Source organism: Saimiri boliviensis, chromosome 3, assembly GCF_048565385.1.
Source record: "Saimiri boliviensis isolate mSaiBol1 chromosome 3, mSaiBol1.pri, whole genome shotgun sequence".
Classification (NCBI taxonomy): Eukaryota; Metazoa; Chordata; class Mammalia; order Primates; family Cebidae; genus Saimiri; species Saimiri boliviensis.
Window position 1 is genome coordinate 63,735,076 of NC_133451.1, and position 72,089 is coordinate 63,807,164.

Below are 72,089 nucleotides of genomic sequence, written 5' to 3' on the forward strand. Positions count from 1 at the left end.
CTGGCATTTCTAAAAGTCAGCTTTGTTGACCCTGGGTACAGGGCTTGTCCTTTGACTCCAGTGGCTTTAAAGAAAATTATAGATCAAAATGCCAAAAATATCTGTGAGTTTTTAAAGTGAATAATTGTGAAATGTAGGCTACTACAGTCTTCTGGGCTCTGATAAGTGAACCTGTGAGTAATGTGGGTTCTTGGAGTTCAGTTTTAAATAGCGTCCTTAAAAAAAAAAGCAATTTACTCATTGCCCCTCAGGTACCTTAAAAGAGCACCTTCTGAAAGTTTCTTCAACATGGTTCACCATAGAAGATTTTAATTTCTTCTTTTGCCTCACAGAGTAATCATTTTTTGTGACACTAACAGGCATCTTGGAAATGAATGAAATGTATTAATATTTTTCAGAGATTGAAAACAGCAATCACTCATACATTGTTGCTTTTCTAATGTCTTTCCCTCTAGCCTTTCCAACAGCTCAGCCAATTTGTTGCCTACCCCTATGCTGTTTGGTACTATCCACAGATCAGGCAGAATCTTCCTTTCCCACCATTTTCCGACTTCTCCAGTCCCATTGTCCCTGAGAATTATGAAAAAACTAATGTCATGCTGCAGTGGTGGTAAGTTCATTTAAATTACTGCATCTTGAAATTCTACCAAAGGAAATAAAATAGCTAGAGATAATACCGTAAAAACAGATTTAGATTAAACATGGCAAATCAACACCTACTGCAAAGGACTAATATTTTCTCAAATCAAAAATCGGTAATATTTTCTGTCACCTGTACCTAATACTCACCAATTTCTTAGTAACATGTGGAAGAGTATTATCTATTCTATAAGTGAAATTCATTCTAATGAGGGGAGAAAACAACTTCTTTTGAAGTTAACAATGTAAAGACTTCTAACATGTAATTTAACAATATCCTTTTTGCACTTCTGCTCATCTTTAAGTGACTTCCTTCTGGTTATACCTATGAGAAATACAAAAATGCTGGGTAGGCAATATAGCTCATATTTTAGTACTCAGTAGTACTAAATTCAAATCCTAACCTTTCTGCTTACTGGAAACTTTCTAACAATCCTTATTTATTATAACCCTGAGGGTGGTCAAATACAGTAATCTTTGTTAGTATATTGTGGGCAAACACTGAACTGGTAGAAGTCGACTTTTCTTCAGAAAAACTTCACTGCTGACTTCCTTTAATCACATATCAACTTTTGTTCTTTCAGAAGAATCAAGTCACTTCTCAGGAACACCACAGATATGGCCCTTGGTAAGTTGGAAATTATGTGTCTAACCATGATCTTATTTCTTGTGATCAAATAGACACGCTTAAAAAGCCACATAGTGAAATTAAGTGTTTGTCTGTCAACACCAGTTGAAAAGGTCTATACGTTTATTTTCATCCACCATATTGGTGCTTCTGTCTGTGTGTGTGTATGTGTGTGTCCTTTTCCAAATGGGGAAACTTCCCTTCTAATAGGTTAACCAAGGATAATGATAAAACTCTAACCTATGTGAAAGCCTTTTACTCTAATTCCCTTGCCATATCTTCAATGATACCATAAAAAATACAATTTAGTAATAAAATAGTCTTTATAGCTTAAAAACCAAGAGCAATGGATATGTATGTCAGTTAGACGAAAGCATAAATAACATTGTGAGCTTGTCTAATATGAAGAGACAATAACAAAATGTGTTCTATCATAAGAATTTCTTTTTTCTTCAAAAATGTTTTAAAAAACTAACCATATATTTCTATTTCTATTTACAGATATGACTGAAAATTTCATTGTCTGAACTTCTCCTATCATGGAAAATCAAATTATCTGAAGGTTTTGAGTGTTGTTTTAGAATAACAAACTCCCATATTGAAGAAAATTTTTCCTTTTATGTTATCTACTTAATAGAATATCATTCTTTTTCTTAAACTAAATTTTCTGAAAGAGTTTATTGTCTAAATTCCAGCTGTGTCATGCCATATGGAGGGCACCTAATTAGAGGGTAGTAAGGTCTTTACTAAGTTTCTCTAATAGAAACTTTGTTTAAAAAGTCTTTGAATTGCCTATTATGTAAGTGCCATCATTTCAAATAATTGTGTGCACTGACTGAGATTATTTTCTTTTTTCTTTACAATAAATTATACTTTAAGGCACAATGTTTTCTGTCATTATTTGGTTCAGCAGTATTTACATAATCCTGTTTAGAGTCTTTGTAGGTAACATTTTGTTTTCTTTAAATTAAAATCCATATTTTCTGTCATTATTTCATCATCAGTATTTACATAATCCTGTTGAGTGTAATGTACATAACATTTTGTTTTCATTAACTTTTCATTACACTTTCAATCACATTTTAATGAAGATTTTTTGAACTGTTCACTTCTGGATGGCACTAGTAGCCAGATCACAAAAGGGATTTGTAAACTCTTCCAGGATCTTTAATTTAAAGTCAGTGGTTTGTAGAACATTTTCCATGAGGACATAGTCAGGGCTTCAGAGAAGAACAACACTGTGGCAGTTTTGGGCACACTAGAAGTTTGATCAACCTAATTATGCAGTTTACTTATGCCATCTGGACCTGTTTGAGTCCAATCCAGTTGATTATACCTAAGTTTATAACTAGAAAAATAGATAATAACCATTAAAAGATCAGCTCAGGAATACAGTAACCTGGTGTCCATGGTGAGCTATTCAGTGTCCTCCAGTGCCAAACCAGGAGTTATTTCTCAAAATAAAAATAGTGGCTTGTTCTGATATTTTCAAAGCAGCAGGTGAGGTTTACCTGTCAAGGTTTACTCCAAAATCCCCACACCAGCATCTTTAATGAACCACTGGATCCACTAGATTAAAACAAACAAGTGAAAACGGTTCTCACCCCATAGCCTAGACCATCTAGATAGATATTAGATGCTCAGTATTCTAAAACATTTACATGTAATAGTATTCTACTACATATATAGAGTGTAAAATAATAATGTATTCTATATACATGAATAGCATATTCAGAACACTCTTTTATGAGTGTGTATGTATGTGTGTGTGTATGTATATGTATAAACATATAACACCCAAACATATATTTTATGACTTAAAAAAATTAGCATTGAGTCCCCTGCCTTCTCTCTATGTTAGGAAGTACAAGGAAAAACAACTTGTTTTCTGATCTAGAGAAAGCCTGTCAAAATACTCAGACTACTGGGTCTGCAGGAAACTAAAGGAGGAAGCAGGCTCCTGTATCTTCATAAAATATATCTCCCAGCTTCTGTCATCATTCACTTCCCAAGGCACCTAGCATACTTTATACATCTTGCTTTGTGAACCCATAGGAATAAGTCATCAATTTAATACATGCACGATGACCCATAAGATGGTAAGAAAGTCATGGGGTTTTTTTGTTGTTGTTGTCGTTGTTGTTGTTTCTTTTTTTTTTTTTTTTTGAAATTAAATTGTAATGTAAGACTGTCTTTGAAACTATCCCATAAGGTGAAAGCCTCTATTTTGTAAGACAGAAACTTACTGCTTCAGTTACTATTCTATTATATTCTCTTTCTTTAGTTTTTAAATTAGAATGGAAAAAAAATGCATTGACCAGGTTACTGTCTGTAAAGTAGATACCACGAATGAACTGAGACCCCATTTAAAGTACTATCTGCAATAAGTTATCACAACTTCACTGAATTTGTAATAATCCATTGTTATTATCCAAAAAGCAACTGCAAAGGCAAATAAGAAAACAGAGTAATATTATCATATGATTCACCACCCTCATATTATTTTAGTCTTTAACATTCATGGCATTTCCCTATAAAGGCAGTGCTGTTTTTATTTATTATTTTGTTATAGAAGGAGAGATGATAATGATTTCTAGTCAGTCTTTTTTACCTCCTTACTGCCTACAGCTGTGAGGCAATATGGGGATTAGTTCAATGTATATCTATTTATACTCTCAGGCTGGACTCAGTGGCTTATGCCTGTAACTGTGCCTGATTAGATTTATGATGTTATAACAGGAACCTTTTTATAGGTCTTTTATTTTTCTCTTCATTCAAGGAATATGAATTCATAAACTTCTTCTTATTTAGAAATTGGGAGGTCAGAGGATCATTACTTTTTATGATATATCTTGAGCCAGAGTTCTGTTCACCAGTCAGGAATATATTTATATTTTTATACCAAAAATCACCCTGGTGTTATCTTGATTATTTTTTTTTCTTTGAGAGATGATCATTAGCCTCAAACAGAAATGACTTCTGGTTTAACCATTTCTCATGAAATAATTATTTATCTCTAAAAATTTTAGCTACCACTGTGCTTTAGAAGTTTACCTGCCATCATCTTGGTTTGAAATCAAGCTCAGCTGTTTTCACCTTTTCTAGCTCAAAAAGGCAATTTCAATTTCTGTGTGCCTCTCACTGGAGTTCTTAGTCAGCTATACTTGGGCAGAAAATACTTTTTAAGGTTTATTAGGGGTGAATAGGTGAAATGATAGTCATCTATGCTTTGCCTATAAACACAAGGATGTGATGGGTAAGTAGAATTAAAATATCTATCTACAGATGTTTCTGAAGGTTTCTGTTTTCATTATGGCTAAAAATGCTCCTGTAGAGCCTCATTTCACACATGAGTAAAATAAAAAAGTTGTGAAAAAAATCATGATGCTAATAGTGAACTGAAGAATACATGCCTCACCCCCCTTTCCACTGTTCTTTCAAATCTATTTTTGCCATTCAAGAATACAAAATCCAAGTGTAACCCAATATTGGGGCTTACAGAAAAACAACAACAACAACAACAACAACAACAAACACTAGATATGTGGATTCATGCCTAAAATCTCCTGAATTTTATGTTGGCAATTTTTTTACTACACAATGTGAAATCCTCTTCTCCTTAAAGGACTAAAGTTCACTAGCCAGATTCAGCTCCTAAAACACCAGTCATATACTCTGCTATAAATTCAGGGAAGCCTGTTCTAGGTTTTTGTTTGTTTGGTTGCTTGGTTGGTCAGTTGTACTTTGGATTTCCAGTCAACTTGAATCTTGCTTATGGTGAAACAATAGTAAAGAATGGGAAATTAAGGTAACCATTACCAAAACTAAACAAACAAATTATTTTATTACGAAAAAGAGTTGCAGTGGGAAAAATATTCAGAAACATTTTGAAGTGAAGGATTCACTAATACTTCCATCTATTTCAATACATTATACTTGGTAACTGGGGCTCTACTCTCCTAATTTTCACAAGACCTACCAAGTTTGTGAATTCATGTGTTATTTTAATGGTTATGACTGAATGTGTGTGCCCCCTCTACATTCATATGTTTAAGACCTAATCCCCAATGTGATGGTATCTAGAGGTGAAGTTTTGGGGAGGCAATTAGGTTATGAGGGAGGAGCCCCTCTGAATGGAATTAGTGCCCTTAGAAGAGACACCAGAGAGATAACCTCTTTCTCTCTGCTTTGTGAGGATACAGCCAGTAGACAACTGTCTGCACACCAGAAAAGGATTCTCATCAGATACTGGATCTTCCAATGTCTTGATCCTGGCCTTTCCAGACTCTAGAACTACAAAAAATAAATTTCTGTGGTTTAATTTATCCAGTTTATGTTATTTTGTTATGGCAGAGCAAACTGACTATAACATTAATTGTGTGATGAAAATCTCAGTCTCAGATTGTTTTTTCAAAAAGTTAAGTTCTATAGCTCTAAACAGTGAAAGATCTACTAGTAGAGAAACATGATATACAGGAATTGGATTTGATGTTGTCAGGGATCTCATAGTTCCAAGTGACAGAAATAAACTTTATCTCTAATTGACAAAAACAAGAAAGGAATTTATTAATTTATGTCATAAAAAATTACGAAAGTACAGTTGAATTTAAGACCTTGAAGGTGGGCACCCCAGTGTATGATGTTCCCCTCCCTTTGTCCATGTGTTCTCACTGTTCAGCACTCATTTGTGAGTGAGAACATGTAGTATTTGGTTTTCTGTTCCTGAGTCAGTTTTCTGAGAATGATGGTTTCCAGCTTCATCCATGTCCCTGAAAAGGACATGAACTCATCCTTTTTTATGGCTGCATAATATTGCATGCTGTATATGTGCCACGTTTTTCTTATCCAGTCTAGCATTGATGGGTATTTGGGTTTGTTCCAGGTCTTTGCTATTGTAAACAGTGCCACAATGAACATACGTGTGCATGTGTCTTTTTCATAGAAAGATTTATAATCGTTTGAGTATATACCCAGTAATGGGATTGCTGGGTCAAATGATATTTCTATTTCTAGATCCTTGAGGAATTGCCACACTGTCTTCCACAATGATTAAACTAATTTACACTCCCATCAACAGTGTAAAGGCGTTCCTATTTCTCTACATCCTCGCCAGCATCTGTTGTCTCCAGATTTTTTAATGATCGCTATTAGAATTGGCATGAGATGATATCTCAAAGTGGTTTTGATTTGCATTTCTCTAATGATCAGTGATGATGAGCATTTTTTCATGTTTCTTGGCCACATAAATGTCTTCTTTTGAAAAGTGTCTGTTCATATCCTTTGCCCACGTTTTGATGGGGTTGTTTTTTTCTTGTGAAATTGTTTTAGTTCTTTGTAGATTTTGGATATTAGCCCTTTGTCAAATGAGTATTTCGAAAAAATTTTTTCCCATCCTATTGATTGCCAGTTCACTCTAATGATTATTTTTGTTGCTGTGCAGAAGCTCTGAATTTTAATTAGATCCCATTTGTCTATTTTGGCTTTTGTTTCCAATGCTTTTGGTGTTTTAGTCATGAAATCCTCCCACACCTATGTCCTGAATGCTTTTGCCTAGCTTTCTTCTAGGGTTTTTATGGTTTTAGGTCTTATGTTTAAATCTTCAATCCATCTGGAGTTGTTTTTGTATAAGGTGTAAGGAAGGGGTCCAGTTTCAGCTTTCTGCACATGGCTAGCCAGTTTTCCCAACACTATTTATTAAACAGGGAATTCTTTCCTCATTGCTTGTTTTTGTCAGGTTTGTCAGAGAGCAGATGGTTGTAGATGTGGGGCTTCCAATGACTCTGTTCTGTTCCATTGGTCTTTATCTCTGTTTTGGTACCAGTACCATGCTCTTTTGATTACTTTAGCCTTGTAGTATAGTTTGACGTCAGATATTGTGGTGCCTTCAGCTTTGTTCTTTTTGCTTAGAATTTACCTGGCTATGCTGACTCTTTTTTGCTTCCATATGAAGCTTAAGGTGATTTTTTTCCAGTTCTGTGGAGCAGCGGTTTGTAGTTCTCTTTGAAGTGGTCCTTCATGTCCCTTATTGGTTGTATTCCCAGGTATTTTATTCTCTTTGTAGCAATTGTGAATGGGAGTTTGCTTATGATTTGACTCTTTGTTTTTCTGTTATTGGTGTATAGGAATTGTTATGATTTTTGCAAATTGATTTTGTATCCTGAGACTTTGCTGAAGTTGCTTATCATCTTAAGGAGATTTTCTGCTGAGATGATGGGGTCTTCTCAATATACAGTCATGTCACCTGCAAATAGAGACAACTTGACTTTCTATTTACCTAACTGAATACTCTTTATTTCTTTTTCTTGCCTGATATAGGCATGGGAGAGGACTTCATGACTAAAACAGCAAAAGCATTGGAAACAAAAGCCAAAATAGACAATACCATGTTAAATAGAAGTGGTGAGAGAGGGCACCCTTGTCTAGTGCCAATTTTCAAAGGGAATGCTTCCTGTTATTGCCTATTCAATATTATATTGGCTGTATGTTTTTTCCATAAATAGCATTTAATTATTTTGAGATACATTCCATCATTATCTCTTTTATTGAGAGTTTTCAGCATAAAGACCTGTTGAATTTTGTCAAAGGCCTTCTCTGAATCTATTGTGATAATTACGTGGTTTTTGTCTTTGGTTCTGTTTATGAGATGGATTATTGTCCATGAGAACTTTCCCAACCTAGCAAGGCAGGCCACCATTCAAGTCCAGGAAATAGAACACCACAAAGATATTCCTCAAGAAGAGCAACCCCAAGGCACATAATCATCAGATTCACCAGGGTTGAAATGAAGGAAAATATGCTAAGGGTAGCCAGAGAGAAAGGTCAGGTTACCAAAAAAGGGAAGCCCATCAGACTCACAGTGAATCTCTCAGCAGAAGCCCTACAAACCAGAGTGGGGGCCAATATTCAACATCCTTAAAGAAAAGAACTTTCAACCCAGAATTTTACATCCAGCCAAACTAAGCTTCATAAGTAAAGGAGAAATAAAATTTTTTATGTACAAGCCATTGCCGAGAGATTTTGTCACCACCAGGCCTGCCTTTCAAGAGCTCCTGAAGGAAACACTAAACATGGAAAGGAACAACCAGTACTAGCCACTGCAAAACTGTACCAAATGGCAAAGACCATCAACACAATGAAGAAACTACATGAACTAGAAGGCAAAATTCACACATAACAATATTAACCTTAAATGTAAATGGGTTAAATGCCCCAATCAAAAGACACTCTGGCAAATTGGATAAAGAGTCAAGACCCATCAGTGTGCTATATTCAGGAGACCTATCTCACATGCAAAGACACACTTAGACTCAAAATAAAGGGATGGAGAAAGAGTTATCAAGCAAATGGAGTGCAAAAAAAGCGACAAATGCAATCCTGGTCTCTGATAAAACTGACTTCAAACCGACAAAGATCAAAAGAGACAAAGAAGGGCATTACAAAATGGTAAAGGGATCAATACAACGAGAAGAGCTAACTATCTTAAATATATATCCATCCAATAGAGGAGAACCCAGATACATAAAGCAAGTTCTTAATGACCTACCAAGAGACTTAGATTCACACATGATAATAATGGGAAACTTTAACACTCCACAGGCAAAATTAGATCAGCAAGAGAGAAAATTAACAAGGATATCCAGGACTTGAACTCAGATCTGGACCAAGCAGACATAATAGACATCTACAGAACTCTCCACCCCAAATCCACAGAATATACATTCTTCTCAGCAGCACATTGCACTTACTCTAAAATTGACCACATAATTGGAAGTAAATCACTCCTCTGCAAATGCAAAAGAATGTAAATCATAACAACCAGTCTCTCAGACCACAGTGCAATTAAATTAGAACTCAGGATTAAGAAACTCACTCAAAACTGCACAACTACATGGAAACTGAACTACCTGCTCCTGAATGACTACTAAATAAATAATGAAATGAAGGCAGAAATAAAGATGTTCTTTGAAACCAATGAGAACAAAGGCACAACATACCAAAATCTCTGGGACATATTTAATGCAGTGTCTGGAGGGAAATTTATAGCACTAAATGCACACATGAGAAGTGAGGAAAGATCTAAAATTGACACCCTATTGTCACAATTAAAAGAACTAGAGAAGCAAGATCAAACAAATTCAAAAGCTAGTAGAAGACAAGAAATAACAAAGATCAGAGCAGAACTGAAGGAGATAGAGACACAAAAAAAAAAACTTTCAAAAAATCAACAAGTCCAGGAGCTGCTTTTTTTTGAAAAGATCAATAAAATAGATAGACCACCAGCTAGACTAATAAAAAAGAAAAGAGAAGAATCAAATAAATGCATTAAAAATTATAAAGGGGATATCACCACCAATTTCACAGAAGTACAAACTACCATCAGATATTACTACAAACACCTCTGTGAACATAAACTAGTAAATCTAGAAGAAATGGGTAAATTCCTGGACACTTACACCCTCCCAAGACTAAACCAGGAAGAAGCTGAATCCCTGAATAGACCAATAAAAAGGTTTGAAGTTGAAACAGCAAGTAATAGCCTACCAACCAAAAAAAAATCCAGGTCCAAATAGGTTCACAGCTGAATTCTACCAGACATACAAAGAGAAGCTGGTACCACTCTTTCTGAAACTATTCCAAACAGTAGAAAAAGAAGGAATCCTCCCTAACTCATTTTATGAGACCAACATCATCTTGATACCAAAACCTGGCTTAGGCACAACCGAAAAAGAAAATTTCAGGCCAATATACATGATGAACATTGATGCAAAAATCTTCAATAAAATACGGGCAAACAGAATGCAACAGCACATCAAAAAGCTTATCCAACATGATCGAGTAGGCTTCATCCTGGGGATGCAAGCCTGGTTCAACATACACAAATCTATTTGAGCTTTTATAATTAAAAAAAAAATTCTCTCTTGAAGAATAAATTTCAATGTCTTCCCATTTGCAAAAGTTGCTTTCAATAATTCCAATAAAGCTAAGTTTTCCAGTGTTTTATTTGATAAATAATTTGAGCCAATATTTCAACCAGTTTTTAACAAAATCTAACCAAAATCTAGTGCCTTTTTATATTAGTTTCCTAGGGATGCTGTAACAAAGAAATATAAACTAATTGGTCAAAAAAAAAAAAAGCCATAAATTCATTGTCTCATAGTTTGGGAGGGTAGAAGTCTAAAATCAATGTGTTAACCATGCTCCCTCTGAAGGGTTTAGGGAAGAGTCCTTCCTTGCTTCTCCCTACTTCCGGTGGTGGTTGCTAGCCATCATTGGCATCCCTAAACTTGTAGCTGTATTTTGTAGCTGCATCATCCAACTTCTGCCTCCATCTTCACATGGCCATCTTTCCTCTGTGGTGTATGTGTGTGCACAGATTCTCCCACCTTTCCTTTTTTTTATTATTTTTTTATTTTTTTAATTTTATTTTTTTTGAGGCAAGGTCTCTCTCTGTCACCCAGATTGGAGTGCAGTGCTGTGATTCTGACTGACTACAACCTTTGTCACCCAGTCCCCAGCAAACTTCCCACCTCAGCCTCCCAAGTAGCTGGTACTACAAGTGTGTACCACCATACCTGGCTAATATTTGTATGTTTTGTAGAGACAGGATCTCACCGTGTTGCCCAGGCTGGTCGCAAAGTCCTAAGCTCAAGTGGTCTAGGGAGGGTGGTTCTCCATGATTTATGCTATTTGTACATCTAGAATATGCTTGCATGACTAACTCATTACAAGAAACCCTGATAATAAGCAGTTTTGGGCTTCCTGGCATTGTGGTGATTTGAATGATCTCCATTGGTAGACTGAGAATTGTAGATGAAGCCAGCATTGACAATGATTTTTTGCTTGACCAAACATTACTCAGGCTCCTATGCCTTCAAGGCCCATCTGTGTACTTTCTCTGTTATCTCTTGGAAGTTTTATTGTTTTACCATTCACACTTAGCTCTGTTGTGCATCTGGCATTGATTTTTGTGTATCCTATTAGGAAGGCATCAACACTTAATTCCTCCATAGGGATATCCAGTTGGTATCTTAATCCACCTAAGTTACTCAATCAGGCACTGATATTATTCAAACTGGGCTTCAGTGAGATTTGTCCACTTTCAGTTCAACTTTACTGGTGAAGTATATTTTTCATCAACTCAGCAAATATCTTAGGAATTTTTCTAGTATCCCTCATCCTTGGCAGCTCTCAAGTACAATTTTGATATCCTAAGTCTGTGGGTCAGCTTCTCAGGCTCTTAGTTTGTGCTCTCATTATTGCAAAATTCCTAGTATTTTAACAAAGGCATCAACGCTGGACTTGTCTTTAGGGGATATTTTCTTCCCTCAGTCTTACAAGTACTTTTTAACTTGCCCGTTCCCCGGTGTCTTCAAAAGACATTTTTAAGTATTTAATCCATATTTTCTAGTTTTGTTCACCATAAAGCTTGATTTAAGTAATCAAGCTTATATTTTCTGAAAAGAATACCTACACCCCCAAGAAAAGGTTTTGAATGAAAGACTGAATTATTTCCTCTTCTTATTTCCTATGACATACTACAACTTTTAGGAAAGGTAGGTTGCCCTTGATTCTCAATTTCAGATACACATTTTTATAAGATTCCAATAGTACTAAAAACCTTAGTAATAAAACTTAATAAGAAAATATGGTCCTTTTTTTTTTTTTTTTTTTTTTTTTGAGACGGAGTTTTTTTGCTCTTGTTACCCAGGCTGGAGTGCAATGGCGCGATCTCGGCTCACCGCAACCTCCGCCTCCTGGGTTCAGGCAATTCTCCTGCTTCAGCCTCCTGAGTAGCTGGGATTACAGGCACGCACCACCATGCCCAGATAATTTTTTGTATTTTTAGTAGAGACGGGGTTTCACCATGTTGACCAGGATGGTCTCAATCTCTTGACCTCGTGATCCACCCGCCTCAGCCTCCCGAAGTGCTGGGATTACAGGCTTGAGCCAACGCGCCCGACCATTATGGTCCATTTTTAAACTTTTTATTTTGAAACAATTATAGATTCACAGGGTAAAGAAATTTACATGGAAATCATAGTGTATATATCATATGAGATTGACTTTTATTACCCAGCATAATTTTCTTGAGATCCATTCATGTTGTTATATGTATAAATAGCTTTTTTTTTTAATATTTTGCTGCTAGTGAGTAGTATTTTTTGATATGATGAGTAGTATTTTATGACATGAATGCTCCATGTTTTTTTAACCACATACACATCAAAAAACATCTGAATATTTCTTAGTTTGGGGCTAGAATGAATAAAGCTTTTGTAAATGTTTGTATACTGGTTTCTACCAAAATGTTTTAATTTCTTTGGAGATAAATGTGCAATTATAGAATTGTTGAGTTCTCTGTTGTAATTAAGCTTAGTTTTGGAAGAAATTGTCAACTTGTTTTTCAGAGTGGCTTTAACATTTTACATTCTTATCAGCCATGAATAATTGGCCTGGATTCTTTGCATTATTATCAGCATTAGGGACAACTACATCTTTTTACCCACTCTAATAGGTTGGCAGTGATATCACATTGTAATTTCAATGTGCATTTCATGATGGTAATAAGTTGAATATCATCTTTTTATGTGTTTACTTGCCAAATGTAGATTCTCTTTGGTAAAATGTCTCATAGTGCATTTTGCCGAATTACTAATAGATTGTTTCTGTTTGTAATTTCCTTAGAGTTTTCTAAATAATATTCTATATGTAATTCTTTTATCAGATGTATGATTTACAAATATGATTTTAGAACAAAAGTAATTTTTTCTTTGGTATTCTTAACAGGGTATTTTTTTTGTTTCTAATTTTGATGGGTTGATTTTTTTTTTTTTTTTTTTTTTTGGTATGGATCTTTTGTTGCGTATGACATCATTTGGTGTCAAAGAACTCTGCCTACTTCTATATCACAAAGATTTTCTCCTTTTTTCTAAAAATTTTATGGTTTTCTGTTGATTAGTTTAAAATGAATTGTTGTATACAGTGAGAGATTGAGGCTATTTAAAAAATTTACCTGTGGATGTTCAATTGATGTAGTGCTATTCGCTAAAAAGTCTCTTCCAACTTTGTAGAACTGCTTTTTTGCCTTTGTCAAAATTTAATTGAATATATTTAATATGCCTATATGGATTCACTGTAAGTTTCTGAGATCTGTGGACCTCTCTCTCCACCAGTAATCACACCATCCTGATAACTATAGCTGTAATGTAAGCATTAACATTGGAAAAAGTGATTTACCTTGTATTTTCTTCTTTCTCTAACTTGCTTTAGCCACTTTAGGGCCTTTCTTTTTGCATCTTACATTTAGAATAAGTGTGTCTATGTCTTAAAAAAATGGAAAATTGTTTAAACTGGATTTTACAGATAGGCCTTGAATATATAGGAGCAGAAGGGGCAACTGAGAAGTCAATTTTGAAGCCATGATAGTATTTTAGAAAGAGATTATGATGATGAGTCAATATAAACTATTAATGGTGGAGCTAACGAGCAGTGGAGAAATTCAACATAATTTCTTAGGTTGAAGTTTCTATACTCATTGATAAATGGGTATAAAAGCTGTATTAACTTCCTAGTGCTGCTGTAACAAAGTATCATAAGCCAAATGACTTAAAACAACCGAAATTTGTTTTCTCATAGTTTTGGAGGCTCAAATTTCAAAATAAAGTGTTACTAGGTACATGATCTCTGAATAACTTCTGGTGCTTTAACTTATGGTGCTGCCAGAAATCTTGGGTATTTATTGGCTCATAGATGCATCACTACAATCTCTGCTCTGTCATCACATGACATTCTCTCCTATGTTTCTGTCTGTGTCTCTTCTTGTAACAGTAAACAGTCTTACTGGCTTAAAGGTCCATATTTCTCCATTATGACCTCATCTCAATTAATTGTATCTGAAATGGACCTACTTCCAAATAGTGAGCTACCAGAAAGACATGACATTTTGAGGGGCACTGTCCAATCCAAAACAAGGATGAAAGAAGAAATCAATAGTGACTTTAAAGTTTTTATTTTTGATGACAGAGGAGTGTGGGGCTATGTATTAATGTGGAGAAGATTGAGTAAAGATTCAGATTATGAGCTATGCTAGGCCATGCCAGGTATAAGATTTTTAGTTAGATAATTAGATGTGGAGATTAAGAAGGCAGTTGAGTGCATGAATTTTGAGTTCACAACAGAAATAAGTTTGGAGATATAGATTTGGAAGTCGTTAGCATAAGAATATACTTAAAGCCAAGGATCTTAACAGGATCAGCCAGGGTAAGGCTAACCCCTAGAGTACTCCAACCTTTAAGTATTTGGAAAAGGATAAAATACAAGAAGGGAGACTGAGAAGTGGTTAGTGAGATAAAGAAGAAACCAAGGGTTCAACACCAGCCTATGAGTGTGAACATGTGGTGTTGGATTTTCCATTCTGGATGCTGAACAATGAAAACACAGGGACACAGGGAGGGGAGCATCACACACTGGGGTCTGTTGTGGGGGCTGAGGGAGGGACAGCAGTGGGGAGAGGTCAGGGAGGGATAACATGGGGAGAAATGCCACATGTGGGTGACGGGGGGATGGAGGCGGCAAACCACACTGCCATGTGTGTACCTAACGCAACAATCCTGCATGATCTGCACATGTATCCCAGAACCTAAAGTACATTAAAAAAAAAAAAGAAAGAAACCAAAGGTTTATTAGGTTAAGGATTTTAAATGAAGAAATGAATGATATTTCAAGGAAATAAAGATGATAAATTCTACCAAATAACACTGAGAGACTGGGCAAAATGAACACAAATCAGCAATGTGAAAATTATTGATAACCTTGAAATGAAGTGGTTTCAGTGGGGGACAAAATTTTGATTGGAGTGGGTTAATAATAGAATAAGATATGAGATATGGAAACAGCACTATGGATGTTTTTGTATGACAATTGATATAAAGTTATCTAAATAATTGAGAGAGGGTTGGAGGTACACTGTTAAGGATGCAATTTTGTTCTTTAATGATGGAAGATATTATAGCATAAGCAGGTCTTCCATTATGCTTATGGAATAAGGCCAAGGAAACACTGGAAATATAAGAAAGATAGGATAATTGATAGACACGAGTCACTGCATAAACTCAAGAAGATATAATTGAATGTACAAGTGGAGGAGTTGGTGTAGAAAGTGACATAATCACCATAAACGATTACTTCACAGTTAGAATTAATGGCTGTCAGAGTTTCACATGCCCACTTTCTGGCTAACACCACATTATCCAGTTCATTTTGATTAGTAGAATGCTTTGGTGCTCTGGTGCAAGCAATGTCAGCAAGGTGGAGCAATAGAGATCATCTGTCATGCATTATACAGTACACAAATCATGTTTTTAATATGTGATCAAGACATCAGTAAAATTCTTTGCACTGACCATTTCATCCACCTGAAGTTAAAGCTCTTACAGCATCACATAACCACCCTCTGGCAAGTTATGTTTCAGACTTCACGTTTAAAACTTTTATCCCAGGGACGCCACAAAATTTAACATCTAATGCTGGATCATTTTGAAAGTGAAAGGCATAGCTACAATAATGACACTGGAAAAATAGACATAAACCAAAACTTTCTATAGCACATGGGGTATAAAACCATCCTTTTTATCTTCCCCTTTTTCATATCTTTTAATATTCAATTCAAAATGTTCGAATTTCAAAGTATTCTTTCAAGGTTATCTTGAACATTAATAACAACTCAAAGTTAATATTAAAGAGAAAAATTTTGTTTCAAAAAAAGACAGAACAACTTAAATATGCTTCAGGATAATTTATTGAAATGACTGGGAAGGAAATAGATTCTTAAAGAAATAATAATAAGCACAATTCCAGAAACAATTTTTATGGATATTTTGATATGTTCATAGCACTTCCAAATGAATATTGAACTTCTGTGGTACTAGTTGAATTAATATTTGGAAAATGTAAATAGTTCATGAGTCAAAATGCAAATTAAATGGATGACATATAATATATAAAATAAATAAAGAAATAAAGCTCCATTTTTTCATGTAAATTCATTGAAGCATACTTTTCCATACAAAGATGGAAAAGACATCACATCTCCAGTCTCAGTATATTCTGTGAAGTAGAGAGAAAATATATGATTAGCTGTGTTATAATATGTAACTATTCATCTATCTTCACTTTTAACTTTGGTGTGACTAACTCACAAAAGAAATTTTATTACAAATGTACTTTGTTGTGGTTTGGAGGCATATAAAGTTTGTATATAGCCAAATGTTAGTGAACATGAAATTGTTTCTGTAAAATGTCTAGTCTTTCATAATCACAAAAGTCTTTATATCTTAAAATTGCAATGCTATTCTCTCCTCTATTTAACCTTTATACTTGGAGTAAATTTGACTCATGAAATAGACAATATTAAGTAAATACAAAGTTTATGAAGGCGAGGTTAGAAATAAAAATGCAAGCAGGTTTTTGACAAAAATGCGAATGTATTTCTATAAAAATAAAATAAGACACATATTCTGTTTTTCCTAAAAATAATGATAATCAAATGTAAGTATACAGGCCGTTGAAAGCAAGCCAGTCAAGTCTGTCAGTTGTACATAAATAAGATTAAAGTTATTTGAAGTGCAAAAGATAATTTCAGTTCAGTAAGTGAAAATAAGTTGATAATTAATTTGAAAAATTTCTTGTATATATGGAATTTTCACTACCTTAGACTTCTCTAGGATAATTAAATGTAAAAAGACATCATGTGTAAAAATGATCAATTTAATTTCCAAACTCCCAAAACTTACCAAAAATGAGGAGGGAACATTAACTTTGAAATACTCTTAGACCTTAAAAAAATAAACAAATACAAATAAGTCAATAATTAACCTCTTAGTAAGAAAATTTGCTTAAGAATGTTGTAAGTAGAGAAATAAGCATCTCAATCTTTTGACTTTATATATACTTAGAGCAAAAACAAAATGTGAAGTAGAGCATGTATGAAATAGATGTGCACAAGGGAAATGATAGAACATTTTTTATCATTTTTGTTCCAAATTCAATTATATTATTGAATTTAATCCCAGCTTTTGTAAGCCTTAATTACTTTATCTAAATGAGAATTCTCAACAAACTAATTAAATCAGAATTCATGCAATAGATCCACCCCCGCTCCCCAACACTCAGATTCCTCTACACAGAAAACCAGAACAATTATATCAGAATCTCTGGGTAGGCACAGGCATTGGGATTTGCAAGGGAATATTTCTCCAGGAGATTCTATTGTATAGGTAAGCATTAAGGATCACTTAACTAAACTGTTTTTTGTTTGTTTGTTTGTTTGTTTGTTTTTTAACTCATTTACTGTACATTTAAACTTTCATTCTACATCACATACACATCTTAAATGAAACAAGAAAGTCAGTAAATTTGGACTTACACTAATGGGCTTATGAACTGGGAAAAATGGCTGAGTCACAGGGTAGATCTGGTGGGTGGGGTCAAGTAAAAGTTCTTGATTGGCCAAAAAGGCTGCAGCAGGCACATCTCTCTGAGGGTAGGGCACCACTTGCTGAGGCATGGGCTGGACTTTGGGCTGAGAAACAGACCACAGGGGCTGAGGAGGAAGTGCAAGAGTCTGAGGAGGGAGCGCAAGAGTTTGAGGAACAGGCTGAGGGACCTGGTGCATCAAGGGCTGGAACAGAGGCAGAGGAAGATGAAGATTTTCAAGAGCAGTGTGTTTCAGGAGTTGAGGGTGAAAAACGGGCATCATTGGAGGTTTAAGGACGGGCATCACTTTGTTCTTAGTATAGACAGTGTCTTTAGCTTTAGAGACTTCCATTATTTCAGGCTGAGGGACAGGTAGCACCACAGCAGGCTGAGCAAAAGGCAGAATGTTTTGTGGAAAGAAAGGGTAGGGGATAGGCTCAACGAATGGATAGATTAAAGGCTGTGGCTGGAAAGAGGACTGGATTTTATCCTGGTGTTCATCCTGGAAAGAAGCAAAAAGAATCGTTGAAGTCCTTGATTCAGTTTTAATTGCCATTCATAATGAACTGATTTCTCTCTTTTAGACAGTGATAAGAGAGTAAAAAGAGAGGAAGAAAATTTTTCACTTATTTTGATTGAGAAATTATCTTGAGTCATATGAAGAAAAATGAATAATATGTGTTTAAAAGACTTTAATCCACTCATTTTATGAGTAATTACACAGGCCAAAGTGAAATCAATGTTTGGATATTTCAGAAATTTTTTTTTTAACCTTTTCCCGAATTGCCTGGATAACTGTAGCTGCACACTTTGGTCTTCAGAGAGCATTTACTTCGCAACACAATTGTGCCAACAATAGACCAAATTCTTTTCATATAGTGAAAAGAGATTGATTTTAAAAGACTTAGAGGGACAATTTCAAGGTTTATTTTTGTTCTGGTTTGGTTTAATGAAAAAGAAAATCAGTCTTAATTTGTGGCTAATCTCAGGAAGTAGTTTAACAGGGGCCAAATTCTTGCATTTCTTCCCTTGGGAGAAAATAGTTTTCTTGAGTCTTTCAAGAGACATCGACATTTTTACTTAAATTTGATTTTAAAAATAATTTATGTGAGTGCCAAACAATTCACTGATACACAAAGCAACTGAAAATTATAACTAGGTAAATATATCACGATAAATGTTAATGAAATCCAAGATTTTGTGTTTTCCTTAAGGGAATAAAGGCAATATGGCACTAATTCTACATAGACTGTTTTTACCAACTGTATACACCCTTTCATTACCATACCCACCTTGAGATTAAGAGGATCATAGTTAGTAACCCGGAAATATTCCCACTAATGTGCACTTACTGAAAACAGATATACCATTAGTAATATGATCATGTAGTTAGTCTATATTCTAGAAATTGTGGTTTCAAAATGCATGCATATCATAGAAAACATACTGACTTTATCAATGTTTAATTTTTTACATTAAACATTACGGGTATATGACATTTATTTTATTATCATTTTTTAGAATCAACATATCCATTATAAATATTTTTGTATGTATTATATTTTACAATAAGTTTAGAAATAAACTTATCAGGAACAAATCACCTCTCTTTGCTGCTGTTCCTCATGGTGAACATCCTCAACTTTCTGCTAAAAATAAATCATATATAAAGATATGTTACCATCTGTAAAACTTAAACAGGGAATTTTGAAAATATGTACATTTTAAATGTGAAATTTACCTTGTATTGTGTAATAGATTCCTACAGAAAAATATAAAATAAAATCAGGTTTAGTTTTAGTAATTCTTACTTTGTAACGTAAATCAGGAAATAAAGGCATAATTGTTTGATAAAAGTAATAATTTTGTATAGTCATTAAAGCTTATGTGTTACACTGTTCTATATAAGCTTGTTATGTAAAAGAAAATCAGATGAATGCAGTCAAGTTGGTCAGTGTACAAAAAAAAAAATTAATAGATGCTAATTTCTCTCTACTACCATGCTCATTCCCTGACAACAAATGATCTCTAAAACTCGATCTGATTTTTTAAAAAAGAAAATACTCATTGAAAATAGATTACAATAACAATTGATACATTATGTTAATCATTTTTCGTTCACTTCAAATTAATCATAAGAACTAAACACTTCCTTTAAGGATCATATACTTTGTGGAGAGACCATTTGTTGATTTATCATTTACATATCATGTGATCACACACCCAGGAAGCGTGGTGTAAGAACAAAGAGCTACCTGACTCTCTCCAATAGATTTAGGTCTACCCTGTGCTACTTCTTATGAAGTGACTATTGTAATTATAAAATGTGTCCTTTTGCATTTCTGCCTGCCTACTACTTTGCACGCTCTTAACTACCACTGGCATCTCTATTATTTCAGTTTCTACCACAGTTCTTATTCAATGTCTAACCCATAGAAGGCTGTCAATAAATACTTAAGGTGAATGAGTTCAGAGTAAAGAGAGTTCAAGACACAAAACATTAAAAAAACAAAAAGGAAGCCAAATGACACAATTTCAAGTATCAAGCCAATTCAGAAAGTTCTACATTGTTGTATTATCCAGACATTTATTGTCCTTAAACATATATAAAGAAAATATAGACCAGAACTTATATGTCATTAACATAGCTGCATTAGCTTAACTGCCATGATGTAATGTCATAGAAAGATAGCACAGGATTTTACTGTCCTAAAATTGAGTACAATATTTTCTTACCTCACTGCTTGAAAGGTTTTCCACAGTCTGTGAAAAAAAAAAAAAAAAAAAAAAAAAAAAAAAAAAAAAAAATGACGACCTGCTAAGTCTTCTAGATCATTAGAGAATTTTACTACTATGGTTCATAAATCTTCTCTGAAAAAATAAATCTTACTTCAGAGGATGCATTGGGTACTTCCTTCTGAAAAGATTTTTAAAAGTTTAGTTTCTATAGCTAGCTCATTGTTAAACATATATCCTACTTAATTTTCACGTCATTTATGCAGAGCTATCTCTTTCAAAAATTTGATAAATAAAAAACGTTATACAGCTTTTGAGGCTTGAAAGGTAATGGCTTTAATGTTTTTATTATTTAGTAATTCCTATTAATATATTTTATCTTACATTTATTAAAGACAGTTTTTGATGAGTAACAGAAAAATAGTCACTTCAATATGTTTTACATATTTTTCATTATACTACCATAAATATATTTATGATCATGATTATGATTATGTCCGTACTTTATCCTATCAATGTCTCTGTATAGACGAACACAAGACTTGATCCAGTGTCTTAGGGTACAAGATACATATATATTTTTATCACTGGGATAATATATTTATCTAGATTGAGCATATGTGCAATTGTATTTATGCAATATTACATTTTATTGCCAACTTATCATTTGTTGTATTACTTAGCGATCTGTTTGCTTTTTCTTTAGTGACTAGCAGCACATTGGTATAGGAAGCATTTGGAGCCCTATGGGAAAGTGTTGACACAGTGGGTAAATATAAATGATTTTCGTAGAAGCCAAGATAATTCTCATGAAATTCTTCATTATTTATACAGTAAAAAATTTTGGTAATGTTATTCTCCACAATCGGCATATAGCCCACTGTTTCTTGATTGTTTAGGAACTTTTTCTTGTGCACATACCTCGCTTGCAAGAGCAAGAGCCACCAGGCAGGTGAGAATGAGGATCTTCATGGCTACTAAGTTCTGTGAATGGAGAAAAAAATGGAATGGTGATAGATTGGTCAATTGGATATATTTTCTTATTTAGGTAAGGTTACTTTTTCTTCAAAAAAGAGATAATGTATAGCAAAAATGTCTGCATTTTAGAAAACAAATAGAATAAATAATAAATAGAAGTTATATGACTAAGGTCAAAATCTATATGGCTTGCTGCTCTCATTTATCAAATTCCAAACTTCATGACCAGCTATTCAGATTTTTCAGCTAACAACTCTAACCTCACTTTTAAAAAGTCCCTTTTACAGTATTGAATTTTTAAAAAGGCATAAAGAAGTTATAAATACATATGGAAAGATGTATTCATTATTTTAAAATTTTTCTTTAGAATATATTCTTGTCAGACACTGTCTAGGAAACTGGACTGCAGGAATGAACAAAATAAAGTCTCAGCCCTCATGGAGCCTCAATTCTACTGGAAGAGACTGATCAAGAAAATGTGTACAGAAAAGTCACATCTTATTTTTATCTTTTTTTCAGCAAATGGTTATCATGAATATTTAGTTTGATTATTTCTCCTCATTTCCAATAAGACTAAGATTTTCGTTTTAACATTTTCCTTATTTGTGTCACTATCCAGAGATTTTGTTGGACTATGAAGTTTGATTCTGCTCCATTCATACCCTCTGTGCAGTCTTCTTCCCTACATAGCTAATAATGTCTGTTCTTTCTCCTTTATGCCACATGACTTTAGAGATTATACATTAGGCTTCTTTTCTCTGTATTAAAATATACACACAGGTTTCCTGATGATCTACCAAGAGGTCAGAGCCTCTTGCACATTGCCAAGCTTGGGACTACCTCTTCTTGTAAAATATATGCTAACATTTTGGCCCAAAATATAGCAAATTGTCTCCTTATTATGTTTTCTTACTTTTTTTATAATTAAATCAAAATAATGTTTGTGCCACAATATGACTTGACACTCAATCTTCATTCTCAGATTTTTGGAACTCAATTTTTAAACTAAAAATACTTCATGAAAAATGTCTCTAATTTATTTGAAAAATGTTCTTTTTAATATTTGAAGGTTGAACATAATTCTGTCTATTATGGAAAATGAATATTTTTTCTAGATTTTTATGAATGTTATATAATTCTTTATTAATTTTATTTGCCTGAGATCTCTGTAAGTTTCCAAATTTTTTATCTCACGGTTCAGAAAAAGAATACAGCACTCTATTATATATCATCACACACTGGGAAGATCCCACAGCATTTTCTATATTTTCTAAGTGGCATTTTATATACAATTTTTAAGCCAGAGCTTCATTATCTACTGGTATTCTCTAAGCTACTTTTTCTTTTATATCATCTGTTATCTTTGTTTATGGTTTTCAAGTTTTCTCTACCCCATTAAGAATTTTCTTACAAAGTAAACCACTTTGATTTCTTACAAAGTAAACCACGTCTTTTTAACTTAATTCTGTATTTCTGTCTCATTTTAATATTGTTTTGAAATATTATAAACTAGATGATAAACTGGGAAGTTTGAAGCTCTAGACAAGTTTGATGAGTAAACTCTTCTAAGAACATTGTTAATAAACATTTAAAGTAGTAAATGTCCCCAAACCATTTCCTCCATTTGTTGACTCAGTATGCTACCACTATAAACTACCTGTTGGACAAAGTTTTTCCAGTAATTACTTATCTACCCGTACTATAATTTAAGCATATTTCTATTTATGATTGTGATATGCTAAATCAAATTGGAAAAATAATTCAAAAATTGAATCTCCTCTTAATATTAACTATTAACTGGCCTCAAACTAAATATATATATGTATAAAATTAGTTATAACATTTTCTTAAACTCATGAAAGCTATATGTCCTTGCAATTTTTTTTTTTTACCAAATTATTCTGGACACTTCTACCTTTTTAGCCAATGTGTTGAAAATCATTTTAGTACTACCTTAAATGTTAGTTACAAACACTATTTTAAGCCACTGTGTTCTTTCTATAGCTCAAGCTACTTTGAAATAAATGGTTAGGAGAAGATCAAGAAATTTGAATCTACAATTCTTACCTTTTCCCCAAGATTGCAGAGAAGTGAAGGTAGTACTGGATGGATTATGGTCTACCAGCTTCTGTGGCTGTTTATATACTGTATTTGATGACATGCTAATTTTGTGGTTTGAAATCAGATCAATAGTGAGCTTTAATTCCAAGAAGTCCATATGATTAGAAAATGATTTCTGCCTATAATATGTCCCCAGAAATTCTGGGGATCATTGTAACAAGAAAGCATTTCACAAGTTGATAAAGGAAACCTGTCCAGCAAATGCAATTGTTCAATAACAAAAGACAATGACTGGAGGACAGTGACACTCTGGCTCTCTCTCTGTAATAACTTAATAATTAAGTTATTACAAACATAATTAGGTCTCTTTAGGGTCTAGTGGGGCCTTGCTATTTCAGCTGTGGGAAAATCATATATGATTTTAGAGATACTGAGTGCTTCACAACGGCCACAGTTTTATGTGACCCTGAGCAGTTGTTAGCGCTTTATGCTGAAATGAAGAAACTAACAAGATAACAAGTCCATGACGGTAGCTTAGTTATGTAAAGTAAACTGTTTTTCTCCCAGGGACACTTGATTTGGAAAAAGATAATTATTTAGTTCAAGCAAGTGTTTTATATGCAAGAGTAACAAACTTTCCTCTGTGATGGAGCAACTTGAAGAAAGGATCTGAATGGCTAGTACAGGCAAAATCCTCAGTAAATCTGTAATAAAAATTTTGCAAAGTGTCATGGAGTTTTATTTACCCTTTAAATTGATTACTTCTTTTCATGTCAAGCATAATCATCATAATATTAATAATAGTTATTTTTTGATTAGTTCTAACCCTTTGCCAAGCACTAAGCACGGATATTATCTTGCATAATCTTCACAAGAACATATTGAGATATTTATACCGAGAAAATAGAGATGCCAAGAGGTTAAGTAACGTGCTCAAAACCATACTGTTAATGGCAAAGATATCAACTGGGCCCAGGTCTGTCTGACTACATGTGATTCTGCTTGATCGCATATGAGTCTCAGAGCCCATGTTTTAACTTCCTGATAATTTTTTATAAAATTTCTCTAACAATGTAGTGTTTGGTTGAAATATGCAGAGTTTAATTATGCCTGAATTGGAAAAGTAGTGTCGCTGTGCTGAAAGTGTCAGGGGAGCTAGCCATTAAGAAGCTGCTCTTTTAGTTGAGCCTTAGAGAATGAGTAGAATTTTGAGAGATGATTAAATGGGCATAGCTGTTTTGGTTGAAGGAAATGCAGGCACCTGAAAGAACAATATACCAAGTTTGCAGATAGTCAGAGGGCATACAGTACAAGTTACAATTGCAGAGGTTTGATAGAATCAGATCATGGATGACTAGGAATGTCAGGCATGCAATGTGACATAAATCACTGAAAACAAATATATTAGCGATTTGAAAGAGAAAAGAATTGCAAAATTCTTGGATTTTATGACTTTTTGACAATAAGTCAGGCAACCTAGTCAAGGAAGTTGCTATATGATGTTATTCTAGTAGCCTAAGACAAACATTATGACGATCTCAAGTAGAGAAATGGTCCTGGGTGTCTTAGGCAATAGGGAAGCGCACGTCTCATTAAAACATAAGAAATGTGAAAAATTGTGGAAATGAATTAATACACTATGCCTGAGTGACTGAAAAGTTAACCATGTTATAAATCAAGACATGAAACCAAGTTAAAATTAGAAAGGAAATACTGAGTAAAATCTTGTTCATGGTAAATTTGAAGGTGTCCAGAAGATGTTTTAAAGTAAATGTGATACTCAATAATCATGACTATAATTTTTAAAGACAATTTCTCCCCTCAAAGGGGTAAGTGAACATCTCTAGAGAAAGAGTATCAAGTAGAAAAAGAAATTGTATCAAAAAATTCAAGTATTCCTTCTTTAGCAGGGGCTGGTAGATCAAAACAAAATAGGAAAATACAGTATCAAGAAGAAGAGAGTACAGAATCCACCTCTTCTTGATACCCTGCATTGCTAGAGGAAGCAAGTGAGGTCAACAGTGTAAATGCCACACAGACTATTGAGATACACTCCATATGGTTAAGAAGTAAGTAAGTTGTGAGGAATTAAAAGCAACAAATGTGTATTGGTCTTCTGAGAAATTTAGAAGAGAAAATAAGGAGAACTATAAGATTGTGACTATGTGTACAGGCACAATCAGAAGCACCAGAAGGTATTTTTAGCATAGGGAAGTCTTGTAGCTTACAAGAAAGAGACCAAGAGAGAATTAAAACATACCAAAGAAGTGGGAATAAATTAGTGGAACAAGTTCCTGCAGAGTCATGGTTAAAGGAATAATAACTATTAAAAGTGCAACAGTTTTCCTAAGAAAACAAAAAGGACGAAGATGAGCAGATATAATACATGGTTGAGATGTAATGTAGAGAACTTGAAGTTAAAGGTCTTAATTTTCTAATGAGGTGAAGGGGGCATTCTCAATTGAAATTGAAAGAAGTGTTTACACATAGTTGAATCTTTGAGTGAACTAGCCAGATACAGAGGACAAATATTACACAATGTTATTCATAGGTGAAATCTTGTTTTTAAAGTTGAATGTATAGAAACAAAGAGTAGAATGATAGATGTCAGGGGTTCAGACTAGGAGATAGACAGGGAGATGTAGGTCAAAAGAAGCAAAGCTGAAGTTCAGTAGGATGAATAAGTGTGGACATCTAATGTACAATGTCAGCATTAAAATCATTAATATTTTATTGTATAATAAAAATTTGCTGAAAGTAGATTTTAGGTATTCTTAACACAAGATAAAAAGAGTAACATATGTGAGGTGATGGACGTAGTAATTTTCTTGACTATAGTAATAATTTCACTGTATGTATATATATATATATATATATATATATATATCTCAAAACATCATGTTGTACATCTTATATATATGCAATTTTGGAAGAGCATAAATTTTTGGTTAATGTGAAGATAAAAATGAATAACAAATTCACAAGAAATAATTATGACTTATATGAGATTAGATACCAATTTTTGTATTTTTTTATCTAAGTGGCAAGATGGTTGAGATGTAGAATCAATAGGTTGAGAGAATTGTTATGGTGGAATTGAGATTAATAGTGTTTGCACTAAAAATGGCAAGCCATGAGGTATCAGTTAAGCAAGGGTACTAAAGAAAGAGTGGGCTTGAATGACTAGAGATGGCAAAAAAGCAACGACCTAGCCTAATGAGAGAGCAATTTTGAGAAGTACAGAAATAGAGATTTTTTCAGATGGGCATTTCAGCATCAGAAGAAAGAGAATTTCCAGATGATGACTAGATCCAAGGAATATCCATGCATTCAGAATGCTGAAAATAGGTGGACATAAAGGTGTTAGGGGAAAATGTATTTCATATTAAATATCTATGTTTCCATGTGTTCCCTAAATAGTCCAGAATGAAATGATAAATAAAAGGTACATTTGACCAGAAGGAGCTCAAAACATTCATGAGAAAACAGATATAAAATATACTTGTTACAATATATAAGGAATGTGTTAATAAAGCTGTGAGAAAGCGCAGTTGGCAGAAGGAGAATACGTCATTCATTTTAATTGATTCATGGAAGAGGAAAATAGAATCTCCATGAGGCCCTGAGTCCTGAGCAGAGTCTTAAAGCTGGGTAAAGCAGTTAATCTGAGGAGGAAATAGAATTCTAGCTAAAAGTAGTGAAAAGCTATAGACTTGGATATGCGAATCAAGTAACTAGAACTAAATCAAGTAGTACACCTGGATAATGAAGTGCAAGGAAGGGAGTGGATGAAGATTTGAACAGAAAAAGTGAAAGAGATCAAATAATGATGGACAAAGCACGCTTTGCTCTTAAAGAATGTGAATTTTATTATGTAGATGGAGAAATTTATTGAAGGGTTTAAGATGGACAGTAACATTTAGAGAATGGCTATTTTTAAAGAACAAATGATACCGTCAAACATTTATTTAAATGAGACAGCTTTGAGCACATGTTCTTTGTTTTGTTTTTGTTTTTTTGTTTGTTTGCTTTTCTAGTAGGTAAATGTTGACTGCTAATGTTTATGAAAGTACAGAAAATGGAGGCAAGAAAGGATACTGAAGCCCAGAAAACAGCAGAGTCTTGGTCAAAGTACAAAAGTAAAGCCCGAGGTAGGCTACAAAATACTTGAGTTATGCCCATTTCCAAAATCAGTCTGCAAATTTCCTTGCCTCTTTAGTGATTGCTAGTCATAAGTGTTTGGCTGACTGTGTTAGATACTACTCATTCTTATAATTTTTATTTTTTCCATTCACTGCCTAGGACAGATATATTCAGAACTTAAGCCCAAATATATGCCCTTCTAATGAAATAAGTAGACTATAGGCCTAAATATTTTTCTTTATAATACACTTTGCATTAATAACATGTTAGATTTATGAGTGATGGGAATACTCCTGATAGTAAGATGTATTTTATATGTCTCAGAAACCCATGTCAATGTCTACTACACATTTTAATTGTTCAGCTGATATTTACTTTATGTTCATACTGAGCCAGGAAGAAGCCAGGAAAAGAAATGATGAAATTACTCCCGTGTCCTAACTCCAACCAGGAAAGGCCCTAGTTACTCAGTGTGCCTTTGTAGTTTAGCTCTGAGTTGCCAAGACCACAAGCAACAAAGATTTCTGAGAAAATAATACAAAAACAAGCATGCTTTATCCATTCTATATATCATTTGTATTTTGTTAGCAAAATGCTTTATACATTGTGCAATAAATACAGAATATCCTTGGAATGCTCATTAATTTTAGGCACATTAATTATTGTAATTACAGACTTGATTAGTCCAGAAAAGTAGGCAAATCCATGGTCAAGGAAAGCACTAGAGTAAGAGGCTTGCCTGAGGAAAAATTGAAAAGCCAGAGATTTAAGATAAAGTCAGGTGCTAAGAGCCAGGTAAGCATCAGAACACAATGACAAATAAGAAGCAAAATGCCATGTGGGGCAACCCAGGCTTTCACAACGAGCAGTTTAAGAATTGTCATTTTCAGAGGTAAAATTGTAATTGCACCCATTGAAACTTTATAAGACATGCCTGGATGAGAAGCAGGATATATTCCATGCAAAGGTTTCTGGTACTATTTGTCAGTAACAGAATTTCTTCGGCTGGTGATGTTTTCTATATTGGGTGATAAATATGAGACACACAAGCATGAGATGTGGGCAAAGCATAAAGGTAATAACTGAAGCCATGTAAATCAAGCCTTGAAGAAAGCAAGCAGTTATAAAGGCAAGATAAAGAGTAAAATAAAGGGGCATCAAATATTCAAGGACTAAGAACTGGAAGAGAACCTGCATATTATCTATGTAACATTCAAGGATATTCTAGAGAAAGATTTGCTCAAGATTTTACCTCTAATTTCGAGATAGAGTTGGTACTACAAACCTCTTTCTTCTAGTATTGGGAATATCGTTTAGAAAATTCATAAAATGTAGAAGAAAAAAGAAAAGTAAAATAAATAAATCATGTGGATATATATAATGATTCAAACTTATGAAAAATATGATGTGTAATTATCAAATTCTTATATAAAGAGAAATAGATCATGTAGCATTTCTTATACAGATAATTTTAATTCCTTCAATGAGATCATTTGAATATAATAAACTGACATCTTCTCTGAAATATGGCTACTATAATTACTTAATAAAGATAATCAAGAATCATGGAGTAAGAAACATGATCTTAGACAACACGTACATGAAGCAGGTATCACGAAAGCATAAAGTCTATAGCCCTGATTTATAGGACACACTCTCAATTGATAGTAACTGCTTTTATTTTACATATAATCATAAAATTTTATTCATGCTCAGGATGCATTTATGAAGTATATACTATACTTTCAACCATAGTTTCTTAACCTTGGCACTATTGACATTTTGGGCAGGATAATTCTTTATTTACATTTATTGAAATATTTGCTTCATTGTGGTGGTCTGTAAGTGAGCCTGCAATGTCTGTAAGGTATGTCTGTAAATTTTTCCTTGGTTTTTATTTATTTATTTTACTTCTTTCTTTCCATCTTTTGTTTCAGGTTCAAGGAGTACATGCATAAGTTTGTTATGTGGGCAAATTGTATGTTGTGGGAGATTGGTATAGATAATTTGGTCACCACAATAATCAACATAATACCCAATAGGTAGTTTTTCAATCCTCACTCTCCTCACATGTTCTCTCCTCAAGTAAGCCGTAATGTCTATTTTTCCATTCTTTGTGTCCATGTGTTGCTGACATTTAGCTCCCACTTAAAAGTGAGAACAAGTAGTATTTGGTTTTCTGTCCCTGCAGTAATCTGCTCAGGATAGCTTCCAATTCCATCCATATTGTTCTTAATGACATGATATTGTTCCTCTTTATAGCTGCATAGTATTAATATTGTTTGGTGTATATGCACAATATTTTCTTTATCCAGTCCACCACGGATGGGCTTCCAGGTTGATTCCATGTCTTTCTATTATTAATATTGCTGCAATAAACATATATGTGTATGTATCTTTATGATAGAATGATTTGTATTCCTTTGGGAATATAGCCAATAATTGGACTACTGGGTTAAATATAAATATATTTAATATGCCTACATATGGATTCATTGTAAGTTTTGGAGATCTGTGGATCTCTCTCTCTACCAGTTATCACACCATCCTGATTACTATAGCTGTAATGTAAACATTAACATTGGAAAAAGTGATTTATCTTGTATTTTCTTCTTTCTCTAACTTGCTTTAGCTACTTTAGGGCCTTTCTTTTTGCATCTTAAATTTAGAATAAGTGTGTCTATGTCTTTAAAAAAAGGAAAATTGTTTAAACTGGATTTTACAGATAGGTCTTGAAGGTATAGGAGCAGAAGGGGCAACTGAGAAGTCAGTTTTGAGGCCATGATAGTATTTTAGAAAGAGATTATGATGATGAGTCAATTTAAACTATTAATGGTGAACCTACCGAGCAGTGGAGAAATTCAACATAATTTCCTAGGTTGAAATTTCTATACTCATTGATAAATGGGTATAAAAGCTGTATTAATTTCCTGGTGCTGCTGTAATGAAGTATCATAAGCCAAATGACTTAAAACAACCGAAATGGGGAATGCTGGGAAGATGGCCGCCTAAGAACAGCTCAGGACTTCAACTCCCAGTGAAAGTGCAGAGGGTGAGTGGACGCCACATTTCCAGACGAATTTTTATTGCCCACAGACCAGGAGATACCCAGGCAGAGGTGTCGCCAGCACCGCTGTTCCGGCCAGTGCGGCTGTTTTGGCCCCCATGGGGCTGATTTGGCCCACGCGGCTGCTTTGACCATGCCCTGTTGCAGCGGTTCTCCATACAAAAGCCACTGGTCTGGGAGCCCTCTTAGCTGGCAAGCCCTGAGATGGCAGAGTTGCCCATTCATCTGAAATAGCGAGCCAGGCCAGGAGAGTCCTAGGCAAAAAATCCGCCAGAAGGCTTGGTGCCGTTGTTTGAGCCAACTCAGTGAGTCACAGCACAGGAGATCCCGGAGCCTTTTCAACAAGCGACTGGAACGTTGGGTTGTTCAACTTAAAAAATTAAAAAAAAAAAAGACTCTGAGTCAGGGAGCCAGGTGATCAGGCTCGGTTGGTCCCACCCCCTCACCCCCAACAACAACAATGACAACTAAAACAGTAATTGAAAATGCTCTGTGTTGAGCATTTCACAGCAAGCACAGCTGAACCTGGAATGGTCCAGTTCTGTGGAGGAGGGGCATCCACCATTACTGAGACTTTCCACCAATACGGAGGCAGGCCGCCATTGCTGAGGCAACCTGCCACAACAGAGAGTCCACCATATCAGAGGCTGGGCCACCGTTGCTGAGGCAGTTCTAACTATGCCCATATTAACAGGACTGCAGGGAAGAGCACAGGGCAGCTGGGCGGAGCCCACAGCAGCTCAGCAAAGCCTCTGCAGGCAGACAGTGGCCAGGTGGGCTGCTAGCTGGGTGGGGCAGACCTGAAAGAAAAAACAAAAAAGGCAGTAGCACAACAGAAACTCATAAAGCCCCAAATCCCTGGGACAGAGCACTTGGGAACAAAAAGCGGTTTATGAGTTCAGCTGCAGCAGACCTAAACGTACCTGCCCAGCAGCTCTGAATGAACAACGGAGCTCACAGCTCAGGATTTAAGCCCCAAAAGAAGATAGACTGTCTCCTCAAGTAGCTCCCTGACCCCCATAGATCCAAAGAGGCACCTCATAAAGGAGAGAAAGGACTGACAGTTGGTGAGCATCCTTCTGGGACAAAGATAGTGGAAGAGGAAACTGGTAGCAACGCTTACTGTTCTGCAGCTGCTGCAGGTGATCCCCAGGCAAGCAGGGTCCGGAGAGGGCCTCAGCAGTCCTACAGCAGAGGGGCCAAATTGTTAGAAGGAAAGCTTAAAAAAAAAAAAAAGAAGTAACTTCAGCATCCACGAACTAGAAGCTCACTCAGAGACCAAATCTGAAAGACAGTAACTACAAAGACAACAGGTGGATAAACCCACAAAAATGGGAAGAAATCAGCACAAAAAGGATGAAAACTCCCGAAACCAGAACACCTCTCCTCCTAAAAGGGATCACAACTCCTCACCAGCAAGGGAACCAGACCAGATGGAGAAGGAGTGTGATGAAATGACAGAAAGAGACTTCAGAAGGTGGATAGTAAGAAACTACAGTGAGCTAAAAGAACATGTTCTAACCCAATGCAAAGAAACTAGGAACCTTGAGAAAAGATTGGACGAAATGCTAATGAGAATGGAAAACATAGAGAGGAATATAAGTGAAATGATGGATCTGAAAAACACAACAGGAGAACTTCACGAAGCATGCACAAGTTTCAACAGCTAAATTGACCAAGCAGAAGAAAGGATATCAGAGGTCGAAGATCAACGCAGTGAAATAAAAAGAGAAGGTAAGAACAGAGAAAAAAGTGCAAAAAGGAATGAACAAAATCTTCAAGAAATGTGGGACTATGTGAAAAGACCAAATCTACCTTTGATAGGTGTACCTGAATGTGATGAAGAGAATGAATCCAAGCTGGAAAATACTCTTCAAGATCAACACAATCAAGAATCTGCATCAAATAACCAACAAAACAGCCAGGGAGCATCAAAATGACAGTATCAAATTCACACATAACAATTCTATCCCTAAATGTAAATGGACTAAATGCTCCAATCAAAAGACACAGACTGGCAAATTGGATAAAAAGCCAAAACCCATCAGTGTGCTGTATCCAGGAAACCCATCTTACATGCAAGGATACACAAAGGCTCAAAATAAAGGGATGGAGGAAGATCTACCAAGTAAATGGAGAGCAAAAAAAAAAGCAGGAGTTGCAATTCTCATCTCTGATAAAATAGACTTTAAAGCAACAAAGATCAAAAGAGACAAAGAAGGACATTACACAATGGTAAAAGGATCACTGCAACAAGAAGAGCTAATGATCCTAAATATATATGCACCCAATATAGGAGCACCCAGATACATAAGGCAAGTTCTTCATATGGAACCAAAAGAGAGCCCGCATAGCCAAGTCAATTCTAAGCAAAAAGAACAAAGTAGGGGGTATCACACTACCGGACTTCAAACTATACTACAAGGCTACAGTAATCAAAACAGCATGGTACTGGTACCAAAACAGAGATATAGACCAATGAAACAGACAGAGGCCTCAGAGGAAATACAACATATCTACAACCATCCAATATTCGACAAACCTGACAAAAACAAGCAATGGGGAAAGGATTCCCTGTTTAATAAATGGTGTTGGAAAAACTGGCTAACCATGTGCAGAAAGCAGAAACAGGACCCCTTCCTGACACCTTACACCAAAATTAACTCTAGATGGATTAAAGACTTAAACATCAGACCTAACACCATAAAAACCATAGAAGAAAATCTAGGCAAAACCATTCAGGACGTAGGCATAGGCAAGGACTTCATGACCAAAATGCCGAAAGCAATGGCAACAAAAGCCAAAATAGACAAATGGGACCTAATCAAACTCCACAGCTTCTGCACGGCAAAAGAAACAGTCAGTGAAGTGAATCGGCAACCAACAGAATGGGAAAAAAATTTTGCAGTCTACCCATCTGACAAGGGGCTGATATCCAGAATTTACAAAGAACTAAAACAGATCTAAAAGAAAAAAACAAACAAGCCCAATCAAAAATGGGCAAAGGATATGAACAGACACTTTACAAAAGAAGACATACAGGAGGCCAACAAACATATGAAAAAATGCTCATCATCACTGAACATTAGAGAAATGCAAATCAAAACCACATTGAGATACCATCTCACACCAGTTAGAATGGTGATCATTAAAAAATCTGGAGACAACTGATGCTGGAGAGGATGTGGAGAAACAGGAACACATTTACACTGCTGGTGTGAGTATAAATTAATTCAACCATTGTGGAAGACAGTGTGGCGATTCCTCAAAGACCTAAAAACAGAAATCCCATTTGACCCAGCAATCCCATTACTGGGTATATATCCAAAGGATTATAAATCATTCTACTATAAGGACACATGCACACAAATGTTCATTGCAGCACTGTTTACAATAGCAAAGACCTGGAACCAACCCAAATGCCCATCAATGATAGACTGGATAGGGAAAATGTGGCACATATACACCATGGAATATTATGCAGCCATCAAAAACAATGAGTTCCTGATGAACCTGGAAACCATCATTCTCAGCAAACTGACCCAAAGGCAGGAAATCAAACACCGCATGTTCTCACTCATAGGTGGGTGTTGAACAATGAGAACACATGAACACAGGGAGGGGAGCACCACACACTGTGGTCCCTTGGGGGGAAATGGGGGCGGGACAGCAGGGTGGGGAGGTGGGAAGAGAAAGCATGGGGAGAAATGACAGATACAGGTTAGGGGAAGGAAGCCAGCAAACCACACTGCCATGTGTGTACCTATGCAACAATCTTGCATGTTCTTCACATGTACCCAAAAACCAAAAATGCAATAATAAATTAATAAATAAATAAAAAGTAAAAAAAAAAAACGAAATTTGTTTTCTCATAGTTTTGGAGGCTCGAAGTTCAAAATAAAGTGTTACTAGGTACCTGATCTCTGAATAACTTCTGGTGCTTTAACTTATGGTGCTGCCAGAAATCTTGGGTATTTATTGGCTTATAGATGCATCACTACAATCTCTGCTCTGTCATCACATGACATTCTCTCCTATGTTTCTGTCTGTGTCTCTTCTTGTAACAGTAACAGTCTTATTGGCTTAAGGGTCCATATTACTCCATTATGACCTCATCTTAACTAATTGTATCTGAAATGGACCTACTTCCAAATAATGAGCTTCCAGAAAGACATGACATTTTGAGGGGCACTGTCCAACCCAAAACAAGGATGAAAGAAGAAATCAATGGTGACTTTAAAGTTTTCATTTTTGATGACAGAGGAGTGTGGAGCTATGTACTGATGTGGCGAAGACTGAGTAAAGATCACATTGGGGACTGGATTCAGATTATGAGCTAGGCTAGGCCATGCCAGGTATCAGATTTTTAGATAGATACTTAGATGTGGAGATCAAGATTGCAGTTGAGTGCATGAATTTTGAGTTCACAACAGAAATAAGTTTGGAGATATAGATTTGGAAGTCGTTAGCATAAGAATATACTTAAAGCCAGGGATCTTAACAGGATCAGCCAGGGTAAGGCTAACCCCTAGAGTACTCCAACCTTTAAGGATTTGGAAAAGGATAAAATACAAGAAGGGAGACTGAGAAGTGGTTAGTGAGATAAAGAAGAAACCAAGGGTTCAACACCAGTCTATGAGTGTGAACATGCGATGTTGGATTTTCCATTCTGGATGTTGAACAATGAGAACACAGGGACCAGGGAGGGGAGCATCACACATTGGGGTCTGTTGTGGGGGCTGAGGGATGGACAGCAGTGGGGGGAGGTCAGGGAGGGATAACATGGGGAGAAATGCCACATGTGGGTGACAGGGGGCTATGGAGGCGGCAAACCACACTGCCATGTGTGTACCTAACACAGCAATCCTGCATGATCTGCACATGTATCCCAGAACCTAAAGTACATTAAAAAAAAGAAAAGAAAAAGAAAAAGAAAGAAAGAAACCAAAGGTTTATTAGGTTAAGGATTTTACATGAAGAAATAAATGATATTTCAAGGAAATAAAGATGATAAATTCTACCAAATAACACTGAGAGACTGGGTAAAATGAACGCAAATCAGCAATGTAAAATTATTGATAGCCTTGAAATGAAGTGGTTTCAGTGGGAGACAAATTTTTGATTGGAGTGGGTTAATAATAAAATAAGATATGAGATATGGAAACAGTACTATGGATATTTTTGTATGATTATTGATATAAAGTTATCTAAATAATTGAGAGAGGGTTGGAGGTACACTGTTAAGGATGCAATTTTGTTCTTTAATGATGGAAGATATTATAGCATAAGCAGGTCTTCCATGATGCTTATGTTATAATAAGGCCAAGGAAACACTGGAAATATAAGAAAGATAGGATAATTGATAGACATGAGTCACTGCATAAACTCAAGAAGATATAATTGAATGTACAAGTGGAGGAGTCGGTGTAGAAAGTGACATAATCACAATAAACAATCATTTCACAGTTAGAATTAATGGCTGTCAGAGTTTCACATGCCCACTTTCTGGCTAACACCACATTACCCAGTTCATTTTGATTTGTTAGAATGCTTTGGTGCTCTGGTGCAAGCAATGTCAGCAATGTGGAGCAATAGAGATCATCTATCATGTATTATACAGTACACTAATCATGTTTCTAATATGTGATCAAGACTTCAGTAAAATTCTTTGCACTGACCATTTTATCCACCTGGAATTAAAGCTCTTACAGCATCACATAACCACCCTCTGACAAGTTATGTTTCAGACTTCACATTTAAAACATTTTTCCCAGGGTCACCACAAAATTTAAGGCCTATATACAATAAACAAAGTAAATAATCAGATCTTAACTTCTGTCCTAGAATTGTTCTGTTAAGTTCTAGTCTGTAAGCACTTTTAGTTCAATAATCGTCATCTTCATCAGAGTCCATCACCTTTCTTCTGTTGAATTTCACTGTTATTGTCTTTTCTGTTTGCTGGCTTACTTTTTTAAGGATTTCTATTAAACCTTGTTCTGATACCTTCTCACTTATTTGTCCATATCTTGCCATCTGTATAAGGTAATTCTCTACTGCTTTAGTTTTTTTCAGGCTTTACAAGTGCCAAGTTACTTAACCTGGCGGGGGCTGACTGATCCAGTACTTGGGCTCAGATACTGTTTCTCATTTCTGCTTCCCTGTGCTTTGCTTCCTGTTGTGCCGCATCGCCAGGATCCGGGCGGCCCCTCCCGGCCTATCTAATGCTGGATCATTTTGAAAGTGAAAGGCATAGCTATAATAATGACATCAGGGCCGGGCGCGGTGGCTCAAGCCTGTAATCCCAGCACTTTGGGAGGCCAAGGCGGGTGAATCACGAGGTCGAGAGATCGAGACCATCTTGGTCAACATGGTGAAACCCCGTCTCTACTAAAAATACAAAAAACTAGCTGGGCATGGTGGCGCGTGCCTGTAATCCCAGCTACTCAGGAGGCTGAGGCAGGAGAATTGCCTTAGCCCAGGAGGCGGAGGTTGCGGTGAGCCAAGATCACGCCATTGCACTCCAGCCTGGGTAACAAGCGTGAAACTCCGTCTCAAAAATAAAATAAAATAAAATAAAATAAAATAAAATAAAATAAAATAAATAAATAATAATGACATCGGAAAAATAGATATACAGCAAAACTTTCTATAGCAAATGGGGTATAAAACCATCCTTTTTATGTTCCCCTTTTTCATATCTTTTAATATTCAATTCAGAATGTTCGAATTTCAAAGTATTCTTTCAAGATTATTTTAACATTATTAAAAACTCAAAGTTAACATTAAAGAGATGACTTTGGTTAGAAAAAAAAGACAGAACAACTTAAATATGCTTCAGGATAATTTATTGAAATGACTGGGAAGGAAATAGATTCTTAAAGAAATAATAATAAGCACAATTCCAGAAACAATTTTTATGCATATTTTGATATGTTTGTAGCACTTCCAAAAGAATATTGAAAAACTTCTGTGGTACTAGTTGAATTAATATTTGGAAAATGTAAACAGTTCATGAGTCAAAATGCAAATTAAATGAATGACATATAATACATAAAATAAATAAAGAAATAAAGGTCCATTTTTCACGGAAATTCATTGAAACATACTTAATTTGGGATAATATGATACAAAGATGGAAAAGACATCACATCTCCAGTCTCAGTCATTCTGTGAAGTAGAGAGCAAATATATGATTAGTTGTGTTATATTATGTAACTATTCATCTATCTTCATTTTTAACTTTTGTGTGATTAATTCACAAAAGAAATTTTATTACAAATGTACTTTGTTGTGGTTTGGAGGCATATAAAGTTTGTATATAGCCAAATGTTAGCGAACATGAAATTGTTTCTGTAAAATTTCTAGACTTTCGTAATCACAAAAGTCTTTATATCTTAAAATTGCAATGCTATTCTCTCCTCTTTTTAAACTTTACACTTGGAGTAATTTTGACTCATGAATTAAAAGACAATTTTAAATAAATACAAAGTTTATGAAGACAAGATTAGAAATAAAAATGCAAGTAGGTTATTGGCAAAAATGCAAATGTATTTCTATAAAAATAAAATGAGACACATATTCTGTTTTTCCTAAAAATAATGATAATCAAATGTAAGTATACAGGCTGTTGAAAGCAAGCCAGTCAAGTCTGTCAGTTGAACATAAATAAAATTAAAGTTATTTGAAGTGCAAAAGATAATTTCAGTTCAGTAAGTGATAGTCAACCATTGAAAATAAGTTGATAATTAATTTGAAAAATTTCTTGTATGTATGGAATTTTCACTACCTTGGACTTCTCTAGGATAATTAAATGTAAAAAGACATCATGTGTAAAAATGATCAATTTAATTTCCAAACTCCCAAAACTTACCAAAAATCAGTAGGAAACATTAACTTTGATATCTTCTTAGACCTTAAAAATATAAACAAATACAAATAAGTCAATAATTAACCTCTTAGTTAGAAAACTTGCTTAAGAATGTTGTAAGTAGAGAAATAAGCATCTCAATCTTTTGACTTTATATATACTTAGAGCAAAAACAAAATGTAAAGTAGAGCATGTATGAAATAGATGTGCACAAGGGAAATGATAGAACGTTTTTTAGCATTTTTGTTCCAAATTCAATTATATTATTGAATTTAATCCCAGCTTTTGTAAGCCTTAATTACTTTATCTAAATGAGAATTCTCAATAGACTAATTAAGCCAGAATTCATGCAATAGTTCCCGCCTCCCCCCTCCACCCCCAACACTCAGATTCCTCTACACAGAAAATCAGAACAATTATATCAGAATCTCTGGGTAGCCACAGGCATTGGGATTTGCAAGGGAGTATTTCTCCAGGAGATTCTATTGTATAGGTAAGCATTAAGGATCACTTAACTAAACTGTTTTTTGTTTGTTTGTTTGTTTTTTAACTCATTTACTGTACATTTATTCTTTCATTCTACCATCACATACACATCTTAAATAAAACAACAAAGTCAGTAAATTGGACTTACACTAATGGGCTTATGAACTGGGACAAATGGCTGAGTCACAGGGTAGATCTGGTGGGTGGGGTCAAGTAAAAGTTCTTGATTGGCCAAAAAGGCTGCAGCAGGCACATCTCTCTGAGGGTAGGGCACCACTTGCTGAGGCATGGGCTGGACTTTGGGCTGAGAAACAGACCACAGGGGCTGAGGAGGAAGTGCAAGAGTCTGAGGAGGGAGCGCAAGAGTTTGAGGAACAGGCTGAGGGACCTGGTGCATCAAGGGCTGGAACAGAGGCAGAGGAAGATGAAGATTTTCAAGAGCAGTGTGTTTCAGGAGTTGAGGGTGAAAAACGGGCATCATTGGAGGTTTAAGGACGGGCATCACTTTGTTCTTAGTATAGACAGTGTCTTTAGCTTTAGAGACTTCCATTATTTCAGGCTGAGGGACAGGTAGCACCACAGCAGGCTGAGCAAAAGGCAGAATGTTTTGTGGAAGGAAAGGGTAGGGGATAGGCTCAACGAATGGATAGATTAGAGGCTGTGGCTGGAAAGAGGACTGGATTTTATCCTGGTGTTCATCCTGGAAAGAAGCAAAAAGAATCGTTGAAGTCCTTGATTCAGTTTTAATTGCCATTCATAATGAACTGATTTCTCTCTTTTAGACGGAGATAAGTGAGTAAAAAGAGAGGAAGAAAATCTTTCACTTATTTTGATTGAGAAATTATCTTGGGTCATGTGAAGAAAAATGAATAAAATGTTTGTTTAAAAGATTTTAATCCACTCACTTTATGAGTAACTACACAGACCAAAGTGAAATCAATGCTTGGATATTTCAGAAAAAAAAATTTTTAACCTTTTCCCGAATTGCCTGGATAACTGTAGCTGCACACTTTGGTCTTCAGAGAGCATTTACTTCGCAACACAATTGTGCCAACAATAGACCAAATTCTTTTCATATAGTCAAAAGAAATTGATTTTAAAAATACTTAGAGGGACAATTTCAAGGTTTATTTTTGTTCTGGTTTGGTTTAATGAAAAAGAAAATCAGTCTTAATTTGTGGCTAATCTCAGGAAGTAGTTTAACAGGGGCCAAATTCTTGCATTTCTTCCCTTGGGAGAAGATAGTTTTCTTGAGTCTTTCAAGAGACATCGACATTTTTACTTAAATTTGATTTTAAAAATAATTAATGTGAGTGCCAGACAATTCACTGATACACAAAGCAACTGAAAATTATAACTAGGTAAATACATCACAATAAATGTAATTTAATGAAATCCAGGATTTTGTGTTTTCCTTGAGGGAAAAAAGGCAATATGGCACTAATTCTACATAGACTGTTTTTACCAACTGTATACACCCTTTCATTACCATACCCACCTTGTGAATAAGAGGATCATAGTTAGGAACATGGAAATATTCCCACTAATGTGAACTTACTGAAAACAGATATACCATTAGTAATATCATTATATATTTAGTCTATATTTTAGAAATTGTGAGTTTCAAAATGCATGCATATCCTAGAAAACATATTGACGTTATCAATGTTTAATTTTTTACAGTGGTTGCTGGGTATATGACATTTATTTTATTATCATTCTTTAGAATCAACATATCCATTGTAAATATTTTTGTATGTATTATATTTTATAATAACTTTAGAAATATACTTATCAGGAACCAATTACCTCTCTTTGCTGCTGTTCCTCATAGTGAACATCCTCAACTTTCTGCTAAAAATAAGTCATATATAAAGATATGTTACCATCTGTAAAACTTAAACAGGGAATTTTGAAAATATGTACATTTTAAATGTGAAAATTTACCTTGTATTGTGTAATAGATTCCTACAGAAAAATATAAAATAAAACCAGGTTTAGTTTTAGTAATTCTTACTTTGAAATATAAATCAGAAAATAAAGGCATAATTGTTTGATAAAAGTAATAATTTTGTAGTCATTAAAGCTTATGTGTTACACTGTTCTATATAACCTTGCTATACAAAAGAAAGTCAGATGAATGCAGCCAAGGAGGTCAGTGTACAAAAAAAAAAAAAAAAAAAAAAAAAATAGATGCTAATTTCTCTCTACTACCATGCTCATTCCCTGACAACAAATGATCTCTAGAACTCGATCTGATTTTTTAAAAAAGAAAATACTCATTGAAAATAGATTCCAATAACGATTGATACATTATGTTAATCAGTTTTAGTTTACTTCAAATTAATCATATGAACTAAAGACTTCCTTTAAGGATCATATACTTGGTGAAGAGACCATTTGTTGATGTATCATTTACATATCAAGTGATCACACACCCAAGAAGAGTGATGTAAGAACAAAGAGCTACCTGACTCTCTCCAGTAGATTTAGGTCTACACTATGCTACTTCTTATGAAGTGACTATTTTAATTATAAAATGTGTCCTTTTGCATTTCTGCCTACCTACTACTTTGCACGCTCTTAACTACCACTGGCATCTCTATTATTTCAGTTTCTACCACAGTTCCTATTCAATGTCTAACCCATAGAAGCCCCTCAATAAATGCTTAAGGTGAATGAGTTCAGAGTAAAGAGAGTTCAACACACAAAACATTTTTTTAAAAAAGGAAGCAAAATGACACAATTTCAACTATCAAGCCAATTCAGAAAGTTCTACATTGTTGTATTATCCAGACATTTATCATCCTTAAACATATATAAAGGAAATATAGACCAGAACTTATATGTCATTAACATAGATGCATTAGCTTAACTGCCATGATGTAATGTCATAGAAAGATAGCACAGGATTTTACTGTCCCAAAATTGGGTAGAATGTTATCTTACCTCACTGCTTGAAAGGTTTTCTACAGTCTGCGGAAAAAAATAAATAAATAAAAAATAAAAACATAAAATAAAATAAAATAAAAGACAATCAGCTAAGTCTTCTAGATCATTAGAGAATTTTACTACTATGGTTCATAAATCTTCTCTGAAAAAATAAATCTTACTTCAGAGGATGCATTGGGTACTTCCTTCTGAAAAGATTTTTAAAAGTTTAGTTTCTATAGCTAGCTCATTGTTAAACATATATCCTACTTAATTTTCACATCGTTTATGCAGAGCTATCTCTTTCAAAAATTTGATAAATGAAAAATGTTATACAACTTTTGAGGCTTGAAAGATAATGGCTTTAATGTTTTTATTATTTTGTAATTTCTATTAATATATTTTCTTACATTTATTAAAGACAGTTTTTGATGGGTAACAGAAAAATAGTCACTTTAATATTCAATATGTATTACATACTTTTCATTATACTACTATAAATATATTTATGATCATGATTATGATTATGTCCGTACTTTATCCTATCAATATCTCTGTATAGACGGACACAAGATTTGATCCAGTGTCTTAGGGTACAAGATACATATATATTTTTATCACTGGGATAATATATTTGTCTAGATTGAGCATACGTGCAATTGTATTTATGCAATATTACATTTTATTGCCATCTTATCATTTGTTGTATTGCTTAGCGATCTGTTTGCTTTTTCTTTAGTGACTAGCAGCACATTGGTATAGGAAGCATTTGGAGCCCTATGGGAAAGTGTTGACACACTGGGTAAATATAAATGATTTTCGTAGAAGCCAAGATAATTCTCATGAAATTCTTCATTATTTATACAGTAAAAAATTTTGGTAATGTTATTCTCCACAATCGGCATATAGCCCACTGTTTCTTGATTGTTTAGGAACTTTTTCTTGTGCACATACCTCGCTTGCAAGAGCAAGAGCCACCAGGCAGGTGAGAATGAGGATCTTCATGGCTACTAAGTTCTGTGAATGGAGAAAAAAATGGAATGGTGATAGATTGGTCAATTGGATATATTTTCTTATTTAGGTAAGGTTACTTTTTCTTCAAAAAAGAGATAATGTATCGTAAAAATGTCTGCATTTTAGAAAACAAATAGAATAAATAATAAATAGAAGTTATATGACTAAGGTCAAAATCTATATGGCTTGCTGCTCTCATTTATCAAATTCCAAACTTCATGACCAGCTATTCAGATTTTTCAGCTAACAACTCTAACCTCACTTTTAAAAAGTCCCTTATACAGTATTGAATTTTTAAAAAGGCATAAAGAAGTTATAAATACATATGGAAAGGTGTATTCATTATTTTAAAATTTTTCTTTAGAATCTATTCTTGCCAGACACTGTCTAGGAAACTGGACTGCAGGAATGAACAAAATAAAGTCTCAGTCCTCATGGAGCCTCAATTCTACTGGAAGAGACTGATCAAGAAAATGTGTACAGAAAAGTCACATCTTATTTTTATCTTTTTTTCAGCAAATGGTTATCATGAATATTTAGTTTGATTATTTCTCCTCATTTCCAATAAGACTTAGATTTTCATTTTAACATTTTCCTTATTTGTGTCACTATCCAGAGATTTTGTTGGACTATGAAGTTTGATTCTGCTCCATTCATACCCTCTGTGCAGTCTTCTTCCCTACATAGCTAATAATGTCTGTTCTTTCTCCTTTATGCCACATGACTTTAGAGATTATACATTAGGCTTCTTTTCTCTGTATTAAAATATACACACAGGTTTCCTGATGATCTACCAAGAGGTCAGAGCCTCTTGCACATTGCCAAGCTTGGGACTACCTCTTCTTGTAAAATATATGCTAACATTTTGGCCCAAAATATAGCAAATTGCCTCCTTATTATGTTTTCTTACTTTTTTTATAATTAAATCAAAATAATGTTTGTGCCACAATATGACTTGACACTCAATCTTCATTCTCAGATTTTTGGAACTCAATTTTTAAACTAAAAAAACTTCATGAAAAATGTCTCTAATTTATTTGAAAAATATTCTTTTTAATATTTGAAGGTTGAACATAATTCTGTCTATTATGGAAAATGAATATTTTTTCTAGATTTGTATGAATGTTATATAATTCTTTATTAATTTTATTTGCCTGAGATCTCTGTAAGTTTCCAAATTTTTTATCTCACGGTTCAGAAAAAGAATACAGCACTCTATTATATATCATCACACACTGGGAAGATCCCACAGCATTTTCTATAGTTTCTAAGTGGCATTTTATATACAATTTTTAAGCCAGAGCTTCATTATCTACTGGTATTCTCTAAGCTACTTTTTCTTTTATATCATCTGTTATCTTTGTTTATGGTTTTCAAGTTTTCTCTACCCCATTAAGAATTTTCTTACAAAGTAAACCACTTTGATTTCTTACAAAGTAAACCACGTCTTTTTAACTTAATTCTGTATTTCTGTCTCATTTTAATATTGTTTTGAAATATTATAAACTAGATGATAAACTGGGAAGTTTGAAGCTCTAGACAAGTTTGATGAGTAAACTCTTCTAAGAACATTGTTAATAAACATTTAAAGCAGTAAATGTCCCAAAACCATTACCTCCATTTTTTGACTCAGTATGCTACCACTGTAAACTACCTGTTGGACAAAGCTTTTCCAGTAATTATTTATCTACCCGTATTATAATTTAAGCATATTTCTTTTTATGATTGTGATATGCTAAATCAAATTGGAAAAATAATTCAAAAATTGAATCTCCTCTTAATATTAACTAGCCTCATACTATATATATATATGCAGAAAATTAGTTATTATATTTTCTTAAACTCATGAAAGCTATATGTCCTTGCAATTTTTTTTTTACCAAATTATTCTGGACACTTCTATCTTTTTAGCCAAAGTGTTGAAAATAATTTTAGTACTATGTTAAGTATTTATTTCAAACACTGTATTTTAAGCCACTATGTTATTTCCATAGCTCAAGCTACTTTGAAATAAATGGTTAGGAGAAGATAAAAGAAATTTGTATCTACAATTCTTACCTTTTCCCCAAGATTGCAGAGAAGTGAAGGTAGTACTGGATGGATTATGGTCTACCAGCTTCTGTGGCTGTTTATATACTATATTTAATGACATGCTAATTTTGTGGTATGAAATCAGAGCGATAGTGAGCTTTAATTCCAAGAAGTCCATATGATTAGAAAATGATTTCTGCCTATAATATATCCCCAGAAATTCTGGGGATCATTGTAACAAGGGAGCATTTCACAAGTTGATAAAGGAAACCTGTCCAGCAAATGCAATTGTTCAATAACAAAAGACAATGACTGGAGGACAGTGACACTCTGGCTTCTCTCCCCAAGTTATTACAAACATAATTAGGTCTCTTTAAGGTCTAGTGGGGCCTTGCTATTTCAGCTGTGGGAAAATCATATATGATTTTAGAGATACTGAGTGCTTCACAAAGGCCACAGTTTTATGTGACCCTGAGCAGTTGTTAGCGCTTTATGCTGAAATGAAGAAACTAACAAGATAACAAGTCCATGATGGTAGCTTAGTTATGTGAGGCAAACTGTTTTTCTCCCAGGGACACTTGATTTGGAAAAAGATTAATTACTTAGTTCAAGCAAGTGTTTTATACACAAGAGAAACAAACTTTCCTGTGTGATGGAGCAACTCGCAGAAAGGATCTGGATGGCTGGTATAGGCAAAATCCTCAGTAAATCTGTAATAAAAATATTGCAAAGTATCATGGAGTTTTATTTACCTTTTAAATTGATTCCTTCTTTTCATGTCAAGCATAATCATCATAATATTAATGATAGGGTTTTTTTTATTAATTCTAAGCCTTTGCCAAGCACTAAGCACGGATATTATCTTGCATAATCTTCACAAGAACATATGGAGATATTTATACAGAGAAAATAGAGATGCCAAGAGGTTAAGTAACGTGCTCAAAACCATACTGTTAATGGCAAAGATATCAACTGGGCCCAGGTCTGTCTGACTACATGTGATTCTGCTTGATCGCATATGAGTCTCAGAGCCCATGTTTTAACTTCCTGATAATTTTTTATAAAATTTCTCTAACAGTGTAGTGTTTGGTTGAAATATACAGAGTTTAATTATGCCTGAATTGGAAAAGTAGGGTCCCTGTGCTGAAAGTGTCAGGGGAGCTAGCCATTAAGAAGCTGCCCTTTTAGTTGAGCCTTAGAGAATGAGTAGAATTTTGAGAGATGATTAAATGGGCACAGCTATTTTGGTTGAAGGAAATGCAGGCACCTGAAAGAATAATATACCAAGTTTGCAGATAGTCATTGGGCATACAGTACATGTTACAATTGCAGAGGTTTGATGGAATCAGATCATGGATGACTAGGAATGTTAGGCATGCAATGTGACATAATCCACTGGAAACAAATATATTAGAGATTTGAAAGAGAAAAGGATTGCAAAATTCTTGGATTTTATGACTTTTTGACAATAACTCAGGTAAACTAATCAAGGAAGTTGCTATATGATGTTATTCCAGTAGCCTAAGACAGACATTATGACGATCTCAAGTAGGGAAATGGTCCTGGGTGTCTTAGACAATAGGAAAGCACATGTCTCATTAAAACATGAGAAATGTGAAAAATTGGGGAAATAATTTAATAGACTACACCTGAGTGACTGAAAAGTTAGCCATGTTATAAATCAAGACATGAAACCAAGTTAAAATTAGAAAAGAAATACTGAGTAAAATCTTGTTCATGGTAAATTTGAAGGTGTCCAGAAGATGTTTTAAAGTAAATGTGATACTCAATAAATAATCATGACTTTAATTTTTAAAGACAATTTCTCCCCTCAAAGGAGTAAGTGAACATCTCTAGAGAAAGAGTATCAAGTGGAAAAAGAATTTGTACCAAAAATATTCAAGTATTTCTTCTTTATCAGGGGCTGGTAGATCAAAACAAAATAGGAAAATACAGTATCAAGAAAAGAGTACAGAGTCCACCTCTTCTTGATACCCTGCATTGCTAGAGGAAGCAAGTGAGGTCAACAGTGCAAATGCCACACAGACTATTGAGATACACTCCAAATGGTTAAGAAGTAAGTAAATTGTGAGGAACTAAAATCAACATATGTATATTGCCCTTCTGAGAAATTTAGAAGAGGAGATAAGGAGACCTATAAAATTGTGATTATGTGTACAGGGACAATCAGAAGCACCAGAAGGTATTTTTAGGATAGGGGAGACTTGTAGCTTACAAGAAAGAACAAGAAAGAGAGAGTTAAAACATATCAAAGAAGTGGGAATAAATTAATGGAACAAGTTCCTGCAGAGTCATGGTTAAAAGAATAATACCTATTAAAAATGCAGCAGTTTTCCTAAGAAAACAAAAAGGACGAAGATGAGCAGATATAATACATGGTTGAAATATAAGGTAGAGAAGTTGAAGTTAAAGGTCTTAATTTTCTAATGAGGTGAAGGGGGCATTCTCAATTGAAATTGAAAGAAGTGTTTATACATAGTTGAAACTTTGAGTGAACTAGCCAGATACAGAGGACAAATATTACACAATGTTATTCATAGGTGAAATCTTGTTTTTAAAGTTGAATGTATAGAAACAAAGAGTAGAATGATAGATGTCAGGGGTTCAGACTAGGAGATAGACAGGGAGATGTAGGTCAAAGGAAACAAAGCTGTAGTTCAGTAGGATGAATAAGTGTGGACATCTAATGTACAGTGTCAGCATTAAAATCATTAATATTTTATTGTATAATAAAAATTTGCTGAAAGTAGATTTTAGATATTCTTAACACAAGATAAAAAGACTAACCTATGTGAGGTGATGGACATATTAATTTGCTTGACTACAGTAATAATTTCACTGTATATGTATATCAAAATATCATGTACATCTTAAATATATGCAATTTTAGAAGAGCAGAAATTTTTGGTTAATGTGAAGATAAAAATAAATAACAAATTCACAAGAAATAATTATTACTTATATGAGATTAGATACCAGGTGTTTTTGTGTTTTTTTTTTTTTTAATCTAAGTGGCAAGATGGTTGAGTTGTAGTATCAATAGGTTAAGAGAATCATAAGGGTGGGATTGGGATTAATAGTGTTTGTGCTAAAAATGGCAAACCATTAGGTATTAGTTAAGCAAGGGTACTAAAGAAAGACTGGGCTTGAATGACTAGAGATGGCAAAAAAGCAACGACCTAGCCTAATGAGAGAGCAATTTTGAGAAGTACAGAAATAGAGATTTTTTCAGATGGGCATTTCAGCATCAGAAGAAAGAGAATTTCCAGATGATGACTAGATCCAAGGAATATCCATGCATTCAGAATGCTGACAATAGGTGGACATAAAGGTGTTAGGGGAAAATGTATTTCATATTAAATATCTATGTTTCCATGTGTTCCCTAAATAGTCCAGAATGAAATGATAAATAAAAGGTACATTTGACCAGAAGGAGCTTAAAACCTTCATGGGAAAACGGATATAAAAATCTACTTGTAACAACATGTAAGGAATGTGTTAATAAAGCTGTGAGAAGTTGCAGTTGGCAGAAGGAGAATACGTCATTCATTTTAATTGACTCATGGGAGAGGAAAATAGAATCTCCATGAGGCCATGAGTCCTGAGCAGACTCTTAAAGCTGGATAAAGCAATTAATCTGAGGAGGAAATAGAATTCTAGCTAAAAGTAGTTAAAAGCTATAGACTTGGATATGAGAATCAAGTAACTAGAACTAAATCAAGTAGTGCACCTGGATAATGAAGTGCAAGGAAGGGAGTGGTTGAAGATGCAAACAGAAAAAGAGAAAGGGATGAAATAATGATGGACAAAGCATGCTTTTCTCCTAGGGAATGTGAATTTTATTCTGTAGAGAGATATTTATTGAAGGATTTAAGATGGACAGTAACATTTAGAGAATGGCTATTTTTAAAGAACAAATGATACAGTCAAACATTTATTTAAATGAGACTTAGCTTTGAGCACATCTTCTTTGTTTTGTTTGTTTTTTTGTTTGCTTGCTTTTCTAGTAGGTAAATGTTGATTGCTAATGTTTATGAAAGTACGGAAAATGGAGGCAAGAAAGGATACTGAAGCCCAGAAAACAGCAGAGTCTTGGTCAAAGTACGAAAGTAAAGGCTGAGGCGGCAACAAAATACTTGAGTTATGCCCATTTCCAAAATCAGTCTGCAAACTTCCTTGCCTCTTTAGTGACTGCTAGTCTTAAGTGTTTGGCTGACTGTGTTAGATGCTACTCATTCTTACAATTTTTATTTTTTCCATTCACTGCCTAGAACAGATATATTCAGAACTTAAGCACAAATATATGCCCTTCTAATGAAATAAGCAGAGTATAGGCCTAAATATTTTTCTTTATAATACACTTTGCATTAATATCATGTTAGATCTATGAGTGAAGGGGACACTCCTGATTGTAAGATGTATTTTATATGTCTCAGAAACCCATGTCAATGTCTACTATAAATTTTAATTGCTCAGCTGATATTTACTTTATGTTCATACTGAGCCAGGAAAAAGCCAGGAAAAGAAATGATGAAATTACTCCAGTGTCCTAACTCCAACCAGGAAAGGCCCTAGCTATTCAGTGTGCCTTTGTAGTTTAGCTCTGAGTTGCCAAGACTACAAGCAACAAAGGTTTCTGAGAAAATAATACAAAAACAAGCATGCTTTATCCATCCTATATATCGTTTGTATTTTCTTAGCAAAATGCTTTATACATTGTGCAATAAATACAGCATATCCTTGGAATGCTCATTAATTTTAGGCACATTAATTATTGTAATTACAGACTTGATTAGTCCAGAAAAGTAGGCAAATCCATGGTCAAGGAAAGCACTAGAGTAAGAGGCTTGCCTGAGGAAAAATTGAAAAGCCAGAGATTTAAGATAAAGCCAGGTGCTAAGATCCAGGTAAGCATCAGAACACAATGACAAATAAGAAGCAAAATGCCATGTGGGGCAACCCAGGCTTTCACAATGAGCAGTTTAAGAATTGTCATTTTCAGAGGTAAAATTGTAATTGCACCCATTGAAACTTTATAAGACAGGCCTGGATGAGAAGCAGGATATATTCCATGCAAAGGTTTCTGGTACTATTTGTCAGTAACAGAATTTCTTCGGCTGGTGATGTTTTCTATATTGGGTGATAAATATGAGACACACAAGCATGAGATGTGGGCAAAGCATAAAGGTAATAACTGAAGCCATGTAAATCAAGCCTTGAAGAAAGCAAGCAGTTATAAAGGCAAGATAAAGAGTAAAATAAAGGGGCATCAAATATTCAAGGACTAAGAACTGGAAGAGAACCTGCATATTATCTATGTAACATTCAAGGATATTCTAGAGAAAGATTTGCTCAAGATTTTACCTCTAATTTCGAGATAGAGTTGGTACTACAAACCTCTTTCTTCTAGTATTGGGAATATCATTTAGAAACTTCATCAAAATGGGAGAGATCCAAGATGGCTGATCACTAGCAGCTCGGGATTGTAGCTCCCAGTGAAAACGCAAAGAACGAGAGGACGCCACACCTTCACATGAATTCTTGTTGCTCACGCACCAGGAGATTCCCAGCGGAGGAGCCCCACGGGTCGCCAGTGTGACTCTTGTAACCGGCAAGGCGGTTTTGCCGGCATCTCAGAGCGTCGGTTCTTGGTGCAGACTCAGAAAAGCACCATCAATCTTAACGCCGCTGATTTAGTTGGCACAGTGGGTTGCTCAGATTTCGGCGCTGAGAATCAATAAGTTGGACGTCCACTCAGAAACCCAATTACAAAGACAGTAATTATAAAGACCACAGATGGATAAATCTACAACGAAGGGAAGAAAACAGTCAAAAAAGGCTGAGAATACCCAGGATCAGAATGCTTCTTCCTCAGCAGGGGATCCCAGTTCCTCATCAGCAACGAAACAAGGCTTGATGGAGAACGAGTGTGTTCCAATTACAGAAGCAGGCTTCAAAACGTGGATAATAAGAAACTTCTGTGAATTAAAAGAACTTGTTCTAACACAATCTAAAGAAACTAAGAACTTTGAAAAAAGGTTTGACGAAATGTCAACAAGAATACAAAATTTAGAGAGGAAAATAAGTGAATTGATGGAGCTGAAAAACACAATACAAGAACTACGTGAAGTATGCACAAGTTTTAACAGCAATTGATCAAGCAGAAGAAAGGATATCAGAGGTCGAAGACCAACTCAATGAAATAAAACTAGAAGACAAGATTAGAGAAAAAAGGATAAAAAAGAATGAGCAAAGTCTCCAAGAAATATGGGACTATGTGAAAAGACCTAATCTACGCTTGATAGGTGTACCTGAATGTGACGAAGAGAATGAATCCAAGCTGGAAAATATGCTTCAGGATATTATTCAGAAAAATTTTCCCAACTTAGTAAGGCAGGATATATTCAACTCCAGGTAATACAGAGAACACCACAAAGATATTCCTCAAGAAGAGCAACTCCAAGGCACATAATCGTCAGATTCACCAGGGTTGAAATGAAGGAGAAAATACTAAGGGCAGCCAGAGAGAAAGGTCAGGTTACCCACAAAGGGAAGCCTATCAGACTTACAGCAGATCTCTCAGCAGAAACCCTACAAGCCAGAAGAGAGTGGGGACCAATATTCAACATCCTTAAAGAAAAGAACTTTCAACCAAGAATTTCACATCCAGCCAAACTAAGCTTCATAAGTGAAGGAAAAATAAAGTTTTTTGTGAACAAACAAGCACTCAGAGAATTCATCACCACCAGGCCTGCTTTACAAGAGCTTCTGAAAGAACCACTACACATAGAAACGGACAAACAGTATCAGCCTTTCTAAAAAAATACCAAAAAGTAAAGAACATCAATATAATGAAGAATTTACATCAACTAATGGGCAAAATAGCCAGCTAATATTAAATGGCAGTATTAAACTCACATATATCATTATTAATTCTAAATTTAAATTGACTAAATTCCCCAATTCAAAGACAGACAGGCAATTTGGACAAAAAACTAAAACTGTATTCTGCATCCAGACCCATCTCACATTCAAGGATACACAAAGACTCAAAACGAGGGATGGAGAGAGACTTACCAACCAACCAGAGAGCAAAAATAAATAAATAAAAAGCAGAAGTTACAATTTTTGCCTCTGATAAAATAGTAAATAAAGCAACAAAGATCAAAAGAAGCAAAGAAGGACATTATATAATGATAAAAGAATCAATGCAACAACAAGAAGAGTTAAAGGTCCTAAATATACACGCACCCAATGCAGGAATACCCAGACATACAAGACTTATAAAGAGACTTAGACTCCCACACAATAATAGTGGGAGACTTCAACATTAATATTAGACAGATCAATGAGACAGAAAATTAACAACGATATCCAGGACTTGAACTCAGATCTGGAACAAGTAAATGTAATTAACATTTATAGAACTCTCCACTTTACACAAAAGATACACTCTTACCAGTACCACATCATATCAACTTAGAAGTTTAAACGAAATGTTGGTTGGCTCCTTGTTTGCTACTCTCTTCCCTCATTTTCTTTCATGTCTCCATTATTAAGGACAATTATAGGCATACCCATATTTAGACTGCATTCTAGCCCGGGCAACAAAGCAATACCCCCATTCTCTCTCCCTTTTCTTCTTTCTCTTTCTTCCTCTTCTTTATTCTTTTTCTTATTATTCTTTTTATCTTTAAAAAAATAAAAATAAAAATAAAAATAAATAAAAAAGGACTATTATTTCTAATAAAGTTGGTAAAATGCTCAGTTAAATAATTTTCTTCCAATTAGTGTCAACATGTTTAAACTTTGCGGTGTGATTCAGTTTATTTACTCTGAGATTTAGATTTTAGAAAAGTGCTTTTCAAGATTTTCCTAATGTATTATATGTATCTCTCTTGAATTGATTTAGAAATTTAAGGTAAAAGTGTTACTACAAAGCCAACATGCTTTATAAAGGAGTTAGGATGCAAAAAAAAAAAAAAAAGAAAAGAAACTTCATCAAAATGTAGAAGAAAAAAGGAAAGTAAAATAAATAAATCATGTGGATTTATATAATGATTCAAACTTATGAAAAATATGATGTGTAATTATCAAATTCTTATATAAAGAGAAATAGATCATGTAGCATTTCTTATACAGATAGAGTATTTTAATTCCTTCAATGAGATCATTTGAATATAATAAACTGACATCTTCTCTGAAATATGGCTACTATAATTACTTAATAAAGATAATCAAGAACCATGGAATAAGAAAAATGATCTTAGACAACACGTACCTGAAGCAGGTATCAAGAAAGCATAAAGCCCATAACCCTGATTCATAGGACACACTCTCGATTGATAGTAACTGCTTTTATTTTACATATAATCGTAAAATTTTATTCACGCTCAGGATGCATTTATGAAGTATGTACTATACTTTCAACCATAGTTTCTTCACCTTGGCACTATTGACATGTTGGGCGGGATAATTCTTTATTTACATTTATTGAAATATTTGCTTCATTGTGGTGGTCTGTAAGGGAGCCTGCAATGTCTGTGTTGTATGTCTGTAAATTTTTCCTTGGTTTTTATTTATTTATTTTACTTTTTTCTTTCCATCTTTTGTTTCAGGTTCAAGGGGTACATGCATAAGTTTGTTATGTGGGCAAATTGCATGTTGTGGGAGATTGGTATAGATAATTTGGTCACCACAGTAATCAGCATAATACCCAATAAGTAGTTTTTCAATCCTCACTCTCCTCACATGTTCTCTCCTCAAGTAAACCGTAATGTCTATTTTTCTATTCTTTGTGTCCATGTGTTGCTGACATTTAGCTCCCACTTAAAAGTGAGAACAAGTAGTATTTGGTTTTCTGTTCCTGCAGTAATTTGCTCAGGATAGCTTCTAATTCCATCCATATTACTGTTAATGACATGATATCGTTCCTCTTTATAGCTGCATAGTATTGATATTGTTTGGTGTATATGCACGATATTTTCTTTATCCAGTCCACCACTGGGCTTCCAGGTTGATTCCATGTCTTTTCTATTATTAATATTGCTGCAATAAACATAGATGTGCATATGCCTTTTTGATAGAATGATTTGTATGTCTTTGGGAATATAGCCAATAATTGGACTACTGGGTTAAATGGTAGCTGTATTTTAAGTTATTTAAGAATTCTCGCTGGGTGCGGTGGCTCAAGCCTGTAATCCCAGCACTTTGGGAGGCCGAGGCGGTGGGATCACGAGGTCAAGAGATCGAGACCATCCTGGACAACATGGTGAAACCCCGTCTCTACCAAAAATACAAAACATTAGCTGGGCATGGTGGCGCATGCCTGTAATCTCAGCTACTCAGGAAGTTGAGGCAGGAGAATTGCCTGAACCCAGGAGGCGGAGGTTGTAGTGAGCGGAAATCTCGCCATTGCACTCCAGCCTGGGTAACAAGAGTGAAACTCCGTCTTGAAAAAAAAAAAAAAATAGAATTCTCCAAAATGCTTTCCACAGGGTCTGAACTAATTGACATTCCCACCAGCAGAGTATAAGCATTTCATTTTCTCTACAACCTCACTCACATATTTTATATTTTGACTTTTTAATGGTAGCCATTCTGACTGGTGTGAGATGATATCTTACGGTGGTTTTGATTTGCATTTCTCGAATGATTAGTAATATTGAGCATGTTTTTCATATGATTGTTTGTTGCATGTATGTTTTCTTTTGAGAAGTGTCTGTTCATGTACTTTGCCTATTTTTAGTGGGGTCATTTGTTTTTTCTTGTTGATTTAAGTCACTTATAGATTCTGAATATTAGACCTTTGTTAGATATATAGTTTGTAAATATTTATCCCATTCTGTAGGTTTTCTGTTTACTCTGCTAATAGTTTCTTTTGTGTGCAGAAGCTGTTTAGTTCAAGTAAGTCTCACTTATCAATATTTTTTGTTTGTTTGTTATTTGCAATTGCTTTGGGAGAGCTTATGAAGTCTCTGCCATGTACAATGTCCAGAATGGTGTTTCCTATGTTTTCTCTGGGGTTTTTTAAGTTTTAGATTTTACATTTAAGTTTTTAATCCATCATGAGCTAGTTTCATACATGGTGAAAAATAGGGTCCAGTTTTAATCTTTTCAATATTGTTAGCCAGTTATCATTTATTAACCAGAAAGTCCATTTATCAACCAGAAAGTCCTTTCCTCATTGCTTGTTATTGTCAGCTTTGTCAAAGATCTGATCATTGTAGGTGTGTGGCTTTATTTCCAGTTTCTATAACCGATTTAACTGGTCTGTATATCTGTTTTTGTACCAGTACCATGATGTATTGATTACTTTAGCCTTGTAGTATAGTTTGAAGTAACACAGCGTGATGCCTTTGGCTTTGTTATTTTGGCTTAAAATTGTTTTGGCTATTCAGACTCTTTATGGTTCTAAAGAAATTTTAGAACTTTTTTTTTTCTAATTCGGTGGACAATAGCTTTGATAGTTTGATAGGAATAGTATCGAATCTGTAAATTGGTCTGGGCCATAAGACCATTTTAACAATATTGATTCTTTCTACCTATGAGCATGGAATGTTTTTTTCCTTTGTTTGTGTTGTCTCTGATTTCTTTCAACAGTGTTTTGTAATTCTTATTGTAGAGATCTTTTACCTCCTTGGTTAGCTGTATTCCTTAGTATTTTATTCATTTTGTGGCAACTGTGCATGAGATTGCTTCCTTGATTTGCCTCTCAGATTGGATGTTATTGGTGTACAGAAATGGCACTCAGATTTATACACTGAGTTTGTATTCTGAAACTGACTCAAATAAAATTTACTGAAGTTGTTTATAAGTCTTTGGGCAGAGACTATGGGGTTTTCTAAGTATGGAATCATATCATCTGGGAAGAAAGTTTGACTTTCTCTCTTCCTATTTGGATGCCTTGTATTTCTTTTGTCTGATTGCTATGGATATGACTTCCAATACTGAATTGAATAGGATTGATGAGAGTAGACAGCCTTATCTTATTCTCGTTCTTAAAGGGAAGGCTTCCAGTTTTTGTCCATTCATTATGATGTTGGCTGTGGGTCTGTCAAACACTGCTCTTATTATTTTGAGGTATGTACGTTTGATACCTAGTTTATTAAGAGTTTTTAAAATGAAGGGATATTGAATTTTATCTAAAGCTTTCCCTGAGGTGACAGCAAAGCAGTCAGGCTCTTTGTCCTTTCCCCAACCCAAGAACAGGAAGGACGGTACAATAAGATCTCTACAATAAGAATTACTCGGCCGGGCGCGGTGGCTCAAACCTTTAATCCCAGCACTTTGGGAGGCCGAGGCAGGTGGATCACGAGGTCAAGAGATCGAGACCATCCTGGTCAACATGGTGAAACCCCATCTCTACTAAAAATACAAAAATTAGCTGGGCACGGTGGCACGTGCCTGTAATCCCAGCTACTCAGGAGGCTGAGGCAGGAGAACTGCCTGAACCCAGGAGGCGGAGGTTGTGGTGAGCCGAGATTGTGCCATTGCACTCCAGCCTGGGTAACAAGAGTGAAACTCCATCTCAAAAAAAAAATAAAAAATAAAAAATAAAGAATTACTCTGCAGTACAAAAAGATAATACAAAAAGATTTCTACAACACAAAAGGCCTGCAATGCAAAAAGATCTCTACAGTAAGAATTACTCCTGCAGTAGCAACAGCAGAAAGCTGGAAGTTGCCTCTGGGAGCTCCATTCCAGAGAGACACAGAGCTGCTACCACCGGAAACATTCAGCTAGGGATTGTAGGGATTGGGTGGCTGTAGGACAACATCTGGGCCCTTCCTGGGGAAGAGCAGAGAGTCAAGGGCTCATAGGGAACAGCGACTTTCTTTCTCTCCGTATGGCAGTTACGGTGTGTTGGAGGTTTCAGCAAAGGGTTTAGAGTCTCTATTTTTTCCCCAGCCAAAGGGCCGCAAGGGTGTTACAACTGCAGCTGCACTGGCAGATAGCCTGAAGGTTACGTCTGGGAATTTCTCCCCAGAGAAACACAGAGCTGCCACCAACTGGTGCTCTGGTGGGGGCAGGACAGTTGTGCTGGAGGCCCAGGTCAGGAGGTCCTGGCCAATAGGAATAGCAGGGGCAGGTACCCACATAGAAAAATGTCCTGGCCACTTTTCTGTAAGTCAGCTGCACTGTGATGGAGGCCTGCAATAGTTCCTGGGCTTCCTCCTCAGCCAGAGGACAGTAGGGGTTAAGGTTACAGAGGTAGCCCAGGATCAATCTTTGTTGTGGGGGCTGTGCTGTTCATTCTGGCCTCCCACTCATCATGCTATTGACACCAACCAATAATTATATAGAACCAAAAATGTCTTGAGAAAATTCCAGTGTTCTTTAAAGAGGCATAATAACCCCAGGTTGTGTTAGATGATGGAAAAGATTACATTATGAAACAAAGATGAAATGGCCATGTTACCTGCTAATGAGTAGATCACACATTATCTATATTGTGTTATATGTAATTTTATCACTCCACAATCTTATCATAATCCTTCCTAGGCTCCTACACTTTAAACCTGCTTTAAAATTCCCAAGAGAAAATTATTTGATCCCACCAAGACCAAAGACCTTCCAATGATCTTGTCAATATTGAATACCTTTAAACTACTTCTATGTGTTGCTCTTTTCCCACATTGAATTTCACGGTAGTAATTATTATCACACTCTTGCACATTCACTCAAATTCCTTACTTGTCTTAGACTTTACTATACTGGCTTAACCTAATCATCTCCCAGATTAACCCAAATTATACTCTCTGAACAAGAGAAAATAGCTGAGAAAAAATATGCAAACATGACTGCTGTTCTGACTATAAATTAAAGGTCACTAGCATGTAATTTCTATATTGGGTAAATTAGGCCTTTCTTTCTTTATTTCTTTTTAACCATCAGCATCTGTCATCAGGTGTCATTAAAGGGGAAATGGCTGATCTTAAATATGAGTAACTATGGAAGATTTTAATATTAATTTTTAAAGATTATTCACTTTTATATAGTGAAAAGAAATTTGTGTGTGTCTGTGTGTGGGGGGGGGGGTGTGGGTGTGTGTTCCATTAAAACTTTATTTTTTTTTCATTTACTTTCTTTTGAAAAAAATTTATTTATTCTACTTTAAGTTCTGGAGTACATGTGCAGATTGTGCAAGTTTGTTACATAGGTATACACATGCCATGGTGGTGGTTTGCTGAATCCATTGCTCCATCATCTACATTAGATATTTTTCCTAATGCTACCCCTCCCCAATCCCCCCATTCCCTGCTGTTCCTCTTCTAGCTCCCCACCACCCAGGCCCCGGTGTGTGATATTCCCCACCTTGTGTCCATATTTTCTCATTGTTCAACACCCACTTATGAGTGAGAACATGCAGTGTTTGGTTTTCTGTTCTTTTGTTAGTATACTGAGAATGATGGTTTCCAGTTTCATCCATGTCCCTGCAAAGGACATGAACTCATCCTTTTTTTATGGCTGCATAGTATTCCAAGGTGTGTATGTGCGGCATTTTCTTTATCCAGTCTATCATTGATGGGCATTTGGCTTGGTTCCAAGTTTTTGCTATTGTGAACCATGAAATTAGGCCTTTATTTCTAAGGAGTGGTGGTTTCCAGTAACTGTCAGAAGTATTTTGAAAAGTGTTGTGTTGCAAACACTGACATGTCAATGAGTTAAATTTGTTTCTTATTTTCCTTCCAAAGGAATTTAAGAAATAATTTGGGTTGATTGTTGTGGAATGGCAGAGTTTCCTATCCCCCTTGCAAGATGTGTGACAGGTGTGTGACTTGTCTGTTTGGCCACCACATCTGCTCAAACCTCAGATAGGACAGGGAGCATGCAGTTGGGCAGGTACAGAAGCCAGGGCAAGCATTTTGGGGCTCCAGCCCCATGGTAGCAACTAGGGGTAGGGGTCCCTGATTCCCAAAGCTCAGGTGGGCATGTGTTGCAGTGGGCTTTTTTAGCTTTGCTGTCTGCAGATAACTTAAGCATTAACCACCTTAGTACCCTCTTGGTACTGAGGTCCTTGTCTGACGTCCAAGAAGAATCAGGTTGCACACAGACTTGAAGGATGAATAAGGGGGTTTTATTGAGTGGTGGAGGTGGTTCTCAGTGGGATGGGTGGGAAGCTGGAAAAGGAATGGGGAATGAGAAGATAATCTTTCCCTGGAGTTTGGGTGTCCAGTGGGTGATCTCCTCTGATCATCCCCAGCCAAATTCCTCTCAGCTTTCAGAGGATCCTTCTCGGCCATGCTGTTCTGCCACTCTTCTGTTCTGTTCCTCTCCTCATCTGCTTCTGGAGCTTGGGGTCTGGGGTTTATAAGGATACAGGATAGGGCGGCATGGTGGCCCAAATGGCAAATTTTGGGCATAAAAACACCAATACCTGTTGCTATTTAGGGCCGTGGGTTTCCAAGCTTGAGGTTGGGGCCTTTGCTGGGGAACTACCCTTTGCTACCTAGTAATTCCCTGTCTCCTGTTTATATCAATTGTTTTTCATTTAAATAAAATTAATTTTATATTATCTAATGCTTTGGGGTCTGTGTGGTTTTGTAACATAAGTATTTTTTATTCTTAACAGAAAATTGACCTGACTAAAGAAGAAAAGCAATACCTAAACCAGCTTGCAAACTTCACTTACACATTGTAATTTCAGTTTAAAAATTTTACAAATATTCCAAATGACCAATAACCAACCCCCTTCCCAAGGACATAATATTTTTGCAGAATAAATTATAGTTAAAAACATGTTTTAGTTCAGTGACATAGTGTTTTACCTTGACAAATAAATCTGTGTCTATCTTGCAAAAAAAAAAAACAATGGGTTCATCAATTACCTTATTAAATCTGGATTATTTTCAAACTTCAAAAAATATTTTAAGTTTAAGTGACCTAATTTAAATGAAAATATACCCCAACTGTGACTCTCAATCTTATTCCAATTTATCTTTACCCTGGCAACATGCCTAATGTCTCATGTTTAAATACTATTAATAACTCTATTTTCAAGAGTATGAAGTCATCTAATTCATCCTCCTTGAAATACAGAGTAAAAATTGCAAATCTTTGGGGTTTTCCAGTTGCAGATCTACCATTTAGCATCTGTTTGAAACTTGGTAAGTACTAATACTCTATAAGCTGAAATTTTATCCACTGTAAGATGAGAAAAGTAGAACTGGCCCTGGAGAAATTTCTGTAAAATTTTTTTTTTTTTTTTAGTTTCTAATTTTAATACTTTGTTATTTTAATGCCAATTTTTTCTATTGCATTTTAGGTTTTGGGGTACATGTGATGAACATGCAAGATTGTTGCATAGGTACACACATGGCAGTGTGGTTTGCTGCCTTCCGTCCCCTCACCTGTATCTGTCATTTCTCCCCATGATGTGACAATTTGTGTAGAGTAAAATTAGAGAATGCTGGACTCACAGAAGGTGCCAACGTTGGTAGCTATTATCTCTTTCACAAACAGCAAAATTCCTTCTACAAACTCTAAACTTCTGTCACAGAACAAGTTTTCTTCTTGAACACCCTCAAAATATGACCCTCCCAGCTAAAATCCCTCCTGATTTTTTAATTTTGTTTCTGTTTAGTTGTAAGTTTAATAGTGTAACTTTCTTCTAAGCTTCATGAAGTTCTAAAGGTCTTTCTGACATTAAAACCACCTTTGCAAAAATTATAACAGTGAGAAAATTGCTTGAAAGTTATATGCAAGAAGAGGGTTGGCTAGATCAGAACTCACTCACTGCCATCATTTCAAACTATTAGGCTATTTTCATTGCTGTTTCTGAGTAGTAGAAATCCATTCTTTTGCAAAAAGCAACAAATTTCAAGCCCAGTCTTATGTGCATGCTGTTTATTGCCGTTTTTTATTTTTGCATACAAAATTGACATAACCATAATTTAATCATTTTCTTTTCCCAATTATTATTAAAACAGCTAGAAAAAAGTTTTAGTTTAAAGAAATAAAGTGATCTCCAAGTTTATTGCAACATTTCTTTACCATTATTAGGTTTACCTTGCTGAAATTTCTCCCTTAGACTTCCACAATATACAAATTGCCTGAAAATTTTTTTATCTTCTGCTACTCTTTTCCTGTTCAGAGATTTTTATGGATTTACATATTAAATCAATATAATCTAGGATGTCTGTCCACAGCCTATTCTCCTCTGACTCTATACCTTTTTCCTGTATGATCTGTCCTATTTTTGTAGTTTTTATTATAATGAATAAGATTATAAGTTCTCTCTGTCACTCCAGTGTGGACCTTCTACCTCTAATTTTAGTCTCATGTAATTAGCTCTCCTCTGGATTTCTCTGTCTGTTTTAACCTTTAACCTTGTCTGATTCATAAGTAATACATTAAGCTCCTTAAGAGTAACAGTAAAGCTTGTCATGTGGTTTCTGCAGAATAAAAAACATTTTATTTTATCCAGCAGATAGTCATATGTTGTTCAGTATCTTTCAGTAGCAGTATTTTTCATAGTAGTAATTGAAACGGAAATATAAAAAAATTGTTTAGGTAAATATCATGGATTGCTGTCATAAACTGTTCCATGTTTCACTGTAGGAGAAATGGAGAATTTAGAGAAGTAGAAAGAGGAGAAGAACTAGAAAAGAAGCAGAAGAAAGAGGGGAGAAGAGGAAAGCTCAGTACAAATATCACTATAAATACCCATACGTGGACTACATCAAGTTACCAATTAATGCTGCATTTATGATAAAGCAGGATTTATTTGTTGATACTTCTCTTGTATATTAAAGGCATAGTATTTTCAAACACCCATGGGGTTTGGTTATAGAGGATAAGACATCTGTTTTACTTAATTATAAAATATGAAGTCATGTTCTATCCACAAATCTTCTGAAACACCCCTCTGTTCCTGGAGTATGAGAATATATATATATTTTTTCATACCTTAATAAAATGTTATATTGTTTTTATATAGCCTAGAAAATAAACATAATTTCCAATAAGACTCTTCAAATAGAGCATAGAACATTTTTCTAATAAAATTTTTCCTTTAAATATCTGACAGAAAATTAAACTATTAAGTTCAATTTATGGGATCAAATCTGAGGACAAATAATGTATTTTAAAATCTATTATGTTGGTTTTCAAACTTGTAGTACACAAAGAATCACCTGATGATATTGTTAAAATGCAGGTTCCTGGTGTACCACCAAGATACTGAGTCACCAAGTGTGGCAAGGGGAATTCACAATTTGCATTTTAATAGGCATCAGTTGATGCTGATTCTGATAGTCTCATGTGGCACCCTCAGAGGAGCAATGGAATAAGTTCTACAACTTATTTGAACTTTATAAATGATTTTCTGATATTCAGTTCTATGTAAGTTGAATGATCTAATCAGATGCAAACAGCTGATAATTATCAGCTGCAGATAATTACTTAGCAAAAAGATTACATATATCTGTTATATGTGTTAAAGAGATAATAGATTTACATCTATATAAATATAGAAATTTATATAGATGAATTTTGGATTTCTATATAAATTTGCCTAGGATTGAAAACTCTTTTTTTTTCCTTCTATCAAGTGTAATCATGTCAACAAGTGGTTCTTATTATGAAATACGAGCCCCTAAAGAGTCAAAGAGATAAATTAAATTTCCAAACATAATCATTCATTTGCTATGTCAGGAGCAGATGCTGCCATGCTTTCTGCACAGCTTGTGGAACCATGAGCCAATTAAACCTCTTTCCTTTGTAAATTACCCATTCTCAGGTATTTCTTTATAGCACTGTAAAAACAGACTAATACACAAGTTTTAATGATTCCACATGAATTGTCTTTTGTATTAAATTGTATGTTATTTAAGGACTTAGAATACTTAATATTCACCCACAGACAACTAAGTATAATTAGTTTAATATAAAAATAAACAATTTTAAAGAGTATCACACATACATGCGACTGGGAATTGATAAAATGTCTTTAAATATAAAAAGCTCCAGATCGCCAGAAGCCGTGGCTTACACCTGTAATCCCAGCTATTGGGATGCCGAGGCAGGTGGATCTCCTGAAGTCAGGAGTTCGAGACTAGCCTGGCCAACATAGTGAAACCCTATCTCTACTAAAAATACAAAAATTAGCTGGATATGGTGGCGGGCACCTGTAATCCCAGCTACTTGGGAGACAGAGGCAGGAGAATCAAACCTGGGAGGCGGAGGTTGCATGAGCTGAGATTGCACCACTGCACTACAGCCTGGGTGACAAGAACAAAACTCCATCTAAAAAAAAAAAAAAAAAAACTCCAGATCATTGGAAGTTAGGCATATATGGAAAGAACAAGGTGCATTTTAGTGGAGGATATCAAAAAAAGAATCTTAAAATAAAAGGTCTTAGAGAGTGATTTGGTTTGGATGCCCTGCCCAAATCTTATTTGAATTGCAATCCCAGTGTTACAGGTTGGGCCTTGTGGGAGGTCTTTGGATTACGGGATTATTAGCTATGGGAGTGGTTCCCTTGTGAATGGCTCTGGCCATTCCCTTAGTGAAAGTAGCTTCTGGCTCTGAGTTGGCAAGATCTCTGATCATTAAAGTGTATGGTCCTTCCTCTTGCTCCACCATTCACCATGTGAAGATGTGAAGTGCCTCCGCCTGCTTCGCCTTCTGCCATGATTGTGCTCTTCTTTTTTGTTTCTTTTTTTTAATTATACTTTAAGTTCTGGGGTACATTTGCAGATCTTGCAGGATTGTTATATAGGTATACACATGCCATGGTGGTTTGCTGCCCCCATCCCCCCATCACCTACACTAGGTATTTCTCCCAATGTTATCCCTCCCCAATTTCCCCACCCCCATTTCTCCACTATCCTCCCACCCCGCAACAAACCCAGTGTGTGATGTTCCCTTCCCTGTGTCCATGTGTTCTCATTGTTCAACATCTACCTATGAGTGATAACATGTGGTGTTTGGTTTTCTGTTCTTGTGTCAATTTGCTGAGAATGATGGTTTCCAGATTCATCCATGTTCCTGCAAAGGACATGAACTCATCCTTTTCTATGGCTGCATAGTATTCCATGGTGTATATGTGCCACATTTTCTTTATCCAGTATATCATTGATGGGCATTTGGGTTGTTCCAGGTCTTTGCTATTGTAAACAGTGCCTCAATGAATATACATGTGCATATGTCTTTATAATAGAACAATTTATAATCCTATGGGTATATACCCAGTAATGGGATTGCTGGGTCAAATGGTATTTCTATATCTAGACCCTTGAAGAATCACCACACTGTCTTCCACAATGGTTGAACTAATTTATACTCCCATCAACAGTGTAAAAGCTTTCCTATTTCTCCACATCCTCTCCAGCCTCTATGTCTCCAGATTTTTTATTAATCACCATTTTAAGTGGCATGAGATGCTATCTCAATGTGGTTTTGATTTGCATTTCTTTAATCACCAGTGATGATCAGCATTTTTTCATGTTTGTGTTTTGGCCAAATAAATGTCTTCTTTTGAAAAGCGTCTGTTTATATCTTTTTCTCACTTTTTGAAGGGGTCGTTTTATTCTTGTAAATTTAAGTTTCTTGTACATTCTGGATATTAGCCCTTTATACACTCTGATGATAGTTTCGTTTGCTGTAAAGAAGTGTTTTAGTTTAATTAGATCCCATTTTTCTATTTTGGCTTTTGTTGCAATTGCTTTTGGTGCTTTAGTCATAACGTCTTTTTCTGTATCTATGTCCTCAATGGCATTGCCTAGATTTTCCTCTAGAGTTTTTTATGGTTTTAGGTTTTACATTTAAATCTTTATTCCTTCTTAATTTAATTTCTGTATAAGGTGTGAGGAAGGGGTCCAGTTTTGTCTTTCTGCGCATGCCTAGCATGTTTTCCCAACACCATTTATTAAACATGGAATCCTTTCCCCATTGCTTGTTTTTATCAGGGTTGTCAAATATCAGATGTTTGTAAATGTGTGACATTACTTCTGAGGCCTGTGTTCTGTTCCATTGGTCTATATCTCTGTTTTGGTACCAGTGCCATTCTGTTTTGATTACTATAGACTTGTAGTACAGTTTGAAGTCAAGTAGCATGATACCTCCAGCTTTGTTCTTTTTGCTTAGGATTGTCTTAGCTATGAGGACTCTTTTATTCGTTCCATATGAAGTTTAAGGTGTTTTTTTCCAGTTCTGTGAAGAAGGTCAATAGTAGCTTGATGGGAATAGCATTGAATCTATAAATTACTTTAAGCAGTATGGCCATTTTCACAATATTTATTCTTCCTAACCATAAGCATGAAATGTTTTATCATCTGTTTGTTTCCTCTCTTATTTCCTTAAGCAGTGGTTTGTAGTTCTCCTTGAAGAGGTCCTTCACATCCTTCGTTAGCTATATTCCTTGGTATAAAACCATGTGATTATTTCAATAGATGCAGAGAACGTCTTTGACAAAATTCAACAGCCCTTTATGCTAAAAACTCTCAGTAAACTAGGTATCGATGGAATGTATCTCAAAATAATAAAAGCTATTTATGGCAAAAACAGCCAGCATCATACTGAATGGGCAAAAACTGGAAGCATTCCCTTTGAAAACTGGCAACAGACAAGGGTTCCCTCTCTCACCATTTCTATTCAACATAGTATTGGAAGTTTTAGCTAGAGCAGTCAGGCAAGAAAAAGAAATAAAAGGTATTCGATTAGGAAAAGAGGAAGTCAAATTGTCTCTATTTGCAGACAACATGATTGTATATTTAGAAGATTCCATTGTCTCAGCCCAAAATCTCCTTAAGATGATAAGCATCTTCAGCAGTCTCAGGATACAAAATCAATGTGCAAAAATCACAAGCATTCCTATACACCAATAACAAACAAACAGAAAACCAAATCATGAGTGAACTCCCATTCACAATTGCTACAAAGAGATTGCATGCTTAAGACCTCTCCAAAGGTTGATGATGGTGCTATGCTTCCTACACAGCATTCAGAACCATGAGCCAATTAAGCTTCTTTTCTGCTAAAGTACTCAGTATCAGGTATTTGCTTGTAGCAATCAAGAAGTGCCCAATATCGAAGGTGTCAAAAAATAAATTTTCAAGCCATTTTTTAACACCCTATCTGTTCAAATTAGTATAAAATTATTTTAAACTTAACAAAATAAAGCTTTACCATATATATATATATACATATACATATATACATATATATGTATCACTTGGTCTGTAAAATGCCAGAGTTCCCAGCTTTGTATTGCCATTTAATACTGTATGTCACAAGGTAAAGCACTTGACTTCTCTGCCATTCTTTCTTCTTCTCTACCTCCTCCTTTCCCTCTAGCTCCACCTCCTCCTCTTCCTATTGTTTCTCCTGTTCCTGATCCTCTTCCTCCTCTTTTTGTGTGAACTTATAAGAAAATTGGTCACAAAACATTAATAATTCTTTAACTTATCCACAATTTAATAGACGTTTCAGTAAACAACCTACTGATGAGATCACAGTTTATCATATATAATTTTTTCATGAAAGAATAGAAATGGAAAAAGTAAATATTTAAGAAAACAGAGAAAAACGCATAGTTGGTCTCTATTAGTAAATCAAATATTTGAATATTAGTAGCTTTTGAGCTACTGTAAACATATTCATATAAAGATCCAATGCAAAGTTTCACATTTGTAGTTTCTACTCCCTTATCTATGGTGATGAACTTTCCCTGCCTTTCACATGCAAAAGAAATACAAATCAAAGTGAATTGATATTTAAATATAGGACATTAATTATAGAAATGCCTTTTGTTAACTCACTCTAAGGATTTTATAAAGTAAAAATAGCAGTTTAATGTACATTTACCTACAAATTTATCTCCATTTTGTTTAATCACAATCGTGGCTGGTAAATGTATTTTTATACGTCAATCATTATAAAATTAAGACACAAACTATTCTCTGACTTTCTTTTTTGCCATGAAAGCTGATACATCCAAAGATGTAAGACACCTTTTATTCTGGAAAGCTGGATAATAAAACATGTATTGAATTTTTAATAATTTCTTAAGTTTTCAAAGAAATATTATGAGTAAAGAAGAAAATTCTATGTAACTATTCTCCTGGTGATGTTGTGGAATCCAAACATTTTATTCTCCTGGAAGAATCAATACTTATTTCTGAAATATATGTGTGTAATGTATGGCTACTGGGCACAATGATTTCATTTATTGACAATACACTATCAAAAGTCCCAAATGTCTGGTAGAATTTAAATGGAAACTCATAATACCAATCTGAAGAAGATAATTATTCTCTGAGAACTTCAGTAACATTGCCTGGCAAGTAATTCCATTGGCCTAAAGAATGCTTCAATTTCAATTCTATTAAGTATAATATATATCCTATAGTGCATAGATAACAGCAATCACACACCTAATATAGTAAGTTCCCACTTTTTCATTTTTGGATTGTGATAAAGTCATTAAACTGGCTGTTATATGTAAGATAGAAAATTTTATTTATTTCAACATATTTTTAATAGGTGTATGCTTGATGTCTCATATTATTTTGAACTGTCATATTAATGTGATAGGGTTTTAAAAATTATCTTTACTAATACAGTAAATATATTGTTAAATATGGCACTGTATTAATCAGAGTTCTCCATAGGAACAGAACTAATAGGATATGTGTATATATGAAAGGAAGTGAATCAAGGAGAAATGACTCACACAATTACATGGTGAAGTCCCATGATAGACCATCTGCAAGCTGAGGAACAAGGAAGCCAGTAGCGGCCCCTTCAAAGTCCCAAAGCCACAAAAGTAGGGAAGCCAATGGTGCAGTCTTCATTTTGTGGCCAAAGGCCCAAGGGCCCCGGAAAACCACTGGTGTAAGTCCAATAGGCCAAAGAATCTGGAGTCTGTTATTCAAGGACAGGAAGCATGCAGCATGGGAGAAAGATGAAAGCTGGAAGACTCAGCAGTCCAGATTATTCCACTTTTTCCTCCTGATTTTTCTAGCTATGCAGGCAGTCAACTGGATGGTGCCCATCCACATTGAAGTGGATGGTGCCCATCCACTGAAGGTGCCCATCCACTCAAATGATAACTTCCTTTGGCAACACCCTCACAGATGCACCCAAAAGCAATATTTTGCATCCTTCAATTTATTCAAGTTGACACTTAATATTAACCATCACAAGCACCAAATACAAAGATGCACAAAGAGGGAGGTTAGCTATCAATGTCAACAGAAGAGAGTATTAAAGAATGCAGGAGTAGTGGCATGGAGCAACTCCACCTAAGTTGGATGTGGTAAGAGTCTCCTCTCCATAATACCCAAGAGTGGACAAAGTCATAGATAAAGGTATTATTTATTTATTTATTTATTGCTATTTATTTTTTATTTTATTATTTATTTATTATTTCTTGCACCAAACAGTTAGCCAAATTATGAAGGCAAAGGAAAAGTTTTTATTTTTATTAATTGTACTTTAGGTTCTCGAGTACATGTGGAAATCATGCAGGATTGTTGCATAGGTGCATACATGGCAATGTGGTTTGTTGCCTCCATCCCCTCTTCACCTATATCTGGCATTTCTCCCCCATGTCATCCCTCTCCAACCTCTCAGCCCCTGCTGTCCCTCCCCTAGCTTATGGTTAGGAAGAATCAATATTGCAAAAATGGCCATACTGTCCAAAGTAATTTATAGATTCAATGCTATCCATCAAGCTACCAATGACCTTCTTCACAGAACTGGAAAAAAATCACCTTCGTATGGAACTTCGAAGGAACCAAAAGAGAGCCTGCATAGCCAAGACAATTCTAAACAAAAAGAACAAAGCTGGAGTCATCACATTACCTGACTTCAAACTATGCTACAAGGCTACAGTAATCAAAACAGCATGGTACTGGTACCAAAACAAAGATATAGACCAATGGAACAAACAGAGGCCTCAGATGCAATGCCACACATCCACAATCATCTGATCTTTGACAAACCTGACAAAAACAAGCAATGGAAAAAGGATTCCCCATTTAATAAAAGGTATTATTTTCGAGATTTCAGTCCAGTTTGGACTGGTTTCCTGTAATCAGTATTCCCACATGTATAATAAAACTACAAACTCTAACAAACAGTGAAAATGTAAATGCTTTATCCTTTTTTTTTTTTGCTTTCTTTTGACCATTTGTAGTTTAGAAAAGAGACAATAAAACTAATAGTTTAAGTGATTATGTACCTGATATTTAAGATACTAACAACTTTAACAATCTAAGCTTTTAAAAACAATAATTGTGAAACCCTTTCATGGTCATTGTCTGAATTCTCTGCAATTTTCTATCTTTTGTGTGTATCCAGGGGAGGTATCCATATTTATAGTATCAAATCCATATTTATAGTATCAGCTGTATCCAGCATACCCACCAAATAATCCTTACACCAATCCATGTTCTTACAATGCACCTCAGTAACTACAGGACATAATTACAAAGGTAAGCTAAGTCTAGTGACATTTTTCTTTTAACTCTCAAGAAATATCAATGCTGACAGTTAAAATAGGAAAAACAAACACAAAACATAAAGCCAACAACAGTTCCAGTCTAAACACTGTAGTCTTCTGAAAGCCCTTGAGATGTATTAATTTATTTAAGTGTTTCAGAGATAAAGCCTCTGTCACACTACGGTTCGAAGGCTGGGCTCTGTGGAGGGGAATGCCTATCTTGGCTCTGACAACTAGTGGTTTTATAATTTTGAACTAACCCTTCCCAAACCTCAGTTTTATCATCAATATATATAGATATAGATATAGATATAGATATAGATATATTAATATAATACTTAAGCTCTTTAGAAAATTGGTGATGGTTTTGAAAGCTATATGACATAAAATCTCTTGATCAGAAAAGTGTGTAGTTATGACTGCAGGCTTTTCTGCCACTAAATCTGCTCCCGGATGTTTAAATTTTGTGCCCCAAAATGTAATCTATGTAAAACTTACATAAGTACCATCTGTAACATGTGAGAAATTTACATGTTATGGCCTAAGTAACTCTAATAAGCAATTATCAGAGGAATCATTAACACAATACTAACAAGGGTATTTAAAATGTTACCAATTTCCATTTTTGAAAGTGAGATGTCTCTTTCTGTGCACAAAAATTTGTTCTTCAGAATTCTATGAGAGAGGAGATATTTCACTACAAAGTAAAGCAAACTTTTGGAGATAAAAGAAGACTGTTCTGCAATTCAAAGTTGAAATTGTTCATAAGATTTCAATTATTTTTCAGTGCATTTAGGAGATCGTATTCCAATAGATTTCCCTGTTTCTCTTAATGACATGGGAAGGAGACTGAACTTGATCCCCTAGGCATTAGGTAATAGCTGATGACATTTAATCAAGAAAAATTATATTAAAAATATTATTTGGGGGAGTTAAATATTAATGCAATATTTAAGCTACATGTAAGTGAGAGAATAAAAAGAATAATGACAGAAAAACAAGAGAAATTTACATTAGAATTGCAGATGGTGGATAATAACTTTTGTTTATTCAGATACTCATTTAACAAGTATTCAATTGTCTCCTCTGTGTCAAATGTATTTTGGGCACTGCATTATATTAACTAATATTATCTATAAATATCTACTCTACGCCAGGCCAGAACATGCATGTATTTACAGGAAGAAACATTTTACAGATAATCTGCTATTTTCTTTTTCTGTACATATTTGACTGGTAAATCCAGTTTCTACATGTGTATTTTTATCCTTCATGCCACATCACACTACCACCAATTTTTGAAAAATTGACAGAAAGTCAATATGAAATTAAAGAAAGGCCATAATCCTCACCTCCTAGTTGATGTTTGATTAGATAGTTCTAATATTAAACTGCTAAACTGTTGTTACTGCTGTTTCAAGTAATAAAATGCTATTCTTTTCATAAAAGTAATGGATATCAGCACATTCTTATGTGTATGCTCTTTATTTCCTTTTTTATAGATATTTACAGACATAAAACATTTCTTTCATCACTTTTTTTTTCAAGTTTGAGTAGCACTGACTGAACCTCCTTGCATCAGAGATCCTGTGAAGTCATTTATTTCTAATTTGAAATGTCATATTTTATATCTAACCAACATATGGACTTCAACTTCAAGTGAAGCTAGATTATTGCTCATATTTATTCTAACATTTGGTTTGTTCCTGAATTTCTTTGTTACAGCACATACGCTAAGCCTCCAAAGTCCTCACATTTCTTCCTTTTTTTTTTTTTTTTTTTTTTTTTTTTTGAGGTGGAGTCTCACACTGTCGCCCAGACTGGAGTGCAATGGTGTGATCTTGGCTCACTGCAACCTCTGCCTCCCAGGTTCATGTAATTCTCCTGCCTCAGCCTCCTGAGTAGCTGGGATTACAGGCGCACACCACCACACCCAGTTTATTTTTTGTATTTTTAGTAGAGACAGGGTTTCACCACATTAGCCAGACTGGTCTCAAACTACTAACCTGGTGATCAGGTTACCTGTCTCAGCCTCCCACAGTGCTGGGATTACAGGTGTGAACCACTGCACCTGGTCCCTCACATTTCTTATCTCGGTTCCTGTAGACCAGAAGATAACCCCCATGTCACTTCATAGCTTTAGGCAAGAATTCAGAACACAGCAATGTTCTCCGTAAGTTTGTCAGCAATGACTGTCCATTTATACATCAAATGATGCTTGCTATCAGGTCCTCTTTAGATGCTGCACATGCAGCAAGCTCTAGGAGAGATGAAAGTTGGCCTTCAGGCAGTTTATACTGTAGTTGGGAGATTGAGACAACAAGTGAAAAAATAGTACATAATATCTCGAGTATAAGGGTGCTAAAGAGTTATAGAGCTAAGGGGAAGAGGCAATTTTGAATAGGACGGTCAAGAAAAGCCTGTCTGGCACAGTGGCATTTTAGAAAAAAAATGAAGTACTTTTGAGAGTGACCATGAAAACAAATTTCCAGAAGAAATAGCAAGGCTGCATTCTATTGTGGTGGAAATACATATGTTGCATTTGGGAAACTTTAAGGAAAAC

At 35.0% G+C, this 72,089-nt stretch overlaps 2 protein-coding genes across 2 annotated transcripts; both read right to left on the bottom strand.

Annotated features, from left to right (window-relative positions):
• Positions 1 to 17,630: 17,630 nt before the first annotated feature.
• LOC101034542 (beta-casein) lies at positions 17,631 to 21,448 on the bottom strand. The gene is made up of 5 exons (XM_039468032.2): positions 21,398 to 21,448; positions 20,477 to 20,503; positions 19,482 to 19,502; positions 19,345 to 19,389; positions 17,631 to 18,242 (listed from the first exon to the last, which is right to left on the bottom strand). Exons 1-5 carry the CDS (start codon positions 21,446 to 21,448, stop codon positions 17,631 to 17,633), a joined length of 756 nt encoding a protein of 251 aa, XP_039323966.2.
• A 16,105-nt stretch (positions 21,449 to 37,553) lies between these two features.
• Positions 37,554 to 45,129, bottom strand: CSN2 (casein beta). Its single transcript, XM_074395708.1, has 7 exons — positions 45,082 to 45,129; positions 42,964 to 43,026; positions 42,028 to 42,054; positions 41,026 to 41,046; positions 39,227 to 39,778; positions 38,596 to 38,637; positions 37,554 to 37,892 (listed from the first exon to the last, which is right to left on the bottom strand). The coding sequence occupies exons 2-6, from the start codon at positions 43,012 to 43,014 to the stop codon at positions 38,632 to 38,634; spliced, it is 657 nt and encodes a 218-aa protein (XP_074251809.1). The 5' UTR covers positions 43,015 to 43,026; positions 45,082 to 45,129; the 3' UTR covers positions 37,554 to 37,892; positions 38,596 to 38,631.
• Positions 45,130 to 72,089: the final 26,960 nt, after the last annotated feature.

Excerpts from the sequence above, each read along its gene's own strand:
- CSN2 (XM_074395708.1), bottom strand. The coding sequence starts at position 43,014 with ATGAAGATCCTCATTCTCACCTGCCTGGTGGCTCTTGCTCTTGCAAGC. Across the intron at positions 42,055-42,963 it reads CTCTTGCTCTTGCAAGCGAG|ACTGTAGAAAACCTTTCAAG; the intron begins GTATGTGCACAA and ends TTTTTTCCGCAG. Across the intron at positions 39,779-41,025 it reads AATCTATTACACAATACAAG|GATGAACACCAGGATAAAAT; the intron begins GTAAATTTTCAC and ends GCTTCTTTCCAG.
- LOC101034542 (XM_039468032.2), bottom strand. The coding sequence starts at position 21,448 with ATGAAGATCCTCATTCTCACCTGCCTGGTGGCTCTTGCTCTTGCAAGC. Across the intron at positions 19,390-19,481 it reads AATCTATTACACAATACAAG|CAGAAAGTTGAGGATGTTCA; the intron begins GTAAATTTCACA and ends ATTTATTTTTAG. Across the intron at positions 18,243-19,344 it reads AGGAACAGCAGCAAAGAGAG|GATGAACACCAGGATAAAAT; the intron begins GTGATTTGTTCC and ends GCTTCTTTCCAG.